Source organism: Oreochromis niloticus, linkage group LG1 (assembly GCF_001858045.2).
Source record: "Oreochromis niloticus isolate F11D_XX linkage group LG1, O_niloticus_UMD_NMBU, whole genome shotgun sequence".
NCBI classification, from domain to species: Eukaryota; Metazoa; Chordata; class Actinopteri; order Cichliformes; family Cichlidae; genus Oreochromis; species Oreochromis niloticus.
In genome coordinates this window covers 18,535,558-18,607,646 of record NC_031965.2, presented here as the reverse complement: position 1 = coordinate 18,607,646, position 72,089 = coordinate 18,535,558, and the positions used below count along the sequence as shown (strand labels likewise).

The 72,089-nt window shown below is 39.5% G+C and overlaps 1 protein-coding gene and 5 long non-coding RNA genes across 10 annotated transcripts; 4 read left to right on the top strand and 2 right to left on the bottom strand.

Moving 5' to 3' along the window:
- Positions 1-20,838: 20,838 nt before the first annotated feature.
- On the top strand, positions 20,839-30,591 carry LOC109194166 (thrombospondin type-1 domain-containing protein 4-like). Its single transcript, XM_013267775.3, is given in 12 exon segments — positions 20,839-21,024; positions 23,546-23,721; positions 23,912-24,008; positions 24,182-24,373; positions 24,776-24,851; positions 24,853-24,897; positions 25,327-25,531; positions 25,752-25,925; positions 26,698-26,871; positions 26,990-27,169; positions 28,198-28,342; positions 28,527-30,591. Coding segments are annotated over 12 exon segments (1,632 nt in total). The 5' UTR covers positions 20,839-20,999; the 3' UTR covers positions 28,670-30,591.
- Positions 30,592-31,136: 545 nt separating this feature from the next.
- Positions 31,137-33,333, top strand: LOC106097490 (uncharacterized). Its single transcript, XR_001223722.3, has 3 exons — positions 31,137-31,290; positions 31,886-32,052; positions 32,403-33,333. It is a non-coding gene; the product is annotated as an uncharacterized LOC106097490 (long non-coding RNA).
- A 2,945-nt stretch (positions 33,334-36,278) lies between these two features.
- On the bottom strand, positions 36,279-41,924 carry LOC102081887 (uncharacterized). 2 transcript variants are annotated; one of them, XR_003219433.1, is made up of 3 exons: positions 40,997-41,909; positions 38,054-38,293; positions 36,279-36,684 (listed from the first exon to the last, which is right to left on the bottom strand). It is a non-coding gene; the product is annotated as an uncharacterized LOC102081887 (long non-coding RNA). The 2 variants fall into 2 exon arrangements; XR_003219432.1 differs by lacking the exon at positions 36,279-36,684 and having other exon boundaries at positions 37,745-38,293; positions 40,997-41,924.
- Positions 41,925-53,926: 12,002 nt separating this feature from the next.
- LOC109202837 (uncharacterized) lies at positions 53,927-56,418 on the top strand. The gene is made up of 3 exons (XR_002062810.2): positions 53,927-53,985; positions 55,847-56,029; positions 56,128-56,418. It is a non-coding gene; the product is annotated as an uncharacterized LOC109202837 (long non-coding RNA).
- A 59-nt stretch (positions 56,419-56,477) lies between these two features.
- Positions 56,478-58,428, top strand: LOC109202829 (uncharacterized). Of its 2 annotated transcripts, none has more exons than XR_002062800.2 (5): positions 56,478-56,595; positions 56,713-56,837; positions 57,310-57,486; positions 57,591-57,691; positions 57,834-58,428. It is a non-coding gene; the product is annotated as an uncharacterized LOC109202829 (long non-coding RNA). The 2 variants fall into 2 exon arrangements; XR_002062797.2 differs by having other exon boundaries at positions 57,297-57,486.
- Positions 58,429-60,232: 1,804 nt separating this feature from the next.
- LOC109201932 (uncharacterized) lies at positions 60,233-64,563 on the bottom strand. 3 transcript variants are annotated; one of them, XR_002061876.2, is made up of 4 exons: positions 64,501-64,563; positions 63,244-63,354; positions 62,017-62,174; positions 60,233-60,974 (listed from the first exon to the last, which is right to left on the bottom strand). It is a non-coding gene; the product is annotated as an uncharacterized LOC109201932 (long non-coding RNA). The 3 variants fall into 3 exon arrangements; XR_003219426.1 differs by having other exon boundaries at positions 60,233-60,971; XR_002061877.2 differs by lacking the exon at positions 60,233-60,974 and having other exon boundaries at positions 61,921-62,174; positions 63,251-63,354.
- Positions 64,564-72,089: the final 7,526 nt, after the last annotated feature.

Genomic DNA, 72,089 nt, shown 5'->3' with positions numbered 1-72,089 from the left:
CCACAAAGACCTGAAAATTTCCATGACTGTTCACCAAAGCCTGCTGTCTCTTACGGTGAAAGAATGATATCGAAACTCCAAATAGATTTAGAGTTAGAAAGCGTTGTTTGAGGGCAGGTCAAGGCAGTTTTTGCTTCGCCTCTACTCAGTTATGGTGCATTACAAGTCAAATATCTTTAATAATTCATATTTTAATGATAAATTGTAAACACTTTAAGATTCCCCCATCTCTTCTGAACAAAACGGTGTAAGAATGACCGTTCTAGCCCCTACGGTTAGGAAATTATGGCCATTTGTTTGAGAGGAATCCTCACTATGAGAAATACACTGCAGAAATCCTGTCTCTCTCTGTGCTGAGTGTGTAAAAACGGCTGCACCTGTTTTGGCGGGAAAAAGTACACAGCCTCTCTGATTGGTGGATTCAAATTTAGCAGCTCCCAGGCTGTTTGATTGACCTAGAAACTTGCTTGTCTCTCCCTATGTGTGTGTGTGAGTGTGTGTGTGTGTGTGTGTGTGTGTGTGTGTGTGTGACAGAGAGAGAGAGAAAGGGAGGGCGAGAGAGAGTTTTTATGGGAGCATCTTATTATATGATTTAAATTCAATATATTTAGACTGGTTGACTGAATTTGATCCTGTGTGTGTCACTCTGTGCATGTGTGTTTCCATATGTGTCCATATTTGTGATTGTGTCACTGTTATACTTTTTTTTGCTGATTTTTTTCATTTAACAATTACATTTGAGGGACCCTTAGCATGTTCAGGATTCTTTCAGCTGTCCACTTTGCTTTTCCAATTTTTCTATTTAAGTTATTACTATTGTGTTGAGTTATAGCATTTCTGCTGCTTTTCAGAATTTGTGCTAAATACAGCATTTCTGCAAAATAATACTCTTTCTGCTATTTCATAAGATTTGTGCTAAATATAGTGTTTCTGCTATTTCTGCCAAATTTAGTATTTTTGATTAATTAGGGTTTTTCTACCAAATCATAGTACAGTTTTACTGCTTTTTATAGGATTTTTCGAGGATATTTATATTGCTTAATATAGTATTTCTGCTTTTTATAGGATTTGTGCTTAATATAGTTTTTCTAAAAAATGTAGTATTTATGCTTAATCATACTATTTGTATATATTTCTGCCAGGTCCCCAGGCAGCTAATCCTCTGTGAGGACTGATACATACAAATACATATCAGGGCCTGCACGGCTTCCCAGCCAGTCAATCATATCTGGGGTCTGCCCTTTCTTTTCTCGTCATATCTTTTTGATAGATTTCCACAAAGACCTGAAAATTTCCATGACTGTTCACCAAAGCCTGCTGTCTCTTACGGTGAAAGAATTATATCGATACTCCAAATAGATTTAGAGTTAGAACGCGTTGTTTGAGGGCAAGTCAAGGCAGTTTTTGCTTCGCCTCTACTCAGTTATGGTACATTACAAGTCAAATATCTTCAATAATTCATATTTTAATGATAAATTGTCAACACTTTAAGATTCCCCCATCTCTTCTGAACAAAACGGTGTAAGAATGACCGTTCTAGCCCCTACGGTTAGGAAATTATAGCCATTTGTTTGAGGGGAATCCTGACTATGAAAAATAGACAGCACAAATCCTTTCTCTGTGCTGCATGTGTGTAAAAACAGGTGCACCTGTTTTGGCGGGAAAAAGTACACAGCCTCTCTGATTGGTGGATTCAAATTTAGCAGCTCCCAGGCTGCTTGACTGACCTAGAAACTTGATTTTCTCTCCGTGTGTGTGTGTGTGTGTGTGTGTGTGTGTGTGTGTGTGTGTGTGTGTGTGTGTGACAGAGAGAGAGAGAAAGGGAGGGCGAGAGAGAGTTTTTATGGGAGCATCTTATTATATGATTTAAATTCAATATATTTAGACTGGTTGACTGAATTTGGTCCTGTGTGTGTCTCTCTGTGCATGTGTGTTTCCATATGTGTCCATATTTGTGATTGTGTCACTGTTATACTCTTTTTTCTGATATTTTTCATTTAACAATTACATTTGAGGGACCCTTAGCATGTTCAGCATTTTTTCAGCTGTCCATTTTGCTTTTCCAATTTTTCTATTTAAGTTATTACTACTGTGTTGAGTCATAGCATGTCCATTTTGCTTTTCAGTATTTGTGCTAAATACAGCATTTCTGCAAAGTCATACTATGTCTGCTATTTTATGAGATTTGTGCTAAATACAGCATTTCTGCTAAATCATACTCTTTCTGCTATTTCATAAGATTTGTGCTAAATATAGTGTTTCTGGTATTTCTGCCAAATTTAGTATTTTTGATTAATTAGGGTTTTTCTACCAAATCATAGTACAGTTTTACTGCTTTTTATAGGATTTTTAGAGGATATTTATATTGCTTAATATAGCATTTCTGCTTTTTATAGGATTTGTGCTTAATATAGTTTTTCTAAAAACTGTAGTATTTATGCTTAATCATACTATTTCTATATATTTCTGCCAGGTCCCCAGGCAGCTAATCCTCTGTGAGGACTGATACACACAAATACATATCAGGGCCTGCACGGCTTCCCAGCCAGTCAATCATATCTGGGGTCTGCCCTTTCTTCTCTCGTCATATCTCAGCGACAGATGTACAAAGAGCAATGCAAATCACAGTCAAAGTACACCAAAGTCCGCTGATTCACCCAGTACAAGAATTATGCTTCTAGTCCACCTAGTTTTTGAGTTACACGACGTTTTGTAACTGCAAAAAACGGCGTTTTTCACCTCTCACCGTGATCTAATTCTGACTGCTCATCACCCTGTTTTCCAGGCCCTCGCTCTCTTTCCCAGTGGCGCAGTTGGTAATGACACAGGTCTGCAACCCAAAGATCGTGGGTTCAATTACACCTTGGGCAACATGTTTTTTTTCCTTACAAATTAATACACTATCACAGACCACTAATTTATATTCATCATTTATTACAATTCTGAAAACTTTTATGATTTTAGCAGCTTTTCTAATATGGACCTCAGATTCTTGTTAACACTCCATGGCACAAATACTCTTCCCTTTAGGCTCTGTGTATGTGTGTGTGTATCAATATTTCTCCCATTTTAAAGTATTACTCCTCCATAATTGTATTTCTGTTAAATCAAAGTACTTTTACTACATCTTAGTACTTCTGCTCAATCATAGTATTTCTGCTAAATCATAGTATTTTGCCAAATTATGGTTTTTGTGCCAAATCATAACATTTGTTTTATGTTACAGTATTACTACTAAGTGGAGGAATTTCTGTCATGTTACAGTATATGTGCTGATTACAGTATTTCTGCTAAATCATAGTATTTCTACTATATTATATTTTTCTTTCTAAATATAGCATTTCTGCTATATAATTGTATTACTGCTATGTTATAATATTTGTGCTAAACCAGAGTATTTCTGCTGAAACATAGTATTTCTGCCGAATGATAGTATTTCTGTCAAATTACAGTATTTGTGCTAAAACATAGTATTTTTAAAAAAAAAAATTCAATATTAATAGTAAATTACAGTGTCTCTGGTAAATCGCAGCATTTCTGCTATGTTGTACTGTTTTTCTAAATCATAGTATTTCTGTAATGTTTAAGAATGTTTGCCTAAATATATTCTTTCTGTTATCTTATACTATTTCTCCTAAATTCTTGTATTTTTGAGAAGTTATCGTGTTTCTGGTAAGTTACAATATTTCTGCTAAGTTCTGCTATGCTATTGTATTTCTGCCAAGTATTATGTTTCCTCTAAGATATTGCAGTTCTGCTAAGTTACTACATTTTAGCAAAGTTCCTTTGCTTCTGCAAAGCTTTTACAAATTCTGCAACTTTTCAGCTTTTTCTGCTAGTTTCGGCAGACAGCTTCAGCATTACAGCATCCACACTGCATTTTCGCAGGAAATGCAAATTTTTCTAGTATTATTCTATGTTCTTGTTTATTCTGTTTTGTCTTTTGTTTAGGTTTGCTGTGTGTTAGTGTTTTTGTTTCATGCCTGCCTGTGTTCCCTCTGTCTGTCCATGGTGTTACTGTGTCTGCTCATGAGTCTGCCTGTCAAGTTCAGTGTCCTGTCTGGTTCTGTGTCTGTTAGTTTCCTGTTTTATTCTGAAAGTTCATGTCTCATGTCAGTGTGTTCAGTTTTACCTCTCCCCTGTCCCGTTAGCCTAATTTCTCCCAGCTGTGTCTCCCTCCTGTTGCCCATTCCCTGATTACTCCCTGTGTATTTAAGCCCTGTGTTTTCCTGTGCTCTCTGTCGCGTCGTTAACGTCTCCTACCCTCTAGTTATCTGTGTGTTCCGTCTGCTAGCCTGCGTAGTTTATTTCTGTATTCTCAGTTTAGTTAAGTTTATGCACCTTTTTCTGCCCAGCAATAAAGCTGTGTGTTTTTGAGTTCACATCTGCCTCCGAGTCCTGCATTTTGGGTCCTTTCCCCGTGCCTGCCTGCACACAGCCATGACAGAACGACGCGACCAGTACACGGACCCAGCGGACTCACGGTGGAAGCGCAGCTCCCATTTTGACGGGACCTGGCTAGCGCTTGGAGGGCCTCCATGCTGCCATTCCTCGCTAGCAGCCTACACTTCGGCCTGCTCATCTGCTTCCTCCCCTCGGACGCCCGGTCTCGCAGAAAACGCTCCATTGTTGTGAAGTTTGTTTACGGAATCCTTCGTTAGAGACTTTGGGCTGTTGCATTTGAATGATGTAAACAGGGAGGGTCTAATTAAGAACTATGAAAATATATCATTGCTACATTACATTCCTCCATCTGCAGCTTCTGTTTTGTCTTCATCTGTCTCAGATAAAGATACTGATATTATCAAAGCAAAAAAGTATTTGTTTGGAATGTGATTGCTCATGCAGAGGCTTCCCATTGCTCTGTAAGAAAATACAGGGAACCCCCCACCCCCACCCCACCCCGCCCCCCCCCTACTGAATTTAAATTGTTAAATTATTCTTCTTTTATGTTCTATGTTCATCTGCAGAAATATTATTTACTACAATTTGATATTGTCATCTATAGGGATGGGTAATCGTTTAGGTTTTATCCGATACCGGTGCCAAACCGGTACTTTTGAAACGGTGCCGGTGCTCAAACCGGTGCTTAAAGAATGGAGAACACAAAATTGGTCCAAAAACCTCTCATGTTCAGCTGTGTTTTGTAAAAAGAAAACAATGTTAGCCTTTTCTGCAGCTATAGGGCATATATGGTATCATATTCGCCTTGGGCATTTTTAATCTGTAGCTCTGCTCTAAAAGAACATACGTACTTGGCCCTGCCTACTATCCTCGGAAACGTAAAATGATTGGCTAGAATTGGCTCAGGAAAAAAAAAAAGCACCGAAATAAAGCACCGAAATGTGCGCTGCTTTTCGGTCTGGTTACTACCGTTTATGTCAGAACCGGACACCGGTACCCATCCCTAGTCATCTAGTTTGGCAACATGTCATTATGTTAGTCCTATAAGAATCAAAGTAAACTTTGACTCTATCACATCAAATCTTATGTCATTACACAAAAGTGGTTGGAATTGAGCAAGTCAAAAGAAGATGAACCTATAACATGAATGCAGGTACTACCTCTGACATTTACGGTAGATGTACAGTACAGCATCAAGCTACAGTGATAGCCACGTAGGAGGACGCGTAGTCCATTATGCCGATTCAAACAGCACAGGCAACGATGAGGGACTAGTGTTTGCTGCTATAGTGTTTAGTGAAGAACAAACCTCCCGTTCATGACTTTTACACTTGGCTTTGCACAGCTCGTGGCAGGAATATAACTTCAGCTGCAGAGTCTGTCCATCACAGGCCAAAGACAAATAGAAGCAGCAGCTTACTTCAGCCACACCTTGCCCCTCCCATCCTAACTCCCTTCTCAACCTGCTTTATTCATTAACTTGCCTTCCTCCACTCCAAACCTGCCTTCTTCAGTCAAACACATTGCTTGAAGGGAACAATCATGGGACCTACATGTCTGGCCTTGCTGACTAATATGTATCCCAGATGCACCAAAATGATGATGTTTTCTCTCCTTCCTACTTTCTGCCTTTTCTTGACTTTTACTGACCAAATTAAAATCAGTGTAAAGTGTTTACAAAAGGTCTATAAAGATCATTGGGGGGGTTAAATTTCTCCAGGTATTCTTCTTTCTACTCTAAAGTAGCACAAGGAAAGAATGATGTAAGGGTAAAAGAGTAGTAACAAAGATATTACAGCTGTCAGGTAGACAGTCCCTGAGGACACACTTGCTAAAAATGTTTGCTGTCAAGTTTTGGCTACTTAACTTTAGATTTAAATACCACCCAAACAGCAAATGGCAAGAAAAGAAAAACATGACAGAGAATACGAACAGAAGCTGAATACAGGGTTATATGAGCATGTGTCTGTTGGACTCTGACAGTATACAGTAATGTTGAGCCCACCTGCAGTAGAGCATGACTCTGGCGTGTGTGGGCTGGAAACTGGAGGAATCAGTTGCCTTAAGCCAAGCTTGCTTCAGAGCGGACCCACTTGTAGAGGGAAGGATCCTGGGATATACCGGAGAATCAGTCTGGCTCTGTCCAACCTCTGGGCTATGTCTCCGTAATGAAAGAGAAACATCAGGGGAGAAGAAGATGATGTCTGTATGTTCATCAAGACAGATGTGCTGCTGAAAGGAGCCATTCCCATCCTATGTGTCTGCAGCTGTGCTTGACTGGAGAGATTATTGTCACTTGGTTGCTTACTGTGCAAGATGTACATGTTGGTTCATGGTATGTACTCTGTGTGTGGCCCAGGTAGTACTCAAGCCATCCTTATGGTGAAAAAAAGCCTGGAAATCGATCAGTTTTAAGGAGAAGATAAGTTTTAACTAAAGGGGAAGGTTAGGGAAGTAGTAGCTGTGTTTACAGTTAGTGGTTCAATAAAATACCAGTTATTCAGTTTATTAAATAAATATTTTCAGTTCTTCTGTGTAAACCTGTATAGTTTTTTGCCTGTTCCTATTTCCTGAGATTGCAGTAGTCTTTTAAAACAAGTTACATATATGTATTTTGTTAAATTTCTTTCCTATCAAGCAATGACAGGCTTTAAAAAGACTCTCACTTCTGAGGAAAGCGTGTCACTAGTCCAAGTGATCAGTGTAGAGAATAACTTAACATATTACAATGCTCTTTCTCATCTTGCCCCTGGTGGAAATTTACAGGAAGCAAAACTGTTGTACAGTGGAGCAGAAACAGAAGGGGCTTTTGGCTACAGCTGCATGTTGGAGTGCTTTGTTCTGAAAACCAAAAGAAAAAGAACACACCGCATAATGTGGACAAGAAACTGGCTGACAGAACGGAAAGCGCACACCTAATGGCTGTTGAAAATGTTCACGTTACTGAGTTTTACTATATATATAGCCCCCCCCCCAAAAAACAAGTTAAAGTAATTCTAATCATTTTCGGAAACAAAAAAAAGAGACAAAAACTGCCCTAAGTCAGCTGTGACTAAATCTGAATATGACCACCTTACACTAAACAGTTGTGAGGCAGAATCACACCTCAGCTTAAGGTGTCATGGTTTTCCCGAAACAGGGAACACTGAAAAAAGGAGTGGCAAAAATTGCAGTTAAACATTGTTGTGCAGTTAAACATTTGATGTGAGTGGACAAAATACAAGTCATGTGGAGCAGTCATAATGTAATTGTGAATGTTGGTATGTGCGTGATTCCTTACTGTGAACTAAATTCAATTTTTTTTCTATTGAGAAAAAAATGCTGTGTTACACAACGATACGATTGTTTGAATAAATGTCTGATTCCGTTTCATGCAAACATATCATGTTTTCAAAGTAGTCACATGGTATTCATCAGAAGGCTCACAAATACACATTACTGTCAACATCTTTGAAAACAAAGAATCAGTGAGTGACACTGGTCGTTTGTAGTAATTACAACCTATTTATACCCTACAGTCCCCACACACTTTCACAATACAACATAAATGACAATGTGTTAGACATTAAAACAGAAAGTCTTGAAATAGCTGAACTTTGGGCACAAGATTTAAGGGCTTTATCAGTTTAGTTTTTCTTTCTGTTATTAAACAGATTGTCTGACCTTTGCTCATCAGAGGTATAACCTTATAGTCAATAAGTCATTTGCAGCAGCATGTTTCCATGGTTTCCATGTGCCTTTTCAAAATAGAAAAGTTTTCAATTATCTTAAGCTTATTTCTGGCCTGTGTTTGCAAGGGTCTCTTTGTGCTCCGATAGGTCCAGCCACAACGGCCCCAATGTGCTTGTGCTGTGTATATTATATTATGTGAAAATCAGCTGTCACATACTATGATGAAGAGTGTCTTCCTTACCTCAAAATGTCCTGGTGAATTAGGATTTAATGTTGTGGAAACAATGGTGGTACAATATAGGAAAACCATATGATGAGTCAGGTCTTCTTGGCTGCAGCAGTTATTCTTCCAGCGCTGCAATGTGGCTCCAATAGGACACAAGAATCGTATTGTTTTTGAGTTGTTGTTTGCGAACAAAATGTGTTTTTCATATGGGGTCTTTTTCACTTGTAGGTGAAGTTTTTTCTGCATTGTGTCATTGTAGTATTAGCAACAAACACATCTACTTAAGTGTGTAATTCTGTAATTGATTTTTTTTTGGCATCTTTTGAAGATTGCATGCCTACCTGTAGTAGCACATAACCCTGGTGGTTATCTTACACTTTCATTTTAGACCCTCAAGAATTTCCTTCCTCTCTTTTTTGCCAAACTGAAAAAAAGTCTTCAAAACTTCCTCTCTCTCCAATTTACTGTAGTTGTAGCTGCCACACTCTTACACTCTGCCTGCTTTTCATCTCTCTTCTTTCTCCCTCCAGTTCATTTTCTACCGCTCACCCTCCCTCCTCTAAAAAAGAAAAAAAAACCCTGGTCCCCCTTACCTCCCCCAGCTGCACCTCCCCCAGCTCAGTTTACAAGGGGAGCTCATAGAGATCAGTTCAATAGTGAGAGGGTTCTTTTGGCATTCTCAGAGCTACAGCGTTATAGAAGAGGCTGACGGGAGCAGCCACTGGACCCGTGTGGACGCCTCAGTGACCGCTTGAACATTTCTGTGCCCACATGAGAGAATGCTGTCAGGACTGGCTCTTCTGCTGCTCGTCTGCCTCCACATGCGTGTGCAGGGGAAGCTGCGGTCACAGGTAGGATCTGCCTCCCCTCTGCTGAGTCCTGGGGGAACCTGGTAGAGAGGCGCGATTTTCATTGATACCAATACTCTGGCCATGACAGAAGACGGATTTCTTCATTTTTTCAGTTTGTTTTGTACTCTTTACAGTTGTTGATATGTTGCTGATATGTGGCTTCATGCCTGTCACCGTGAGAAATGCTATTTACTTTATTGATTAGAGGTCTGAGTAAAACATCCAAATCTATAGAGTTAGTTGCAAGTAAGCCTGGTACTTCTTTCCATCTAGTTTCCTGTGGTTGCAATTAGTACTGGGCAGTGTCACTCCATAACTTGAACTGTCATTATAGCCCCATGATCTTGTGGTCCAACTACTGAGTGGAAGTATTTACAGTATTGCTGTTCTCACCGTGGCTCTGCTTGCTCTCTGGGCTGTTTATTTTTCCACAGCACATTCACTGGCTGCTTGTGGAGTTAGATTTCCCTCCTAGTGGAAGACTCAGTGAGTCAGGCCTGTCTTGGGACTATAAAGATGTACTTAAAACTCTATTAAGGATAGACTGTCATCCTGCATTAGCCTGTCACCACTTGTGCATCAGCTCATCTGGTTTTACATCACCTGTATTTGCCTGGAATTAATGAGGCCAGTGTGAGATGCCTGCGGGTGTTAATGTAAACTCATGATGTGCCAACAGGCTTGATGAGGATGTCTTTCCAAATTTTACATGACTTTAAACTATATGCCTATCAAGCTTAAATAGACATTATAATTAGGGGTGGGTTTTAATAATCGATTCATCGATTAAAATCGATTCTGGCTTGGATAACGTGAAATCGATTCATTAAAATCCTGAATCGATTTTTTTAATATAAATTTATTTTGCCCGAAACGCCAGAATCTCAGGTGAAACCTCACAAAATTTCAACAACCACCAAACAGCTAAGACAGTAAATGAGAGCAGGAACACAGCTTCTGCACAAGGAGGTAAACACACAGCGCGGACCCGCGGATCAGAATCAGTGAGATGTTGCCTTTCTCACCTGACGGGCGCTGCAGCTTTAAGCGGCTGCGCGCGCTCCCGCGGACAGCAATCACTTTCTGCCAGACAATCACTTTTTGGCACAACAACTGCACGGACACGGTCGGGGCTGAAAGCCGACAGCTCGCTGATTCTGATGAGCTGTCGAGTGTGAACACACTCCAATGCGCGGGTCCGCGCTTTGTGTTCACGCCCTTTTTGCGCTGATTCTAAAGCTGTTGGTTTTATCTCTCTCCAAACATATACTGACCGAACCAGCAGCAAAAGAAGATCCAAACTACGCTTCACATAAACATTGTCATGAAATCATTCTGACTTTTACTGTTTTGCTTCCACCACGATAAAAACACACTTCATGCACAGCTCTCTCTCTCTCTCTCTCTCTCTCTCTCTCTCTCTCTCTCTGTACTTCAAGAACAGTTTCCCGTCTATAAATCTGTTTTCTGCATTATTCGCTTGCTTGTTACACACAAGTCTACCGTTGTTTACAGCACTGTCTGCCGCTGTTTTTTTTGTTTTTTTTTAACTTTTACTTACTTCCGAAAAGAAAACCTAATGTCTGCCGTTCAATACTGAACAAATTTAAGTTATGCAAAATGCAAAATGCTTAGCCGTGTCTCTAACAAAACCGCTGTAACGTCAGAGGTAACGTTCTTATGTTGATTAATGGTTTTCTTTCGTTTTTGATGTACTGCAGAATATTTTTATAAAATCCCAGGCCAGGAAAACCACCTTCATGTTTTTCTGTTTTATCTTCAGCTATTTTGACAGGAAGGCATCTGCTGTGACGCTTACACCTTTGATAAAGTCTTGCGTGTGTCAGCTTCCTTTTTATAGGTACAAAAATATGTAAATGTACGGATCTGAATTATAATATTTCTGACTGTCAAAATTTCCCAGATTCAAATCGAATTTAATTGAATCGAATCGAATTGAATCGAATCGTGGATCAAATCGATTCGGGACCTTGTGAATCGGAAACGAATCGATTCTAGAAATCAGTGACGATACCCAGCCCTAATTATAATATATAAGTACATAAACAGCGGGTAAGGCATGTGGCTGAATTGATGAAAACCCCTTTGATGTTCATTTACATCCTCAATAACTACAGGATAAGGACAGCTGACACTGCCTCGTGCAGGAATAACTCTGTTATATCGACTATTTGCCTGTATTTTCTGTGAATATCTGTATGATATTAGGCAGACCCCACTACTCTACTTGCAAACACAACATTTAAAATCCACTCAATTCATATATTTAGTTTTCCTTTAGATAGTTTTATTTGGACCTTTTTGTAAACCAGATATGTTGACAAAACAGTAGAATACAGTGATTTTACTTGCCACAAAGCCATTCACAGATAATTGCGAAACAATTGTCAGTTTCATCCTGATAAAACTGGCTGATAAACATACTGCTGAGGAAACCCCAAAATATACTGGCTACATTAAGCACCCACTGTGAAGCATATATAATGCGTAATGAATGTTTTAAGGCTGATTTTTGTTAAAACTGGGACAGTAATTGACAGATGGAGGCAACAAAGCAATCAGCTCATATTCAGTTTTTGAGTTCTTAAAGGCCACCTGAAGTCTCAGAGGCCCCCAAACAGAATATTATGGTTACAGTATTGTGGTTTATATCACATACATTTTACTGGCACACACTGCAAAATTCTGGCAGTATTTAGTTTGCTCAGCCCCTGTGATTAGTCTCTGTCTTTTTTGTGGATGTTCTCAGCAGGAGCTGTTCAGAGTCTGTGATTCTCTTTCCGAAACAGTTCTTCTAAATCAGGGCTGTGAAGTCAGGAGAAACTCTATACGTTTTAATGGCTGTAGATTGATCACACTTACTTCTATTTCTGAGTGTTTTACAAGCATGGATGCCTTTATTGAAGTTAAGAGTAACTGTGCCCTTTGCTCTATAGTCTGTGAGGGCATTTTGGGGTTTGGATGAGGCTTCTTTTTTACTGTTGGGATCAAACATCTTGCCACTCTCTCTGTACATAAAAGGTTATTCGTGTGCTGTCATGCAGTAGCCTGAAATCAAGTGTGGAACCTTGTAAATTCAAAAATAACATTTTGGTAACTTGCTTATTTGTTTATTTTAGAGGCAGAAACATGGTATTCTTTTTTAAACCACAGATGTTTTGTCCTTACTGCTTATCCAATGTTACAGTAAATACTTTAATTCCAGCTTGTCAGCCCATTTTGGTTTAATTTTTTTGCTACTGATTTCAAAACATGCTGTGTTTTGGAGAGTGGAAGGCTGAGTGATTATCATAAAAAACCCCACTAGAGCTTTGGTTTCTATTTATGGCTACAAACCAGCATATTCGACATAGAAGCAAAATCTGAGAAAAAGTTCTAAACTGATCAAATCTGCAAGTATTGCGATATTGATAAAGTGACATTTTCATGTATACACTCATAAACAGACTCTAGGCTATTTTTGCATCATTCTTTTTCTTATTTGTTTCATTTGTGATGGCAGATTTAAATAATTTAGCCAAAATGTGTTTGGCTAAATATAACTATAATGTGTGTAACTATAATGAAAACACATTGATTGCAGGAGTCCTCAACCCCAACTGGTCATGGCAGATGGCTGCCTCTCCCTGAGCCTGGTTTCTTCCTGTTAAAAAGGAGTTTTTCCTCCCCACTGTCGCCAAGTGCTTGCTCTTAGGGGCTAATTGTTGGAGTTTTCTCTGTAGGGTCTTTACCTCACAATATAAAGCACATTGAGGCAACTGTTGTGTTTTGGTGCTATATAAATGTAATTAAATTGAACAGAACTGAATATCATTGTTATCCTGAAATAATTAGGGTTAGAGTCAGTGGACAAACTCAGTTTGTTTCTTTTCTACCATGTACAATTAATGTTTCATTAAGCTTAAAGACGGGCTGCTCACAGTGTTTTTTGTTTTGTTTTTTAAAGGAGAAACTTCTAAACGAAGTCTTAAATACTGCATAAGCTTGATAGCTGGACACATGATATTGTGTTAAAAGACTCTAGCTTTCCCTTATAAGGTGACTTTTGCAGAAGATGTTTTTGTTTTTGTGCAAAGCTGTGTGATAAAGAGTGTTTGCTGGAAGTCTGTTTACTCAGTCCTTTGTAACTATTTAATTAATATGCTATCATCCAGCACTAGCTGTCACCGCAGGGAGAAATAGTAAACAGTGTATGAGGTATCAGAGTGGGTCTTTTTTTTTTAACTGTAACTTGCTGCTTTATATTTTAATGCAATTAATATTCCTTGTCCTTCTTAACTAAGGCTCTGCTGGTAATAAGCTGAACAATAACAGCTTGCACTTTTGTTTTGGGGTTTTAAAGGACACAAAGAAGACTACCCTTCAGTCTCTTTAAATTCTTGTCTCAAATACTACAACCCCAAGGACACACAGACATGTGGAGAAACTCAAAAATCAAAACAAGGCAAACATTGTTTAGAGGTCTGGCTTAGAGAAAAGTCATCTCTTTTTTTTTATAAACCAAATTTCTAAAACTAAAATAAATCTGCAAGTTTTGGTCACATGGTTGATTTTCTTCCTGAAAAGTCTATGTAGAAATTAGCATAAAGGTTAATGTGATCTGCAAAACAGTGAAGGAGGATTTTCTTTCTCTGTTGTAAAACTAAATTATTTACACAGGAAAGACTGTAAATCATTCAGTCATGTCAGTTTATGTTTAAGATTGTCATGCGAGAGCTCAATAGTAATGTTAACTCCACAGATACAGATGTGTTTGAAGTGCTGACTGAGGTAAAAGCAGTGTCGCAGGGCTTTCCTCATTAAAGCCAATTAAAGTTCCATAGCATCTTAACATGTGGGGGACAGATGCTACTATGCTCTGATGTGCACTTTGTGTATTTTATTTAAATCTAAACCAAACCTCCAACCATATTTGATATCAATCTTTACTGATTTTTTGTTTTTTGGTCCTAGAAATGTTTGTACAATATCCATAATGTCATTTCCAGACACAACATCACGTCTTGACATTACTTCCACTGTAAATTCTTTGTCGTTGGGATGATACTGCCTCTGTATTCTCAACCTGGAAGCCAAGTCGGGGCTGTATTGAATTTCCAAATGAACTTGAGCCAAATCATGATCACTTCATTGGCCATTTTCCAAAGAATTTTACAACCTTTCTATGTGTGAATCTGTAGAAATGCCCAACATGTGCACCAAACAGGCTCCTTTAACCTTATGCTCATAAATATGTTATATAGTACTGGACTAATTCCATCACAGGATGCATTTTTATGTAAGAGTAGTTTTATTGTGAGAAGCATCTTGGTGGAAAGCATGATGTCTAATTCATTGTCAGTTAAAGAGTTAAAACCTTCACTTTTTTGTTAGTTTTGTTTACACAAGTGTTAGTAATATTGCTTTGGTATATTTGGTATAATGAAAATAGAGAAAAGGAGACAGCAGTTAATGTCTCACAGTATTGTTATTTTGCTTTTCTTTTGGGGTCAATAGGAAAGCTGAGGGAAAAACTGCCAAAACACAGGTTAAAAGGTTATGGTGGGGATCCAGTGTGGATTCATGTGGATTAAGACTTGGGGGGGCTTAACCACCGCAGCCTCTCCAGACTGAGAAAACATCCTTTTATTCATAACCGCCTCCATTACATTTTTTTTCTCTGCAGAGTTTGGCACAGCAACATGTGAGTTATTCAGGGTAAGACAGTCAGACCTGAGAGTTGTCATTTTAAACTCAAATTGCCTTAAAAAAGAACAACCCCAGAACAATGTGATACAGCCACTATGTCACCCTCTGGCTGACCCTCGTTTTTTTGATGCTCTGATTTCTTTTTATTTGTTTGATGGTTTTTTTTTCAAGCCTGGAGGAAGCATATTTTTAAGTGGAGTTCTCCGTTATCAGCTAACACTATAGCTTAAAACAATAACACAGTACATATATCGACTGTGGGTGCGTCCTACAGGCGTGTGTATCGTACAAATAAAACAAATAAAACACTAGAATTTTACTCACTAAAACAGAGCACAGGGGTCTTGTACCGCCTGACTACACAGTGTGACAAATAATTTGTCATATCATTATTTTAATGCTAGCTTTTGAAACCAGTCTCAACTGGTATTTTAAGGAACTGCAGTTTTACTCACTTTAAGGTTTTTGCGCTTTCTTTTCATGTAAGTTGCTGCCAACTGCTCAGTCTGTGCTTTCTGCCGACCCTTTTATGTACTGTTGAAGTCAAAATGCTTTACTGCATTCATATCATTAAACAGAAAGAAGAAAGCTAGAGCAATGACATAAATATCATACTTGCATTAGCTGTGTCCGTGCGATCTGTGTAAGACTGTTGGACAGAATTTACTTATATCTGGACATAACAAATAAATAAGTCTTTGAAGCTGAAATATGCAAATTTCTATTGGCAATGCATAACATGTAAATCACTGTGTTATGTTGAGCCTAAAACTGAAAACACATCAATAAACCTCATGTAGTCTCCTAGATCCTAGTTGGTATAGTGCAGCTGCCCACATCTGGATGCTACGTTGCAGTGTAGCTCGGTGGTCTAGCCGCAAGCATGTGCTGCTGTAAGTCAGTCTGTCACCCCAGGACTGGATGTGTCTGTCAGCTGCAGATGATTCTGTCTCAGCACCCTAAACACCATCTGACAATGTGCAGAAACTGGTGCCTTTGTTTTCCCAAGCTTGGAACTTTGTAGTTCGGGTAGTTTGTAAGAAATAAGATATAGACCACTGCCTTCTATGAGCCGGTTAATGTCAAGAATTAATTTCATGTGAGTAAATCATGATGTTGAAAGTAAGCATAATTTCAACCAAGGATTAAATTGCTTTAAATATGTTGTCAGGCTCCAGACATGTGTCACAAAGAGCTGTTATCCCTGTTAATATGTGGCAAACTTTCAAAGTGCAAAAACACAAATAACCCCGCCTGGCAAAACCTCACAAAAGATTTAGTTTCTGCAGCAGTTACAGTGCTTTTCTGCTTTGAGAGGTTCCTCTGCCAAGGAGTGCCTGTTTTCCATGACATTTCTAACTTGATTTACTACAGCTGAGATGAGCTACATCTAGCACTGTTGTTAATTTCAGGATGATATCATTCAGAGCATTAACTTTTTATTCATGATTATATTCATAATGTGTAGCCACAAACCAGGCCTCCAGCATGGATAAAAGCAGTATTATTGCAAGGCAATTGTAAAATTATGCCAGCTGCTGTTAGGAAGAAAATATCATTTCTTTGCATTCTTCGCAAATCTGATATTTTATTCATTCGCTCCCTCTAAACATGTTTTGCCCTTACAGCTGCATGGCCTCTGTAAGAGCAAAGTTGCAACAAACTGATCATGGGCAGTGGGCACTGTGTTAATCATTTACTGTATTGTCCCTTTATATCCTTTTAATATAATGTTAAACTCATTAAGAGACTTATAAGAATTTAGTTGCAATGTTTTGATAAAGGTTTTAGTTACAATAACAATAAAGAGTAGTGTATATGAGCACATGTGACATCAGATTTGCATATTGACTCTTTTAAACACTTTATAACTTCAATAATCATTATTTTACATTAACAGTGCACAATGTGTCTCTGCAGTACAGTGTACAGATTTGCTCACTTTATATTTTGGTTTTCTGTGCCAAAACTGTAGATAATTCAAATCCATTCACTGGTTTTCTTTTCTTTTTATCATCCTAATTTCTAGGAAGTTGTTGTTGACACATAGTGTCTGTGGCCACTGTGAGCGACCATCTTTGAACAGAGGCGGTGGTTTACGACACCAACTGTCTGCCATCTATAATCCAGTTTTGAGTTCCCTCCCCAGACGCCTTAATGCCCACTCACATCCTGGGCCATCTGACCTCAGGAATTCACATGACAAGGTGGGGCCAGGTTTCACAATGAGCTCACCCGAAACCCTGGCTGATTAGGTCCCACACCCACTTTCACACCTTGGCTCATGTGATTAGAGGATCACAAGGGGGTCCTTTGTCCCTCCTTGGGGGGGATACTCCCACTGGGTTTAAATCTGGGACTCTCGGCCATTTGACCTTAGAACTGAAGAAGCTTCTCGGATGAGAGGTGAAACATCTTCAAGCAACTTAAAGAAGTCCAGACGCTTTTCTTTGCAAACTCCTTTGACTACAATGACCTGGATGACTGAGAACCTTCACAGACATGTACAGAGTGTAGAATCTCTTGGCCATTCCTCATATCAGAAGAATGAAAATCCTGGTTGTTTTTACATCCACAGTCACAATATATTACACTAACTATTCAGATTTTAAGTCAATAAATTCTCCACTCCTACATTAACATGTTTTGGTTTAAACATTTTCCCATCCAAAAGGTCCACAGATAACCTCTCACCATGTCAGCATCTGTTTTATGAGAGGAACCTTTTTCCCTTTTTCAGGCAAATGCTGCTTCGCTTCTATAATGGTGTTGTTTTAGTTTGAAGGGGTTTACGGTGGAAATGGAGATGCAGAGGAGATATTCATTCATTGGTAGTCATTTAAACAGACAGCCCTACTTGACTCCATTTTAATTCGTTTTCCATGGTAGATATGCTGTACTGTAGCCAGTTTAAATGTCCTCAGATGTGTTTTACCATATATTATGCATTTCGTTATAGCCAGACTGTAGCTTTTGAATTGCTCTGTATTCGTCGATCTGTAAAGTGAGATCATAAAGTGCAACGGTGCTTCTCTGAATGTTATTCTGTTATGTTTAGTGATTTTCATACAGAGTTTCCAACATAATTCCATGCCGACCACCAAAGCTTTGGGGAGTTTTATTTAAAAAATTTTCAGCACTCTTAGTTTGCTGTTCTTTTCTCCCATCACTTATTTCCTGTGTTGAAGAAGGCATTTCATGTTTGCTTTGGCCCAGCTGATGCTTTGGCCAAGAGCTGACTGGCCTGCTATGGGTGGGAGAGAGCAAGAATTTCATTTTGAGTTCACCCCAACTACCTTAGTCCACCCATGGCCACTATTTCTTCTTCCACCTCTCCGTTCTCTCTTTTCATCACTTTCTTATACCCTTCTCCACCTGTTTCTCCATTTTCCACTGTGTTTCTGTATTTTCACTGTTCTGCACCTGATTTATGGTGATCTAGTTCTGCAAAATCCATGGGGACGATCCTATTTTTTTCTTATATACTTCCTTTATTTTTGTTTAGATCATTTCACTACAGGAACATATGTGAAATGGTGCAGTGAAATCGACCAGTATCGGTCTTCTTTGTTGAGGGTTATATTTAACAGTTTTTTTATGCTGAGGGGAGTATGCTGGGGTTACAGCAAGTGGACTGCATCAGCTGCATCTGTGAATTTACATTAACGCCTGGTGAAAGTTGTAATCTGATTTAGAGTTTTGAAGGTGGCTGTTTTGTGTCACAATTTCTTTCCCTACCGTTATGTTGGTAAATGTGGTTGTACTGGACTTAAGCTTATGCTGTGAGAGCTAAAGCTTAGCATGTCTGACTGTATGGTAGCGCACTGCAACCAGCTTTGACTTCTGGGCCACCTGTTTGCACAGTGGCAGACTTTTACTGCCGGTTTGACTCAATTTATGGATTGCTGATGTTAACTGTTCTATTTTTACTGTGACCAAGTATCCTGTAATTTATTGCCACCAGTGTGATGAAGAAACCTCACACTGTCGAGAGGAAATTCGCCATCAATTCAGAGGCTGTCATTCCAAAACGATGCCTTCTGGAAAGTAATGATGATCATGCTAATTAGCCTTTCTTATGTTATAGTTAAGTAAATGACTTCATTGTGTTTATTTAGCAGATTTTTGATCTATATGATCTGTGTTTATTCTACATAATCTGTTAATCAGAATCAGAATCGTGTTTATTGGCCAAGTATATGTGCAGACAAATACAAGGAATTTGGTTCCGGTAGATGGTGGCTCTCGAGCACAGCAATGTAAATCACACACAGACACACACACACACACGCACCCACACACACACACGTATCTATATATACATTACACATGCATACACATACATACACAAAGCTGTGTAAACCAACTATAACTAATCTAAACATATATACATAAAATACAGAAATGAAATGAGGTGGAATGAATACTACAGAATGTACATAAGGTGCAGTTGCAGTCTGGCAGTGGGAGCAGTGTGACAGGTCAACTGTTTAGAAGGGAGATGGCGAGGGGAAAGAAACTGTTCCTGTGTCGGGTGGTCCTGGTCTGCAGGCTTCTGTACCGTCTGCCAGAGGGCAGCAGGTCAAAAAGTCTGTGTCCAGGGTGTGAGGGGTCTGTGATGATTTTCCCTGCCCGTTTCCTGGTTCTTGAGAGGTACAGATCCTGGATGGAGGGCAGAGGGGCGCCGATGATCCTTTCTGCTGCCCGTACAGTCCGTTGCAGTCTGCACCTGTCCTGTTTAGTGGCTGCACCATACCAGACTGTGATGGAGGAGCACAGGACAGACTCAATGACTGCAGTGTAGAACTGGATCAGCAGCTCCTGTGGAAGACTGTACTTCCCCAGTTGTCTCAGGAAGTACATCCACTGCTGGGTCTTTTTGAGGATGGAGTTGATGTTGGTCTCCCACTTCAGGTCCTGGGAGATGGTGGTACCCAGGAACTTGAAGATCTCCACAGTCGACACAGGGCTGTCTGATATGATGAGGGGGGGCAGAGTTGAGGGATGTCTCCTGAAGTCCACTGTCATCTCTACAGTTTTAAGAGTGTTCAGCTCCAGATTGTGCTGACTGCACCAGAGTACCAGCCGCTCAACTTCCTGCCGGTATGCAGACTCATCACCATCCTGAATGAGGCCAATGACGGTGGTGTCATCTGCAAACTTTAGGAGTTTTACAGCTGAGTTCTTGGAGGTGCAGTCATTAGTGTAGAGGGAGAACAGTAGTGGTGAGAGGACACATCCTTGAGGGGCACCAATACTGAGGGACCGAGTTTCAGAGGTGATCTCCCCCAGCCTCACTTGTTGCTTTCTGTCTGTCAAGAAGCTGGTGATCCACTGACAGGTAGCTGGAGACACGCTGAGCTGGGAGAGTTTGGAAGAGAGAAGTTCAGGCACGATGGTGTTAAAAGCCGAACTAAAGTCCACAAACAGGATCCTGGCATAAGTTCCTATTTTTTTCACTAAAAATGTTTTATATACTAGCATGATTAGCACACTTTACTGCTGTTTCACTAAGTAAAGATTATCACTATATCTCATTACCTCCTTATTACTTTTCTCTCTGTCCCACAGAGTCTAGGATGCGATGAATATCTCGGATCAGGAAGGGTTGTGGACAAGTGTGGCGTGTGTGGAGGTGACAACACAACCTGTAGGCTAAGATCGGCTACCACAAGATAGTGGAGATCCCAGAAGGGGATGATCTGATATCCTCGTGTTGGTGTTGGTCCCAGAGCATCATGAAAATGTTGTTCCAGGATCAACATTGCAAGTGACCAATCAGAATGTTGTGACGTTATTCTTTTGCGCGCCAAGCCATTCTTGCATTTATGAAATTCCAGTGTTGCAAGGACAATATCAATCCTGCTTACCGTTTATTAAAAGGTTAGGGTTAGGGTTAGGATTAGGGTCAGGGTCCGTTGATCGGTGGACAGAGGCGGTTTCTCGCAGCTTAAGTACAGTTTTTTGTTTTACGGCGGTTTTTCCCGAAGTCGCAAAAGTATGACGTCACAACATTCTGATTGGTCACTTGCAATGTTGATCCTGGAACAACATTTTCATGATGATCTGGGACCAACACCAACACGAGGAAATCAGATCGACCCCCAGAAGGAGCCACCAAGATCAATGTTACTGAGATGGTGAAGAGCAGAAACTACCTAGGTGGGTGGTAAATATACTCACAGGGTACTGTGCTGTGGCTGTATGGACGAAGAATAGCCAGTTAGTGCAGTTTAGTCTTCTTGCTCGTGGCTGGTTTCCTTAATTTTATTCTAGCTGCTGTATGGCAGCTGGGTGAATGTATAAGTTAAGTTTAGCATTTTAGCCAACAGAACTGCTTTAGCATTTCACTGTTTTCATTATGAGCACTAACAAGTAATTTAAGGCACCTAAATTAAAATTACACCCTTTTTTCCCCACTTTTTTGTTACTCTTTATTAGTTCATCATTTGTTCAGGCAGTCAAGATCAGTCATAATCTTCAGTGGATCTCAGCCATGCTCTATATCAACTAATACACTCTGTGTTTTAAGCTGCATTAGCCTGACCACAGTTGTGCCTGAAGTCGCGTTGTAACTCCCCTCCACTCCATCTTCCTTTCATGTTCTTTCAGTGCCATACCTGTTGTCACTGAAGCCTGATGTTTTGTACAGTCTTACAGCTGGTATCTCCTCCTCTGGCTTTGTGGAATTGTGGAGATGTGTGCTCTCCTAATAGAGCCAAAGAGAGTTAAATTACTGTAGAAGGAAATAACAATGTTCTTTTGACTACAGTGGCCCTGAATGACCTGTAATCTAAAAGCCCCGCCTCCCTCCATAGTGCTTACTCCTAGTCAGTCTTTACTCTCTGCCATGCTGTGCTGGGCATATTCTTTATTTAAACGCAGATGCCAAATATAAAAACTTTTCCGTTCACATCACATTATATTTCATTGCATATGTGACAGCTAAATGAATTATGTTTGGAAAAAAAATAACAGAGATCGTTTCTTAGCAGCACATCAGTCATACTATAATAATATTTTGACATCTGCTAGTTTGCTTGAGAAAAGAGGTTTTAGGTATTAGTTGCTAAAAGTGTGTGAACAGTATAGAAATGCTTGAATGTTGGCCATATACTTTAAATAAGAGGCTTCTAAGAGTGCTTGTCGTTGGTAACTGCTAATTTAGCTGTCTCGCAGCAAATAGAGCATTTTAGTTTCCATCCTGGTTTACAGTTTCATTAGTCACAGTTTGCTGCAGAGTTCTGCTTTCAGCAGCTCAGAACATACGTCAGAAAACCTCCATCTGCCATGGGTAGTGTTACATGTATGACACCAGTGAAAAGAAAGTCATGAAAAGAAATCATTAAATGATGAATGTGAGAAATGTTTGTTACATTAGCACTAAATAAGCCTGAGCAGGTAGCAGCTGTTTGTTACATTTGTTTTATTAAACAGCATTTTTCTTTTTAGGATTTCTTTGGCCTTATGCCTATATCGCCACCCACTGCTGTCTTACCGTTGTTTAGTGGAACCTTTGAGTGACCCACACTTTATAGATATTTGGACTTTTTACTGAGGTGCAACAGTGGGACAGTAGAGGCTTATTTATTCAGAAATGACTGTTGGAATGTCAGACATTGTTTAATGAGAACCTTGCCCTGACTCAGCATTGGGTTTAGAGGAAGAGGAGAGCAGTCCTAGTCCCCCCCACCACCCCCCATCCACCCACCCGCAACTGCTTTCCCTGAGGAAAGTGCATAAACATGCTTTCATTAGAGGATCTTACCCTTCAGGACTCACAATCTTTTTTAATTAAAGTGCGGAATTTCACCACTCAATAAAAAAAATAAAGAAAACTGGAAACATTAAGACGACAAATTCAGTGGCTGTCTTTCAAACCCCAGCTACTTAGATGCCAAGTATGCTCAGCTTTCTTTCATTTGAACTGACCATTTATATACACAAGTACACAGAGTTATGTACAGACAAAAAATACTAGTCTTTATATGAAAAACTTTGCTGCACCTTATACAGCATTTACAAATCTTCATTCTTCATTCACACATAGCAAGAAAAAAAGTGGATATGTTTTCAGTTTAAAAATCTGTGGCACATTTATAAAGATAAAATAAAGAGGAATGATCTGAAAGTGTTATGCATTGAATTGATAAAAAGATTACACAGTTCCAGAGCAACATATGTTTTAAAATGCAAACAAGACTAGAATCAGGCAGGAGCCATCAACTATATCCTCATCACGTCCCTGATTTTCCCTTCAATAGGCCTTTGTTCTACGCTTTGCATCTCTAATAGTGCTTTTAGTTGTCCAAACACTCTTTTACAAGCCTGTCCAATGTTACACTTCTAATGTCTTTCTAATGGCTCTTTTGTATTTAATCCATGAAATCAGTGGAAAAACCTCTTGGGAGATTTTGTTACAGGATTTGCATGAAAGATTTGCCAGCACAAACAGATTGTCACATTTGAAAAAGACATTGCTCTGAAAGTGCATGTGAGAGCTTTTATTCAGTTAGCTACTGTAATTACCTTTTTTGGGTTTGAGCCACTTTTAAAAAGAATACAGATCCCATTATGCCAAATAGTTTTATATTAAACAATAATTATATAGAAGAGCTTTTTGGTTACATGTTTTTCTCATGTCTTTGTCAGTCTTGATTGTCAGTCTCTCTGTGTCTACCAGCTTTGCGAAGCCGATCAGGGCGATCAATCATTAATGGAAACTGGGCAATTGACTGGCCAGGAAAGTATGAGGGTGCAGGGACCATGTTCACCTACCGCCGACCCAATGAAATCAGTAGCACAGCTGGGGAATCCTTTCGCGCTGAAGGCCCCACAAATGAGATTCTGGACGTTTATGTGAGTAAAAAAAATCAGCATGAACCCCAAGAAAGTTACGGTGGTGGGTCTCCTTGTTTTTTTTAATTTAATTTAATTTTATTTTTTTTGCTGACCTGAGAAACGGCGTAAAATTTTGAAAGTGCAAATGTTGAAAGGCTTACAGTTCTGTTTTGAAATTGTTGTCTAAGTCTCATCTACTTTCACTCAGATGATCTTCCAGCAGCCAAATCCTGGTGTTCACTATGAGTACATTCTCCCATCTGAGAAGCTCGTGAGCCCTCAGCAACCAAGCCACAGGCCAGAAGGTAAAGAAGACCCACTTTTGGCCCCTCCTACTGTGTACAAACGACCAAGCAAACAACCAGTAGAGAAAATAACTTTTAGATAAATTAATAAGTGCGTGTTCGTTGCAGGCCTATATATAGCTAGCTATATCTATCCATAGAGTATATCAAATTGATGACACTTCACATCTTAGGGAATGCTGTGAATGGAGAGGATGGATACGACCAGCAGAATCATCAGGAAAACTTTAATTCAGCTGGCAGTGGAAGGTATTCGCCTCCTCCCACTGAAAACCAGGTACCCTCCGTACAGCCACCCAGACGTGAGAGAGAATACAACTGGAAACTGACTGGTGCTACAGAGTGCAGTGCTTCCTGTGGTAAAGGTCAGTTAAAGAAGTTTATGTTGAGCATTTTTTTTTCTTTTTAGTTACATAGAGAGTAATAAAATAACAAAACAGTGAAAAAAAGTTTGCTTGAGGTTTTACACTTTTTTGATGTGTATATATATCTGTTTGTGATGCAAGTCTGCATTTATATGGCATTAAAATTATGTTACATCCAGTTATCAATTATGTAAAAATTATGTGTCTCCATGTGCATGTTAAACTATACCTAAAGTCAAAACTCAAAAGTTGCATTGCTAAAACATTAATCATTTGGTCTTTATGACATTGAGTAAAATATGACTTTACTGAACTTTTAATTGCACAAAAGATTTTCCCATACGGTAGATACAACAATCAAAATTTGTTTCAGGAGTTAGTGCCTAAATTTCCACTTTTTAGGTTTCAGATATTCCATCTTTCACTGTGTCAACCGGCTGACTCAGGTCCAGGTATCGGACTCTTTGTGTGACAGCAGCCAGTCCACAGGAAGAGGCCTGCAACTTGCAGCCCTGCCCAGCATTGTGAGAAATTTCTCCTCTGTTTCTAGAGTGCAAATTGCAGATGTCTAAATTTAAAAAGTGTTTTTTATTCTACATGCAAGTTGACTTAATAGTATGCATGTACGCAATGAAGCCTTAATAGCTTTATAAGCTGTAAATATCACCCCAAGGTTCAATCCATTAAGCAAATTTTCTATCCAGGCATTTCAGATCACACTGAGAGATGACGAGGAAGAATGTATTTTAAATTTTACCATCTATGTGGAAATATTCATAGAATTTTTTTAAACTGTTGTTTTAAAATATAGAAATTGATGATTTGCAGGTGAACCAAGTTTTTTACGCTCTCTTAATTTTGTACAGTTTCTGTCCCTAACGAAACAAATCACAGAAAATACAACAAATGAATGTCACATTTTGGACACTAATGCTTTTCATTTTATTTAATAGCTGGGATATTGGAGAATGGTCAGAGTGCAGCAAAACCTGCAGTCTGGGCATGCAGCATCGGCAGGTCTTGTGTCGCCAGGTTTACGCCAACCGCACCCTCAATGTCCACACGAGCCGCTGTCGACACCTGGAGCGGCCTGAAACTGCCAGTACCTGCCGGCTAAAGATCTGCAGTGAGTGGCAGATTCGCTCAGAGTGGACTTCTGTGAGTGGCAGCAGTCAGACTTAATTTAACTTACAAGACTTTTCTGAACTGACCCTGAAGTTATGAAAGTTATCTTGAATCTGTACTCCTGTTCTCTACTCTTATATCTTATATCTAAATTGAGCAAATAAGCACACTCATGAAAAGAAAATGGTACAGTCTCCTTAGCTATACATACCTCCATAGTACAACACTATCCATGTAGTATGTATCTTCATAGTGCTCTGTGCCATGTGGGCTGGGTCAGAGGTCACGAGAGGTACACTGTGTCAGCAATGTGGGCGACTTTGTTCCTGATGAGGAGTGCAACATGAATCTGCGGCCCAATGATGTGGAGAACTGTGATATGGGAGCTTGTGCCAAGAGCTGGTTCTACACTGAGTGGGGCAACAGGGTAAGTGTCAGGAGACACAGTAACTTTCATTCATTTCTAATAACAGAGCTAGTCTTTGTATACAGAAGGTCTGTCTTCATCACTCAAGTAGCTATTCTTGATGGCCAGCTGATATAGATACCTTTTGATGATTTTGGCAGGGAAACATACAACTAAGGTCAGATAGAAACTTTCATGCCTATGAGGAAAACTATGAGAAAATAAAATCAATAAAGACAGTGGTTGCCACGCGATCATAGGCTATGCTTTAGGCTGTTCCTGCTTTCAGGTTACATTGCATGACTTTTGTAAGCAGCAGAACAGATTAGCCATGAACAAATATTAAGTTCTTGCAGCGAAAGGAAGACCTCAGTGGATGACATGAGAATCCAACAGAACCGGGCACGTGTTTTTTGTTTTACAGTGATGATACCATTTAACTTTACAGCAATACGATAGGACTAAAAGAGGAAAGTGAATGACTTTAATTTTGCAACATTGCCTAGATTCCTCTAGATTTGAAACATACGAACTACAAAGCCAGCTAAGATATGAAGTTTCAAAGTTTCAAACTACAAAGCCAGCTAAGATATGAAGTTTCAAAGTGGGCACAGCTAGGTTCTCTATTTCCTCCTCACAAACTCATACCACCTTTGCACACATTTGACTTGTGTGCTTTCTCTTTAATGTATTTTTCACCCTATGTTTCTACTTTGTGCAAAAATAAAAACATAGAGACTTTCTTATTGGCTTGATTAATTTGACCTAAACTCTAATACTTTTTGCTCCACAGTGCTCAGCTGAATGTGGCATGGGTGTACGGACACGGGGAGTTCTCTGCCTGACCAACCAAATCAGCAGTCTCCCTCTGGAAGGATGTGGCAGCGAACGGCCCGCAGACTCTCAGGTCTGCAACAACGGTCCCTGTGAGAATCGAATTGAGTGGTTCACAGGACCCTGGAGCCAGGTATGAGCGCAACTGGAGGTTACACTGTACATACGGGGAAGTTGTCAAATATGTAGGACTTTACATTAATATGTCGCATGGGTTTTTCTTTCTTGATTTTGTGTTTAACTGAACATAGTGCTCTGCAGAGTGTGGCACCGGCACCCAGCAGAGGTCAGTGGTGTGCTTGATGAAGTCAAATGAAGGATTCACTGTCATGCCACCGTATGAGTGCTCATCCCTGGACAAACCTCTCAGCCAGCAGAGCTGTAGCCTCAAGGCCTGTGGAGCAAAGTGGTACCACACTGACTGGAGTGCTGTGAGTAAGACATAAAACCCTCTATCACAGTTTAGATGCTTAGAATCCTCACAGTGCTTAAAACGACTGATAATTTGGATAGTTCTTGCTGAAGAAATCACTTTAAATCTATTTTAGATGGTTGCTTGAGTTGTACATAAAAGTGGTGTAGGCACTGTGATGTCACTCATTGGTTTGTGGGCACTTTGTTTTGAAGCCTTAGGTACTTTTTTAACCGCATATCACAACTGGTAGATCTGTCTCTGTGGAGACTTCATAGCCAATAGCAGCGACTTGCCAATCACACATAGCCCTGCTCTAAAGCCAATCCTATTTTTGTCATTTATTTTACTCTAAATAGTAATGAACTTTAAGCCTTATTAAAATTTCTTAAAACTTGCCAGTGAGATTGCAAACAAGGATTTTTTTTGAGTTTATAAATTATTTTCTCTTGGCTTTTATACTGTCTGTCTTTTTAAAGCAGAGGAGTCGCTCCCTGCTGTTCATTAAAAAGATTGCACGTTATAGCCCCTTTCCCATTCCGAGAGCTAACTATCTATGAGAGCTAGCTGATGAGTCTCCTGATTAATAGGTAATAAGTAGGTTATAAGGTTATTTATAAGTATTTATAAGTAGGTTATAAATCTTTATTTGCTATGTACCATTTTTGTTACCATTTAATATGTAACAGTTGTATTTAAACCCTCTAAAATGTGTCCTGGTGTTTTTGACATTAAATAAATGTAAAGTTTAATTAATACTAATACATCAATAGCACAATTTCCCTTGAACCTTTCTTTTCAGGATTTTGACTGGTCAGATTTAACTGACAGTACCCAAGCAGCCCACTAAACTCGGATTGGTGCCTAGCATCACCTTTTTACATCTGACACCTCAAAACCAGATATCCCATTTTCCCTATTAGAAATTTAATTGAAATAATTGATCAAATTTTGATCGTAATGTTTAGAATATTCGCTGTGATATCCTCACTGACTTTAGGGCTAGCATATGAGAATGATTACTGTGACTGATGCTTGCTCTTCAAGTGCTCCAAAACATGTGAAGGAGGTTTCCGTGTGAGAGAGGTGCGCTGTTTGTCTGATGACATGCTGTCCAGTGAGGGCTGTGATGTGCAGTTGAAACCAGAGGAGAAGGAGGGCTGCAACCCAGAGCCCTGCATACCTCAGATAGGTCAGTCAACTTTTTATACCACTGACCTGAATGAATATTTATTGATGATTTTTGGCATCCTTAGAAACACATTGTGAGCATAATAAAGGGAATGTCCTCCCAGTTTCCCTGAAACCCTGTGGCTCCACTGCCATATCTTTATTGAATTATATTATATTGTTGTCAACTCTTATTTTGTATTCAGATGAGAACTGCAGAGACAAATACTTCAACTGCAATGTGGTGGTCCAAGCTCGCCTCTGCGTGTATGATTATTACAAGACAACATGCCGTGCTTCATGTTCCCGGGTGGCCCACAAACAGTCGACCTATTGCCTACAAAGCTAGCGCTCTCTACCAGGGTCACTCCGCTCCATGGTGGTCCAGAGTCATTACCCCCTGGAGGCCCTCTGGTCCTGTGGCAGCTGGGAATAATAGACTGGCTGGACCTTGCCTAAAATAGGCACTTGTTGTTTTTGCCAACTGTGGAAAGTGAAGAAGGGACATTTTTGTTGGTTTATTTGAAGACAGCTGTTATGAGGGAAAAACGGTGTTTGCCAAGAATTCACTCACTGCAGATGTCAGCTGGGGTGAGAGGCATCAGTATCAAAGTGGAGAAAACACTTAAAGGATTTGATCCGTGTCTTATTCAAAGAATCCCTCTTCTTTGCTTCAGTGGGAACAGTTTGCAGGTACTGTTTACCGACAATGGCTCTTGTGGATTACTTATGAAGAGGAGAGCACAAGCTGACTGTGTAACATGGACCATATATGGTTACACAGCAGAACTCAGATTTATGGCAGTTAATGTAATCGCACATGTTATCAGTTATTTCACATCCACTGCTGACCAAAGATATGTAACCTCACCGATTGCATATATCTGTTTTCTGGCAAACCATGTCTTTTTCTCCCTACACAGCTATGAGGTCCAAAAGCAGCCTATGTAATATGTATGTATAAATGTATGTATGACAATGTGAATGATAAAAAATGTTTTTCAGGCTTCTTGGACAGCCCAACACACCTAGTAACTGAAGAGAAAGAAAAATCTCCCTCTTTATTTATTTGTGTGGTTCCCTGTTGTTACATGAACCACCTGTGGCCTCTTTTTAGCTGTGGTGATAAAACTTTTGTTGCCTTTAAACTAGTTACAACTTTGAACTCAGTGTAGGCATTTCACAGGCTGCTGAATGACAGAAGCAGATAATCAGAAACCCTTTTGCATTTTTGGAGAGTTGAAACTAACTGTACATATTTCTTTATTTCTAGTGGGATATGATCATTCCACACTGTAATTCCTATGAAAAAAAATATACTGATTATCTATAATATATTATTTACATTTGACTCTAAAGATAAATCATTTCAGTGTTTTACAGTTCTTGATATGGTGATACATACATCCGGTTTGCATTTATAGTAAATCCTTATTAGTGACCAATCTTTTTCTACCATAAAACAGCCATTTTCAGTTTTGTGCTAAAGTGCACACAGTACCTCTGAAATGCTCAGCTCTTGTTGTAAAAGCTATTATTGTTTCCCTCCAAGAAAGATTAACTTACCTCTGATTCATAAGTACTGTATCCATCTGATATTTTGCAGATATTTTCCTCTATCAGAGAAATAACTATTTTGAAGTGCCAACATGATGGCATGATTTTTAATTTTAATCTTAATTCAATCATGAAACAACTGAATTAAGTATTCAATATATGACCGCAACTAATAAAACATCTGTATTTGCTTTATTTTAGATCCCAGCTGTTCCGATGTTAATTTTCTTGAGGAAATTTTCTCTAATAGGCAGTAGACTTTTCAGCAGCTTTTCCTTGTGAATCAGTTTCACATCACATTGTGCATTCTTTTTTTTGCAGCAGTTAGAGTTTGGCATGTAGAGCCTGAGCTCTTCACTCCCAACAAATATAATCAACACAGAAATTGTGGTAGATCCTGGAGTGATGGAGAAGGAGCAGTGCACGCAGTGATTACTTAGTCTTTCCTATGAAGATATTAACACTTTAAAACATTGAACTTAAGCATAACCATTGAACTTGCAAAAGTGTTTTTGTTTTGTTTCTGGTCGATTGAAAAGATTAACAGGTTTAAACTAATGACATTTCACTTTGCCATCTAATCTGTATTTATTGTATTACTGTAAATAAAACTAGTGAAGCAAATTATTGCTCACAATATGAGAATAGAATAGAATTAGAATAGAATTCAACTTTATTGTCATTGCACATGCACAGGTACAGGGCAACGAAATGCAGTTTGCATCCATCCAGAAGTGCTTTAGCCGCGATATAGATATATTACAATATATATTAGCAATAATATAGATATGTAAGTATATTACAGAAATGGGTCTATTATGGTATGTTATAATGTACACGGTATGAAGTATGTTGTGAATATTCTATAACTATAAGTATGTACAGGCTGTAGTGAGTACAAGCTATGTACAGGATATGAACAGGATATAAATATGAAAAACTATACAGAATATGAAATAAATAACTTTACAGAAATCTGAGATATACAGTTATACAGAAATGGGAACTATGCAAGTTGTAAACAGTTGTAGGATTAAAAATTATTGTATGTACAGAATGATTATTTACACAGAGCTATACAGTAGTGCAGTTAAGATAAGTGAGGGTGTGGATAATTTCTACAGAGGCTATATAAAGTGCTAGTGGTTGTGAGTGGTGGTTCAGTCCATGTTATTATTGTGTGTTTGAGGGTACAGTTGTCCATTGTGGGTGTGTGTATGTTCAGTCCATGTGTTAACGTGGGTCAGATGTCAGGAGGCAGAGTTCAGGAGTCTGACAGCTGTGGGGAGAAGGGTCTGGCTGCAGCCACTGTGGAGCTCCACAGTAACCGGAAACACGTGACCTCCACAGTAGGCAGAAATACGTTCCTGCGTGGATCATCGACTGTGGAAATCTTGCAAGTGGATCGTAAAGGTTGGGACAGAGTCTTTCATGTATAAATTTGCCGTTAATAATCATATAATTTTAGGAATCATCTAGTTTGCTTACACTGATTATGTTGGCACTTAGCGTTACAACAACTGTCATACGCCCGATGTATCTAAACTTAAGTGAGGAATGTGTGTACTTTTGACACCTCTGGTTAGCATTTAGTGGTCAGTTTCAAACGTATTTATTTTTTTGCTTGTTATTGAACTACTTTTCACTATCTGTAACATCAATGCACATTGTTCCATTTACTGCATATTGCACTTTATTCATGTCTTTCATTCCACCTGCAAAAACATTGTAAAGGTCGTCACAAAGACGTTTATATATGTATAAATACTAATATTCTCTATTCCATTCTGTTCTGCTTTTTTATTGCCCACATTTTAGTTAGCCTTTGTTAAATTGTCTGTAATATGTCAATAGATACGTATGCCACAAATAAAAGTGTTTTGTAAATTATGTTTTTTAAAGAATTTTCTCCACAAATCTCTTACATGCTAACTGTAATGTGTTATTTCTGCTAAAACCTGAACTTAAATGTGTATATGGTGTTTATCTGTTTTTCCCTCTGTTTTAGATGCTCATATCAATTTGGAGTTCTGCCTCCAAGCCAGAATTGCAGGAATGCACAACATGTTGCAGAAGACTTTCACTGCCCTCTGTGCCCCACTCTCAGCCCTACTGTCAAGGCAAAGATTGAGGAGCATATAAATGGACACATTAAAAATGCTTTGCCTTTCAAAGGTATGTTGGTATTAAATATACCTCATAGTTAAAGTTATAAATATGCACTTCTTTTCAGCACTTCTGCAGTCTCTTTGTTGACTTAAAAGTTGCTTTTCACATTGTACAGTTCAGTGCATTCATCAGCGAGAGAAAAAAAGCATGTTTTCCTTAAATATTTTTTTTTTTCCTGTTCACCACATTTCCTGACAGCTCTTGTGATCCACACCATTTTGCTTTCATTATTGAGGATGGCTTGGATATTTTTGTTAATATGTACAATCTGATTGTTAGAAAAACTGATTGCATTCTATACAACTACATTTAAATTACATGTTGTTGTTTGTTTTGTTTTTTTCTCTCTCTTACAGACAAAATGATATGCCGGTGCACTTTCACTGCCCTGTCTGTAACATGACAGTCATACAGCGTGGGGATATGGCAAGGCAATTATTGTCATGTCAGCATTCAGGACTGCTCCCCGCTGAACTCTCCGTGGAGCCACATCTCCCTCTCAATGTCTTGTCTTCAGCATCTAAACCATTTTCTGAATCTTCAGTAGAACATTCATGTGCTCTACCCTCTGTGCTAAATGAAACTGTGGCTTGTGGAAAGTCCTTGTCTTAGTCTTCTTAAAAAAAACTTCAAGGCTCACACGATGAGGAGGCATTCAAACAGGTCAATAGATGTTTGCCTGGCCTGTCATCTGCAGTGTTTTTGTGTGGAGGGACTTCTTCCTCTTTGTTTTTCAGTTTGCAGAGGACATGGAGCTCTTTTTAAAAGCTTGTGCTGAGGAGCAGGGACTACGGGTCAATGCGATATTTGACATTTAATGGACAGATGAAGTCACTGGCTGTTTGTTTGTTTTTTATGTGTTGTTTGTTTTTCAGTGTACAGAATTCCAGTTAAACTTATTATTAAATATTCACTTGTTTCCATGTCCATACCTATAGTAAAAAAAATTAAGTGTAAATGCAACAGCATTGTTTACACTTGTAACTTCAGAGTAAAAAGCTTATTGTTGATATTAACATTAATGTATTATCCTGTAATCAATAATATTTTTATACATTTTATGCATTAACCCTCTGGGCTCTATCCTGGCCATTTGTGGCCACTTGACTTCTCTTTTTTTTTTTTCTTCTTCTTCTTTTTTTTTGACGACTACACTGCAGTGGACCAAAAGAATGACACAGGTTTGATCTTAAGGATCTAATACTTGTGTGTGTTTGTGCATGACATTGCAACGCAAATATGTATTTGCAAGATAGACTGAAATAAATAATGACGCATCAAATATTACACAGGCTGCAGTGAATTTCTGTTGATACAGACTATTGAGCTTTGAGTTTCCCAGTCAAACTTAGCTTTGAAGCACATGCTAAAAACACTTTTACTCTTGTACATTTCATAACAAGACACCATAGCCAAAATATTAACAAAATATATATTAATAAAAAATTCAAAGCTGCAGCACATACAGCAACAAACACTGTTAGTAAACGTGTCCTGGAGTTTATGCAGGTGCAGAAAGTGCTGTTGCTGTAAGTAAGCCTAACAGCTTCCAGATCACTTATTTTTCTGGAAAGATGGTAAGAAGGGCATCACTGCTCATTTCTACAGTCTTCCTGGACCCCCCACCTGTTTCCCATGGATCCTGTTTGGATGAGCATGAGTATCACTTCTACCTCTTCTTAAAGGCAATAAAGAGTTCTTTTACTGATGGCATGAAGTTGGCTTTAATGTTAGTTGTAAGGTCTTGGGGTTGTTACAGCTTCACCTTGATCACAAACTACGCCACCGTCGAACTAAAACATAACATAAAATGCAATGGAATTGTAAGATGAGTGAAATAAAGACATAAAATGATCTATATAACATACAAACATACCTCGCTGGCTGACCCATGCTTTGAGGCAGAAATGAGCACTTTACAGATACTCTTAAGAAACCACTTTCTCTGAATTAAATTCTCTTTCTTCAACTTGCCATGCTCACACATCAACATGGGCGTGCATCTCCCTCAGGTGCACCAGTGGAACCAACATACAGTACAATAGTTCTTACTTGAGAATTTTCACAATAAATGACTTGATGGCATATAAAATATGCATAGTGCAAAACAAAATACATTAACTGAAAGTAAGGCAGTAAAAATGAGTGAGAGTGAGTTTCAGTGTGGGACTGGAGTTAGTGTGTGTGAGTCAGTGTGAAGAGGAGTGTGAACTAGTTATCCCTGCCCTGGCCCTTTCCTTTGAATTTCTAGAGCCCCCGTCCCTTCATCACTGTACATATGTATACATTTCACCTGGTGTTGTAAATAAACCTCCCTTTAGTTGCACAGTTCTGAATCCTGCATTTGAATCATGCCTGATCTGATGTGACAGAGATGGAGATGTGCCAGGAGGGAGCGCCATACTAGAAAGAGATAGTACAAACTAGTTCTTTCCTCTACTTCAATTAGAAGAGATCATCAGGAGGAACATTATTTATTGATATGCAGAATTCATAGTTATGAGGAGACTGAAGAGGCTCTGAAGGACCGTTTTTACACAACAATGTGAGAAGTGCTTTGTGATAAAGTGGGGAGGACATTTATGGTGTGATGGATTGCAAAACAGGCTGCATTAATGTATGTTCACATAATGCTGTACCCACCAGGACTGTACTGTGTTTCACAAATACTAAACCGTGGCTCAGTCCTGACATCAAGGCTGCACTTACAGTGGCTTGCAAAAGTATTCAGCCCCCTTGAACTTTTCCACATTTTGTCACATTACAGCCACTGTAAGCAACAAGCCACTGTACAGCAAGCCACTGTAATTCACATCAGCAATAATGACACCCGGTTACGTCAATCAGAGGTCACTAAAATCAATATTGAATCAGTGTGTAACTTTGCCAACGCAATGCCAGACTGTAGTCCCCTCCCCAATCGGACCAGGAGTGTCATGTTTAGCCGCATGTTTTCCATAAATTGTTGGCTGTCTGACTGGTGTCCAAAAAACAATGTGGGCTTTATAGATAATTGGGAAACTTTCTGGAGGAACCCTGGTCTGGTTAGGAGAGATGGCATCCATCCCACTTTGGATGAAGCAGCTCTTATTTCTAGAAATCTGGCAAATTTATGAAATCCCCTGAAACATGACTATCCAGTGTTGGGACCAGGAAGCAGAGTTGCAGTCTCACACACCTCTGCAGCTTCTCTCCTCCTGTTATCCCCCTAAAACCGAATCCCCATAGAGACTGTGTCAGCTCCCAAACGGACAAAAAACAAAGTAAAAACCAGAAAAAAATGACTTAAATGTAAAAAAATAAAAGAAAGAAAGAACAATACAGTATCCTCAAGAGCACCAAAGAGTTATTACATGACTTAGTAATTGATCAACAAATCGATTTACTTTGCCTTACATAATCATCCTGTTGTAACCAGGTTTCAGTAAGTTTAAATGAATTAACACCCCTGAGTCATAATAACTATCAGAGCCTTTGAAGCACAGGCCGAGGAGGCGGTGTGGCAGCAATCTTCCACACCAGCTTATTAATTAAACAAAGATCAATACAGAGTTTAATTTATTTGAAAGCCTGATGTTTAGCCTTGTCCATCCCAGCTGGAAACTTAGATAAACATTTAAAAAGAGCCCCGTAAAGCTAGAACATCTTACTATTCATCACTGATTGAAGAAATAAGATCAACCCTAAGCTTCTCTTCAGCGCTGTAGCCAGACTGACTTCTTCACAAATAAAATTTTAACCATTAGAGAAAAAATTACTCATAATCATCTCACAGATGTAACATTATCTGCAGCTACTTTCAGTACCATTGATATCGAGACTTTTTCTCCAACTGATCTTTCTGAGTTATGGCTTATTGGCTTATTTGAAGAGTTTCAGTCAGGTTGTCCTAAAAACACCTTGAAAAGACTTCAGTTAATCCAAAATGTTGCAGCAAGAGTACTGACAGGGACTAGAAAGAGAGAGGTGATGGCGACTGCGTTCATTTCACTCTCCTTGAAGCTCGGTGCGAAATTCTGGCAGTAGACTGGAGCGAGGCAAAGAGTATGTAAAGGGACAATAAGAGGAAATGATGGGAGAGAAAAAACATTGCAGAGAAACACAAAGGAAGAAGAAGAAAAATAAAAAATGGTGGAAAAAAGGATCAGAGCCTAAATTCTAAAGCTGCAGCTTTGCAGCTCCAAGATCTCACTGACATGTAATCATAGACTGTATATAAACATAGGCCAGTGTGATGTCATTGATTTGTAGACTTTAATTTTGAACAAAGGGCAACCTCTGGGTACACTTCATTATACTATTTATTCATCTCTGGCTCTCACAGCAGGTCTTTTGTTCTGTATACCTTCTCTCAACTGGTCCCAGCAGATGGCCGCCCCTCCCTGAGCCTGGTTCTGCTGGAGGTTTCTTTCTGTTAAAAGGGAGTTTTTCCTTCCCACTGTCGCCAAAGTGCCTGCTCATAAGGGGTCGTATGACTGTTGGGTTTTTCTCTGTACGTATTTGTAGAATGCACTCCACACACACACGGCTCGATACAGCAAGATGTCACGTTTATTTCTGCCTTTTTTTGTGACAGTTCACAGTCTGGTCAGCGCCCGTCTCAGCTTTTTCCAGCCCCCCCTCTCCTCTCCCGTCTCACTAAAACAGGGGAAAAAAGATTGTCATCAGACCAAACGCCACCAGCTGCTCTCACCTGCCTCCCCAGCATCGCCCTGTTGAGCTCACTGCACCACTCCTCCCTTGCAGCCGAGCCAGGGACCACACCTCCGCCACAGTATTGTTGTAGGGTCTACTTTACAATATAAAGCACCTTGAGGCGATTGTTGTTGTGATTTGACGCTGTATAAATAAAACTGAATTGAATTGTGTCAAGTCCATGTTTCTGTTCCCGCGTTCAGTTCTTTCCTGTTTTATTCTGGTAGCCTGTGTCTCCTGTGTCTAGTGTTAATTACACCTCAGCATTTTTTGTTCTCAGATTTAGTTCAGCTGTGTGTTTTTCCTCAGCTGTCTTCACTCTGCCTACATGTATTTAACCCCTCATTGCTGTTTTGTCCCTGTTCTCCTGGAGTCCTGCTTCAGTCTGTTTTGTTCCTGTGCTGCTCTGATGTTGTTTTTTTTACTGATGGTCAAATAAAGCTTTCTGAAGCTTGTACTGAAAAAGGTTTCATTACTTGAAACTTTTCACCACAGTTGTCTTTGGTGACATCTGGTGGCCTGAAATATGAAGAGCAGGTTGAATCCCAACTTTAAATAAACGGCTTCATTATGATCGCTCACTCTACAGAGCCCTGTTGCCAGTTTCTGTTTAATATCCTGTGACGGTGCTGTGTGATATCATTCTACCACTGTGGTGCTTTGAACATGTCTATTTGATTAATAAGTAGTTTTGATGAATAAACATTCCTTGTTTAAACATGTGTCATGGTGTGGTCTCTCTTTGCTTGTGACTTCTTGATGTTTGTAAACATTTGGTGAACTTTATGAGTTTATTTCTGCCTTCTGTGTCCTGCATCTGGGTCCACACTCTACCTGCCACACAGCAGACCACGACGGCTGTAACTAGAGAACGGTCGAGGAATCTGGCTGTTTATTTGAAGCAGCTACTGCAGTTCATGGAAACTGGTAAAGTTAGCAAAGCGTGATCCATGGTCTGATTTAGATGAGTGAAATCATTGAACAAAGTGAGGAAGCTGATCCATTTTGACATGTCTGCTGTGAAAAGACTTTATTGGATTCCTACATCCAGGTAGGTCTGGATAGCTGCTTGTCCCTTAAAAAAGTATTCTTCTGCGTTTTGTATACACTCAGATCTTGGTCTATTATTAAAAGTGTTACATTTAACAACAACAAATATACAAAAAAGAGGAAAATACTTTACACAAGAGTGTATCAGTGATAAAATCTATCTATGTTAAAGAATAACAGCAAAGAAGGATTTGTGAGTCCAACAGGAAGTGTAAAACCACAATGTTGGTTATTTGTACAACACTGATGTGACTGTTTTCACCTGTTCTATGTTGTTTGCTCTGTCTTCAGATTTAACAGGTTCCTTGGACATCCTCTTTTTTCTGGTTGGGACAATTAATGTTGAACAAAATAATGACATTCATAAACTGTTAAAATCAAAGTTTATCTTGTAAACAATAATGTAACAGATCTGCTCACTGAATCCACAGGAAGACAGAGAAGAATATGACAGGCAGGAGAACAGCAGCAGTTACTCCAGCAGCTTCTAATGTTCCTGCTACTGTGGAAACAAAGATCAAAATAAAACACTGACAGTTAAGTTATCCTGCTGCAACTGAGCACAGAGTTGATTCAGGCACGAGATCAAGTCAAGTTAAGCCACAACATTGTAGAATAAATGTTACTGTGCCTGAATTTAGATAATTGTACTCTTGTAAAACTGCACAGGAGCTTGTTCATGCATGAATAGTCAGTAAAATAAGCTACTGTAAGACTTGAGTTCACTGAAACTCATGTAATGCTTTCCTCATTTTATGACCTCAGTTATCTGATTGTAACATAAAGTAGAGTTACTGCAGGTTAGAACAGTTAAAGCGGTTCTCTGATCACTGATGTACTGGCATATAGTCAGAGTTAGACAACTTAGATTAGTTCTTCAGCACAATGGGTTAACTGGTGCCATCCCAGCATTGAAAATTTGAGCACTTAATGAACAAAGTTTTAGGAAGACATATCCTCCTCCAGACTACACCACTGCTGATGTCAGAAGTTCATGTGAGAAAAACAGAAACTTTATAATTAAATGTGAAGTTAAACCAGCATCACTTCCTGAGTAATGTGTAAGTAATGTGAGTGACGTTGCCCCCCCCACATTCTTCAAATCAAACAAAAGTTATATCAAACGTTTGTGCTGCAAAATATTTTGTTTGTGCTGCTATCATTTTAAAAAATATTAATAAAATAAGGTCTTGATGCGTGCTTAATCATCCAGGTAAATAAATCCCAAAAGGTTGATTCTGTTCATCTGGACGTAGCGTTTTCAGTGGGAGAAACGTTTCGTCACACATCCAAGTGACTTCTTCACTCTCAGCTGACTGCAGGTTTCCCCAACCTTATAAACAGTACATGTACAGTGAAGAGAGATGTTACAACTCTATGTCCCAGATGTGCTCAATTGGATTCAGGTCTGGGGAACAGGCGGGCCAGTCCATAGCATCAATGCCTTTGTCATGGAGGAACTGCTGACATACTCCAGCCACATGAGGTCCAGTGTCGTCTCGCATTAGGTGGACCCCAGGGCCAAACGCACCAGCATGTGGTCTCACAAAGGGTCCGAGGATCTCATCTTGTTACCTAATGACAGTCAGGCTCTCTGGCAGGCACAGAAATGCCACCCCACACCATTACTGACCCACTGCCAATATGATCATGCTGGAGGATGTTGCGGGCAGCAGAACGTTCCCCACGGCATCTCCAGACTGTCACATGTGCTCAGTTTGAACCTCCTTTCAGCTGTGAGGAGCATAGGGTGCCAGTGCCGAAGTTGCCAAACTTTGTGTTTTCTGGCAAATGCCAAACGTCCTGCATGGTGTTGGGCTGCAAGCTCAATCCCCACCTGTGGACGCTGGACCCTCAAGCCACCCTCATGAAGTCAGTTTCTGACCATTTGAGCACACAGATGCACATTTGTGGCCTGTTTGAGGTCATTTTGCAGGGCTCCTCTTGTTCCTCCTTGCACAAAGGTGGAGGTAGCGGTCCTGCTGCTGGGTTGTTGCCCTCCTATGGCCTACTCCACATCCAGGTAGCACCTCCATGCTCTGGACACTACACTAACAGGCACAGCAAACCTTCTTGCCACAGCTCACATTGATGTGCTACGCTAGATGAGCTGCACTACCTGAGCCACTTGTGTGGGTTGTAGACTCTGTCTCTGTTAAGAGATGTATTCTAAAACACTTCTTCAGTTGAGAATCAGAGAGGAGAAACACACACTGCAGTTAGTTACTTGCAAGCAAGGGCAGCCACAGAACTCGCACAGGAGTGCGGGCTCTGAAACTCGCGTCATGTCACCGCCCTGGTCTTTATTTATACATCAGTGGGTGTTTGTTCTTTACATTGGAATGTGGATGTTTAGGTGTGTGTATGTGAACCCATAAAATGACTTCCTAAACCTGCTGGCCTGGAAGTCCAGCAGTTCATCTAAACAAAATGCACTTAGAGTAAAACAGATATAGCTACGTTAATCCTACCATAAAACAATAAGACAAGGTATGTCCTTTCCCATGCTCCCAGGATGTGGGTGTGGATATCAGAACACTCTGGAATGCACACAACGTTGTTACAGACTTCCTAGGATGGGACATTCTTTCAATATGCCAACAACTATATACTTCTAAACACAAATGATTACATGCAGCATTCTACCATATGCAAACTTATATTATTAAAAGGTTATACTGACATTATATTTGACATTCTATTAACAGTCTCATGCTACCTCTAAAATGAAATCACCGCCAGCATTCAAAAGTGACCATAACATCAGCCAGAAAGCATAGGTGCTGAGAAGTGGTCTGTGGTCACCACCTGCAGAACCAGTCCTTTATTATGGTGAATTTACTATAATTTCCACTTGTTGTCTACTCTATTTGCAAAACAGCATGTGAAACTGGTTGTCAGTGTTACTTCCTAAGTGAACAGTTTGATTTCACAGAAGTGTGACTGACTTGGAGTTACATCGCATTGTTTAAGTGTTCCCTTTATTATTTTGAGCAGTTTATGTTATGGAATGGGAATTGAGGACAATCCCAAATATACCATTTTTACAAGGTCCTGCACCAAAAAGGTAATACTACATTTCTTTAATTAGACGTGACCACCCACTGATTAAAAAGGGAGCAGTGTTCATTTCAGCTAGTCTTAACTTGTTGAACTCCTTTAATGCTTTTTACTATATACTGTACCTATTCACTAAATGTCTCACCTTTGCACTTATAGCCAAGCCACTTGAGGGAGGAAACCGGTCCCACACACTGAATGCACTTGTCCAAAGATGATATTGTTGTTCACACTAGACGATGATTGTGACACTGTCAGTCAAATATTGCAATATTTATTTGTTTTGGACAGTTGGAAAGGTGAGGTGTTTTCAATTCAGTTGCAGATATCAACTAATACACTTCATCCCAGTATAAAATTTGAACGCAATCGACCTCTTCACTTTTTTCAACTGGAACCATTTTACTGGGATTAGGGGAACTGATTCTTTCACTTTGTTGTTATCTAGAATAGCAAATTGAGTTAAAACACTGCAGCTTCTTAAAAACGGCACATGCATTCCTTCCTTATTTGCTTATCCTTGCGGCTGGAACCTATTCCAAATATGATGGGTGTACAATGCCTCTCACCCGACTTGTATCTGGCAACTACAGCTTCCGCCCAAAGACATGCAGTTAGTGGGGTTTGCTGGACTGGTCATTCTAAATTGCCCATAGGTGTGAGTGTGGTAGAGTCTGTCAATGTGATACCCTGCGACAGCCTCTCACTCCAATTAACAACTGATTCCGTTGCAATCATCCATCCTCTTCCACTTATCCTTATCAGGATTGTGGGGTAGCAGGTTTGGGGCCTATACCAGCTACCATAGGGCAGTACAACCTGGACAGATCACCAGTCTAACATGGAACGACAAGCATTTGCATTCACACCAAAGGGCAGTTTTGAATCACCAGTTAACCTAACCCCATAAGCTACATCTTTGGACTGTGGGAAGAAGCCAGGGTACACAGCCAGAGAGAACCCATGCACTACAGCAGTAAAAAGTGCCTAAAACAAGTTAAGAAGTTGTGTGAAGTTGTATATTCTATAAGGATGTTATGTGTTTGTATACTTTCTGCCCAGTTTGACCCATTTAGCAGAAGTTTATCAAGACATCTTATAAACTTTGATCAGTGGGTTTTGGTCAGTGGTGTTGATCAATGGTCATGAGAATTTGCATAATTAAGATTAAGGAACTGACCTCACAGCCCATTGTTCCTTCAGTGGGCTGGTTTCAGTCATTATGCAAATAATGACTGATTATGCAAATTATGCAAATGTACTGGAATGCCACAGGAATAGAGCAGTGCACAGATGCTGTGGCTGCTGAAAGTCTGCAGCCTCCCAGCACGCCAGCAGAAATAGCTGCAGCTGATATTGTAAACACAGTAATTGATAATCTGCAGTCTTCTGATGGTGAAGATGTCACATCTAGTAACAAATGTGGCTCATGCAAACCTTTTAATGTGCAGCTAATTATCCAAAAGGTGAAAAACTTTTTTGCCTCATGCATCCCACCCCTAAAAACCAATGAACAAAAGCTGCACAAAGACCACTTCTGCAGCTTTGCCAAAAAGCAGTTTTATAAAGTGATAAGAGAGATAAAACACCTGGTGAAGAAAAACAAAAGGTTCTTCATCTGTCTCCAAGATCCGGTCAAGTCACCTGATAATCAGAGAGCAGATTCTATGGACAGCTACAGTTCTTTCTGTAGGTATGTAAACACACCAACTATGCATACCAGGTTTAAAAGTTCTTCCTCAGTTGATTTTACCACTTTCAACCCTTATCTTGATCAACTGTTTAATAAATTAAAACAGACAAAACACGTTAACCTTATCCAGAAACCCATGGAAAACGTAAATGCATTTGTTGAAGTTGAGACGTTTTGCAGGGAGTTGACAGATAAAATTTATGACCATCTCCAGTCAACTCAAAGATATTCACTCCCTGTGATGCTACTGGGAAGAAGTCTTTCAGACTCTGTGATTTCTAGGTCTCCAGAGCCAACAGGTGAGTTACCTTTTTCGCCCGAAGTCCTCTATGTAACTGTAGAAGACTCAGTGCAAAAGTTTTTGCAAAACATTCTTCTGTGGTTAGAGAATGATGCTTTGGATGAAACTGTCCAAAGTGACAAAGTTTCTGGTGCCGTGGAAGACATCCAGGATGTGATTTTACGAGCACTAACCCCAACAGAGCAAAGAGAACGCGACAGACTGTCTGAACCAGAGTCAAGTCCAGTTTCTCCTCACAAAAATCAACCCATCTCCTGTGTGAGTGTACTAGAGCAGGACCTACCTCCAGAAAAAAGCCCTGAGCCTGAGCCAGTCGCTGACACTGGGCCTACAGAAGGTCAAAGTCAACCATCAATCTCTAAAAACTTACAGGAGGAACCTTCAGAATTTTTTATTTCACCTTTTGCTGCTGAGAAAATTGCCAAAGACTTCAGCGCCGTTCTGTTACCGAGTCTCCTCGAGAAATGCATATATATATATATATATATATATATATAGTCATTTGGTAGTAGTGAGTTGAGTGCTCTGACTGCTTGTGGGAGGAAGCTCTTACAGTGTCTGGCCGTTACGGTTTTGATGCTGCAAAACCATCTGCCAGATGAACAGTGCATGTGAGGGGTGGAAAGTGTCCTTCACACGTCGGATGATGTGTTTGTCGTAGAGTTGGGAGATGGGCGGGAGAGGGCCTCCAATGATCCTCTCTGCTGTCCTCACTATCCGCTGGTGACCTCTGAAGAAAATGAAGACAATCAAAATTCAAAAGCCTCAACAGTAGAGAACACTTTGGCCTTTTCACATTTACAGTCTCTGATGCCCCGTAACATTAATAAAAATAAATAAAGTTCTTTAGTTAAAAAGAACTTTTTAACTAAAGGTTATTAGCTTGTGGAATTTACAGATGACAACATGAATATATTTAATGTAGAGGGTCAATATGCATAAATAATTAAATATTTAAATAATGAATGAAAGGTCTCATTAACTAATGTATTCTTTATAGTTAGTTTCATCATTTACAGTTAATAGTAGAATATTATTTAGTCAATTTAAAAAAAACAAAAACAAAAAAACCATACCTATTCAATTGTTTCACTATTTCAGTAGTTATTTCATGGTGCCTGTGCCATAGCACCTCACCCATCAAACACAGCCTACTTAGCAGGTACACAAAGTTCACAGTGAGACAGCAGCTTGGCTGTTTACTGCCTTTTCACCCTAATGTTAACAAAGAAAATAGTATATAACAGAGACAGAATGGGTGTTTTCTTATTTTTATTTAGCAGACTGATTAAAATAGAGAGAAAAGAGTTGGATAAATATTTTTAAAAACTGATAATATGATCATTTCTGATGCAGTTTGATATCTCGATATAGGATATCCACAAACTGCACCAACATGCTGCTCCAGATGACAATGCTATCACTTTCCTCATTGTAATAAAATAGTGTTTTAATAGTTAGTTTAAACTGAACGTGCACTAGTAAACAAGATTCAGAAATTATTCCATTCAAAAGACTTTAATAGTAAATATCATTTCAGTGAGAAATCTCATAGACACTGAAATTACAATGTGAATAACATCAGTAAGAAACTGTTCAAACAACAAATGTCCTGCAAAAGCTAAACTGTTCCTGAAAGTTAACTATTATTATCTTTCAGAAACAAGCTACAGTTTGTAAGCTTTGTTTCCCTATCCTTTAAAACATACATACCTATTACTGCCAGCCAAACTATCAATATTGTGAGAGGAGGAAAATAATACAGGGCTCACAAACCAGAAGGAATAACATAAAACTACATGTATTTCAGGCATTGGGTCTAAAATACAAAATCCTCGATTTTAGAAGCTAAGCAAAATAAATATCCATGATGAAAGGTAACTAAATATCTTGAAAGGCAGGGAGAACACAAGAAGAGGGCAGGACCACAGACTATTAATACAAACTGACACACTTGGACTAAGCAGGAAATGGGAAACAGGTTTTGAACAAGGAACCCCTGAAGACGATTAAGAAAGCAAAACAAAGGAACCTTGAAAAGCATATAGAACATTTTTCAATATTTGCATTTGCAAATATGTTTGTAAATATCCTCTTTGTGCCAAATTTGATGAATAAATATTAAGCACCTGTTCACCTGACATATTCGGCAACTATTTAAGTTTAGCCGTTTAAAGAGAACATGTGCAGTATAGGTTGGGTTTAAACTTTTAATTTGGGCAATTTAAATTGTATCATTATTATTATTAGTAGTAGTAGTAGTAGTAGTAGTAACATTATAATTATACTAATAATAATAATAATTATTATTATCATTATTATTATTATTATATTTACTGATAACTGTACACACTATACCAAAAGGACAGCATACTGTTTTGTCCTACGTGGTGCATTGTTCATTAGTCTACACACTAAATGGCAACTCCTTGGCAAATAAATAAATAAAATAAAAATGATGAAATAAAATGATGCGACCAAGACAAAACCTGTGGTATTTTGTAAATATGACAAACGCGAATTCACTGTGTATAACTTTATTAGCAGTGTCCTCCAACAACATTGAGAGTAACGTCCTCCTCTCTGCCCCTTTATGCTCTCTGGTCACTATGGTAACGCGTAAATATTTCTTTAAAAATAAGACACACAACTACTACACGGAAAAAGACCCAGGGAAACAGAGTTAACGACAAAAGTAAAAAAAAAAACCCTGAAAACCATAAATTTTACGCTGAGCCTCAACTCTCGTGGTGCGGTTACCAAACGACGCACGGGCCGGACCGGTTGGGGACCGCTGATTTACACAGTATATTCAAGGTTACGTTACGTCAGTCCCACCAATCACGAGTTGCAAAGCGAGAAATACATTTGACACTCTGACTTGTGTTTGGTGGTTGTAGAAATCTTTTTATGAGCTTTTAGCTGAGATTGAGAAGTCTGAGTGCATCACACATGCCTGTCTATATTTACACAGCAGACCTGGCATTACAGCCGGTAAAACCGTGCGCAGTTGCCCCCGCCCGGTATCACGGGCCTTGCCCTAGGCCCTAGGGTTAGCTACCTGACGCCATCTTGATAGCCGCGCTATCAAATGCTAAGACTAGCTAAAAGTCCATGGTGCATAATATACACATATGCTACATTTCATACCCCAAAAAACGCTTACCTGTGTGTCCCTAATCCTTTAGCGCATCCATTAGGCTGCTCCGAACACGAGGACATTTAATGTTCAAACATGTCTTGCTTTGCATACTAATAATCAAGGAACTGACCTCACTGTTCATTCACTGGGCTGGTTTCAGTTATTGTGCAAGTGTACTGTTTCTAAGGTTGGGGGAAACCTGCAGTCAGCTGAGACTGAAGTCCCTTGGATGAGTGACGAAACGTTTCTATCACTGAAAACAGAATCAACCTTTTGGAAAGGTTTAAACCAATGACTGTTGGTTTAAACACCTACAGCGGACGGCCTTTAGGCACCGCCCAGCCAAAATGTCATGTGACCTTTTCTTTATCTGACATCATCACTCCTTGGTTTAGAGTGATGATGTCATAAAGTCAAATTTAGAATCTTAAATCCTTTGAAGTTTTTCCTTAAATAGGACCGAGAAGCAGCATTTTTTAGTCAGTGTTTTCACAGCATTCAAACGTTCACCAGAGAAACATTTGAAAACCTTTTCAAAGTCACTGTAGTGTATACAGCCATGAATCCACAAAAACACCAAAAACGACAAAACGCATCCCTGTCCTCTCTTCGCTCTGTCGATCAAATAATAAAAGTTGTAATACGCCCAAAAAGAATACAGAATAAAAGAGAAAGAATCTTAAACATCCGAAGGGCATTAGAGAAAAGGAGGAAGGAAAAATACGATCTACAAAACAAAATTAAACGAGCTGAAGAAGAGATACTTCGACTACAGGAGAAGTGCATAGAAATGGAAGCACAAATTAAACGCCAGCCTGACATAGATATCATTAATGAAGGCTGGGGAATCAGGTTTGGTGAAGTCCGAGATGAGATTTATTCCCTGAGAAAAAACGACAAGGAAAATATCATTCTTTTACAACAACTGTCCTACCTGTCTGATGCAGATAGTGCTACTATAGACAAGTTACAAGAAGAGCTCGAACACAAACACAAAATTAATGAGGAGCTCCAAGAAAACCTCTACAAAGCGCTGGAAAAAAATAGAGAAATCCTTCAACAGAGGGAAGAACAAGACATAAAGCAAAGAGACATGCAGTGCAAAGACATTGAGGAAAAATACAGAGAGTCCACAATGGCTGAATTTCAGACTGTAGTCTCTGTCCTCATTACTCCAGAGAATATCTTACCTGCTGTCAGCGAGTGTTTCAATCGGTTCTCCCGAGTACAATGGGGGACGATTGAACATGGAGTCTGGGACTCTGATCTCCAAGCAGCACTGGCTGACATGATAACTGAAATAATTCAGACAGTTTCTACTGGCATCCTGAACTTGGCACTTCCCGTATTTCAGAAGTTTATGACACAGGGGTCCCAAACAGATATTAGCATACCTGTGGTAAAAATAGCTCCGTTGCTGGGAGACTCTCTCTCAATGAGCATTGCCATCTCTCTTAACATCCCCCATGACAAGTATGAGTCCATTAAGACGCTGACAAAACTGATTGAAATGGAGATTTCAGAAAAGGTCAACTCGGCTGTGACTCTACTTTTAAACAACCCGGATTTACGGTCAGATCCCGCTGTTTATGTCAGCGGAAAAATTGCATGCATAAAAAACCTTCGACGCATGGTCTCTCATGCAGCCTCGTATCTGAAGAGATGTGCAGGTAAGCTAAGCTGCCTGTGCATGCGAAAGGGGGCCAGTTCGAGTTCCCCTAGTCCCTCTGATTCAAGTGCAGAGCGTACTAAATCAAAGATCCGTGAGAGGGTGACACTTGATGAGGTCAGCATTGCTCTCACCACATGGAGCACAGATGCAGCAATCACTGAGGACAAAATGGAAAGTCTAACCAAAGTGATCGCAGCCGATGCTGTCAATAAAATACTTGACAATCTGAATTATTTAGCTGAAGATGCCACAGGAATAGAGCAGTGCACAGATGCTGTGGCTGCTGAAAGTCTGCAGCCTCCCAGCACGCCAGCAGAAATAGCTGCAGCTGATATTGTAAACACAGTAATTGATAATCTGCAGTCTTCTGATGGTGAAGATGTCACATCTAGTAACAAATGTGGCTCATGCAAACCTTTTAATGTGCAGCTAATTATCCAAAAGGTGAAAAACTTTTTTGCCTCATGCATCCCACCCCTAAAAACCAATGAACAAAAGCTGCACAAAGACCACTTCTGCAGCTTTGCCAAAAAGCAGTTTTATAAAGTGATAAGAGAGATAAAACACCTGGTGAAGAAAAACAAAAGGTTCTTCATCTGTCTCCAAGATCCGGTCAAGTCACCTGATAATCAGAGAGCAGATTCTATGGACAGCTACAGTTCTTTCTGTAGGTATGTAAACACACCAACTATGCATACCAGGTTTAAAAGTTCTTCCTCAGTTGATTTTACCACTTTCAACCCTTATCTTGATCAACTGTTTAATAAATTAAAACAGACAAAACACGTTAACCTTATCCAGAAACCCATGGAAAACGTAAATGCATTTGTTGAAGTTGAGACGTTTTGCAGGGAGTTGACAGATAAAATTTATGACCATCTCCAGTCAACTCAAAGATATTCACTCCCTGTGATGCTACTGGGAAGAAGTCTTTCAGACTCTGTGATTTCTAGGTCTCCAGAGCCAACAGGTGAGTTACCTTTTTCGCCCGAAGTCCTCTATGTAACTGTAGAAGACTCAGTGCAAAAGTTTTTGCAAAACATTCTTCTGTGGTTAGAGAATGATGCTTTGGATGAAACTGTCCAAAGTGACAAAGTTTCTGGTGCCGTGGAAGACATCCAGGATGTGATTTTACGAGCACTAACCCCAACAGAGCAAAGAGAACGCGACAGACTGTCTGAACCAGAGTCAAGTCCAGTTTCTCCTCACAAAAATCAACCCATCTCCTGTGTGAGTGTACTAGAGCAGGACCTACCTCCAGAAAAAAGCCCTGAGCCTGAGCCAGTCGCTGACACTGGGCCTACAGAAGGTCAAAGTCAGCCATCAATCTCTAAAAACTTACAGGAGGAACCTTCAGAATTTTTTATTTCACCTTTTGCTGCTGAGAAAATTGCCAAAGACTTCAGCGCCGTTCTGTTACCGAGTCTCCTTGAGAAATGCAGTTTTGACACAAGAAAGACAGCGAATACAGAAAAAAAGGCCATCACCAGGCGTCTTACACATCTGGTTTTAGATAACGTCAGAAGCTCAGAATATCTGAGTGCTCTTGAAAATAACAAACTTCAGATTGTAAAGAAAATGACTAAAGCCCTTAGAAAGGAGCTTGGCTCTTTAGATCAGTTCGTACATTCTGCTCTTACACCAGATGATTCAACATTTGCTCAACTTTTTCTGGCTCATCTGGAAATCATTGTTGAGGTTGTACTCAATCCCCCAATGAAGTCTAAAATTGCTAGGTTCTTTCGAGCAGTTGGAAAAGCTTTAATGAAGCCGTTCAGCTGCTGCTTTAAGGGCAGCAGTGATGACTAAATGACCATCTTGACTTTTTTCCCCACTAGCATGCTTCTTTAAAGATCTTGAAGCATTTGGCCATCAGAAGTATACTTCATCTTGTCTCCCTATATTTTCTTTTCACACCCCCAACCGGCCGCAGCAGATGGCCGCCCCTTCTTGAGCTGGGTTCTGCTGGAGGTTTCTTCCTATTAAAGGGAGTTTTTCCTCCCCACTGTCGCCAAATGCTTGCTCAAAGGGGATCTTTTGATTGTTGGGTTTTTTCTTGGTAGGACAGGGGTGGCCAACTCCAGGCCTCAAGAGCCCATGTCCTGCAGGTTTTAGATGTGTCCTTGATCCATCACAGCTGATGTAAATGGCTACATTACCTCCTCAACATTTCTTGAAGTTCTTCAGAGGCCTGGTAATGAAGTGATCATTTGATTCAGGTGTGTTGACCGAGGGTGTTATCTAAAACCTGCAGGACATCAGCTCTCGAGGCCTGGAGTTGGCCACCCCGCTGTAGGGTGAAGCACCATGAGGAGACTGTTGTTTTGCCGTGATGCTATATAATCTTGAATTTAACTGAATTTTAAAAACATCTATTATAGCATCAAAGTCAAACTAAACGACTAAAGTATACTTCATTCAAATGAATCAAAACCTGACATGAAGAAAATATTATTCAGCATCAAATAAAAATCCAAATCACAAATACATTCTGATTTTCTTGTGTTTTATTGTGTTGTCAAGTATGAAAAAAAGTGTTGCATTTGTGCGCTCTGATCATCAGTACTGGCAGTGGCGGCTATGGTTAGCTAACCCTAACAGCTGGCTGAAAACTTCATTCAAGTAATTGTTTTTTCCTTTAATGTAATTCTATGATGAAAATTCTGAAACTGTTACAAAATTTATTCTGTTCATTGCTCATTTGGTGTAAAGATATAATGTTGGGTCTAAACTCAGACCCTGCTGTATCTAGGACTTATTCCCATGAAAGAAAAACAAGGCAACAGCGTTCGATCGATTACTTGCGCAAGGGAGGCCTCATCTGTGTCCAGCACGAAAGTGACCCCAAATCCGGCCTCCTCTCGCTGCCTTTTATTGAGAGACAGTTCACACAAAAAGTAATGCCCACATAGTTTCTAAGACAAGGCATTGTGTGTGAACTTCTATATCCCTTTGACTGCCTGCTCAACCATTTGGTTGAGCATATACATTTGTTTGTTTGATTGTGATCATTATTGACCTAAAGGAATAGAAAATATGGACAAATAATTCTTTCATTGTATTTTTCTTGGTGAGGCAGTCAAAGGGATATGTATGTAAGAGTGTGTGTGTGTGTGTGTGTGTGTGTGTTTTTAATTACAATCAATAATTTGACTGTTTTTAAGTTATACATTAAGATTTTAAACACCGTTATATTTCAAGAGACAGACTTGCTAACTAGAAAAAAACACGTAGCACATTACCAGCCTTTTTCTTCAGGCCCGTCCTTGGTAGTGCAGGGGTCCTGCAGAGCAGCTCGACCTCATTCACAGGACAGCAGAGAAGTGAAACCGTGTCACCGAACACGCGGCAAACATGAACTAGAAAAATTTGCATTTCCTGCGAAAATGCAGTGTGGATGCTTTAAAGCTGAAGCTGTCTGCTGAAACTAGCTGAAAAAGCTGAAAAGTTGCAGAAATTGTAAAAACTTTGCAGAAGCAAAGGAACGTTGCTAAAATGTAGTAACTTAGCAGAACTGCAATATCTTAGAGGAAACATAATACTTGGCAGAAATACAATAGCATAGCAGAACTTTGCAGAAATATTGTAATTTACCAGAAACATGATATCTTCTCAAAAATACAAGAATTTAGGAGAAATAGTATAAGATAACAGAAAGAATATATTTAGCCAAAAATGCTTAAACATTACAGAAACACTATGATTTACAAAAATAGTACAACATAGCAGAAATACTGTGATTTACCAGAGACACTGTGATGAACTATGAATATTGTAATTTTAAATGAATATTATGTTTTAGCACAAATACTATAATTTGACAGAAATACTATCATTTGGCAGAAATGCTATGTTTCAGCAGAAATACTCTGGTTTAGCACAAATATTAAAACATAGCAGAAAGACCTCCAAAACTTGAATCTGTTCATCTGGACGTAGCGTTTTGTGGGAGAAACGTTTCGTCACTCATCCAAGTGACTTCTTCAGTCTCAGCTGACTGCAGGTTTCCCCAAACCTTATAAACAGGACATTTGCATAATGACTGAAACCAGCCCACTGAAGGAACAATGGGCTGTGAGGTCAGTTCCTTAATCATAATTATCCAAATTCCCATGACCATTGATCAACAATCACTGACCAAAACCCACTGATCAATGGCCATGAGTCCCATTCACAGAGAGTTGGGGAATGGCTGCAATCACAGCATTGTAAGATGGCGAAAGATGTACCCTTAGGCCCCCTCCTCGATTCAGAGATGGTCTTTCCCTTTTCACGTAAATGGCCTCCTTGACTCCACGCTCAAACCAGCGTTCTTCCCTGTCCAGGATGTGTACATCCTCATCGTTGAAAGAGTGTCCACTGGCCTGTAGGTGTAAATAAACTGCAGAGTCCTGGCCTGATGAGGTAGCTCTTCTGTGTTGTGCCATCCGCTTCGCCAGAGGTTGTTTGGTTTCCCCAATGTATAAATCCTGGCAATCCTCCTGGCACTTAACAGCGTAGACTATGTTACTCTGTTTGTGTCGGGGGACCCGATCCTTGGGGTGGACCAGTTTTTGGCACAGCGTGTTTTGGGGTTTAAAAGCCACAGAGACCCGGTGTTTCGAAAAAATGCGTCTCAACTGCTCCGATAGTCCTGACACATATGGGATCACTACAGGTTTTCGCCTGGGCAGCGGTTGTCCTTCTCTCCTGGATCGGCTGGAGCTTTCTTTGGGTGTCTTTCCAGCTTTGACAAAAGTCCAGCTGGGATAGCCACATTTACTCAGGGCCTTCTTGATGTGCTGTTCTTCTGCCTCCCTGGCCGCTGTGTCTGTGGGGATGGTGTTCGCTCTGTGTTGTAGCGTCCTGATGACACCCAGTTTGTGCTCCAGTGGATGATGAGAGTCAAACCTTAGATACTGATCCGTATGTGTAGGTAGCAGAAATACAATTATATAGCAGAAATGCTATATTTAGAAAGAAAAATATAATATAGTAGAAATACTATGATTTAGCAGAAATACTGTAATCAGCACATATACTGTGACATGACAGAAATTCCTCCACTTAGTAGTAATACTATAACATAACACAAATGTTGATTTGGCACAAAAACCATAATTTGGCTAAATACTATGATTTAGCAGAAATACTATGATTGAGCAGAAGTACTAAGATGTAGTAAAAGTACTTTGATTTAAGAGAAATCCAATTATGGAGGAGTAATACTTTAAAATGGGAGAAATATTGATACACACACACATACACAGAGCCTAAAGGGAACAGTATTTGTGCCATGGAGTGTTAACAAGAATCTGAGGTCCATATTAGAAAAGCTGCTAAAATCATAAAAGTTTGCAGAATGGTAATAAATGATGAATATGAATTAGTGGTCTGTGATAGTGTATTAAAACATGTTGCCCAAGGTGAAATTGAACCCATGACCTTTGGGTTGCAGACCTGTGTCATTACCAACTGCGCCACTGGGAAAGAGAGCGAGTACCTGGAAAAGAGGGTGATGAGCAGTCAGAATTAGATTGCGGTGAGAGGCGAAAAACGCCGTTTTTTGGAGTTACAAAACGTTGTGTAACTCAAACACTAGGTGGACTAGAAGCATAATTCTTGTACTGGGTGAATCAGCGGACTTTGGTGTACTTTGACTGTGATTTGCATTGCTCTTTGTACATCTGTCGCTGAGATATGATGAGAGAAGAAAGGGCAGACCTCAGATATGATTGGTTGGCTGGGAAGCCGTGCAGGCCCTGATATGTCAACACGTTCTCACTCCCAACTCGTCAAATGTGTGACGCATGGTCAGGCTCCCTCTGCTTCACTTATCGACGCGCAGGGTACCCCCCTCGCGTCGAGAATTGACGTGCAGGGTCCTCCTATTGAATACTATGCTGCTCCCTAAACGTTGTTTATTGACGACAAGAGATTTCCGCGCAAGAGCCTGTTGTTCGTATATTTATATATTTCCAAAATCACATTGTAGTGACGTATACTGAACACAATATATTATATAATGTAAACAACTACCTGAGAAACAGCAGATACAGCAGATAAATTAATTATAGGCTATTACTTTTGCATTTATGGAGGGAGAGGTGTATGCTGGGTAATGGCACAGCTAGCGACTGGGTGACTTTATTCACCCGCTTCGGCTGTTATCAGTCCATACAATGGGCGTTATTAGCACAAATCAGTCCCATAGATGTGGGCCATCCACCTGCTAGATTGTTCAGAAGCTTGTTCTCATCCATCCAGATGGAGGATCACTAACAGGAGCGTGGGAAGACTCCAGAATCCACTCTGGCTGGAATCCGGTGGATACAGCAGTGTTACAGGTAAGGTCATTTAAACGGACGGCATTTATAAAATGACTATTAAAAGTCAGCGAGTGTCAATAATGTTAATGTGGTTATGTTAGTAATACACCGAGTGCTAATATAACAGCTTTAAGATGCATTTGTAGATATTATTACGTGTTTTACCGTCTTTATGGTGCTAGCTTAAAGTTACGGTGTAAACGTTAGCTTATATTGTAGTAAAGCTGTTACTGTTGAAACGATGTTAGCACAGAAATATTAGCTTCTGTCATGACTGATGAAGTTACTAGTTAATAAAGTTTCCAGTAAAGTGATTAATCGCAGCCACAGATTGACAGTAAATATTCCGATTAGCTTCAATGCATCTGTAATAAATATGTGCAAATTTCAGTGCTTCGTTTAAACTGTATGATACTTATACTGCCCCAGGGTCAGTGTAAAATACAATCCTAGCTGTGTGAACAAAGCCTGGCTCCTTTAATCCTGCATGACAAACCTCAGGGTGCAGGTTGTTATTACTCTTTCCTGCTGGCACACCTGTCACACCTGAGAGTCAGCTAGAAACTTACAGTGACGTGGACATCATGCAAAGACTGCCAGACTCTGTAATACTGTAAATGATTAGTGACTCAGGTTAACACTAAACTTTAAACAGTACCTCTGTGTCTCTGTGTGTGCTGAACATCTGGAATCAGATTGAGTCAGGCTACATCAGCTGAATCTGTTATTTGTAAATATCAATATTTTTTATTCAGGTGTGGGGATAATATGTAAGACTGCAGTGAAGAGATGTACCAGATTAATCCCTGGCCAAAGGTATCGTACTTAAATCAGACTACTGATCCAGCCACATCAGCCTTTTGTGAGGTCTGTTTAAAGTAGACTTAAAATGAATTCCAGGTTCCTGAGAGGTGGACAGAGAGCACAGAAACACATGTTCATACATACAGCTGTAGCAAGCTTACATTAATTTTAAATAGATTTGTTACTCTGATGTCTGTCTCTCTGTTAGTCCTCTGACAGACTGGTACCTGTCCAGGTGTGCTCTACCTATGACTACTGGGACAGGCTCTAGCTCCTGTAATAGAAATTTTCTATTATTCTAATTTAAAGTATTTAAGTGCTTATGCATATGCTTAGTTGTGACACTGTTATAGACTGTTCAGTGAAAGTTTCTAAAACTAGATGAACTTACTTCAGCATCAGCAGTTTGAGAAAACAACTCCCTTTACAGGTGCTGATAAGGCCAAGGGCACAAAACAGCGTAACCATTGATCTGTTAGGTTTCATAGCGAGGCGTGTGAAGTGTGGTATGATCAGTTTGTAACTTCCTCCCTCTTTCTTGGAATGCAAAGGGGAGTGTGAGCACCACTTCTGTGGCAGAGCTGACATGACTGTGAACTTAGATGTTTGATGTGTGTTGGCTCTGCTGCACGCAGTAATAAATAGCTTGATCACAGCAGATTTTATTTACAAAATTCCACAACGCCCCCCCACCCTCCCACTGTGAACCTGAATTGAATATTCAGAAGAAAATGAATGGATAGACTGACATTTGTTTAAATACTTCTAGAAATCTGAGCTGTTGGTGTGTCCTTGGATTGTGTGGTAATAATATTAGAGCTGGCAATCTTTCTTACTGAATCTCTACTATGAGTCATGTTACCTGAGATTAATTCTATGTTTACCTGACAGCCTGGACAAATGTGCTGTGTGAAGAATGTAAATCAAATCAGATCTTAACTGCTTACATTTAAGGAGCCTGGTCATATTTAATTGTAATATGAACCAATGATTTTCTGATTGCTGATTCTAAGAGAGTCTTTGTGGAAATCCTGTTTGGCTTTTTGTCATTTTACTTCTCTTTTCCGTTTTCCAGAACAGTTCGCCACAGTCGCTGTCCACATGGGTCAGTGGGACCAAGCAGCACTCTGCTAATGTGTGGACTCTGACCAGCAACATCCAGCAAGACCCAGGCAGCGTTTTCTATCTCCCAGCTGGAGTTTTTTGTTTGTCTGTGACTGGAGAGTCAGATTTTTGTTGAAGCTGGAGGAACAGAGAGGTAAGTCAGTTTGTAGAGATCCCTCCCACCCTGGCTTTTATGTGCTAGATTTCATATCTGAAACAGTAATATTTCAGTGACTGCTGCTTATACCACAGGTTAATACATGCTACTGATCCCTGATGGGAGAATCATCACCTCTGCCAACAAAGAAGCCTGGTGGATGTTTGTTTACAGTCTGATGATGGGACATCATGCTCTGCATCTTCAAAGTTTGTCTCTTGATTATTATTCATACACAGTAATGTGAATTATGCTTATATCTAGTATAACTGGACCAACCTGGTGCTCTTCATTTATGGAGGCTGTTGAGTCTGAATGTTGGATGTTGTGTATCTCGTGTTCTCTGGGCTTTGTTGTCCTCAGTCTTTTTGCAGGATCAGAAAACAAAAACAAAACTGATGTTTCTTCTCCAATTGGATGATGATAAGACTGTGACACGGGATGCCACCTTTAGTCTTGTGATGAAGCAAAGCTCAGGAAGAAGTGTAATTAAATGGTACCCACATGTGTGCTGCTGAGAAGGATGTACAGGGGCACCTGCAGCCAAATCCAAGCCTCCTCAGGTTAGTTGTAGTTGCAGAATGCTTTAGGACTGAGACAGCCGAGGCATCAAATGTTTGATTAAAGCGATGAAAAAGAGAAGTTTCTTCCCTGTAATTATCACTTTTTAAAATCTGTAGCAACTTCAGGTCTGTCAGCGTGCTGAGGTCACAGAAACAAGAAAAGCAGCTTCAGACTTTAGAGTGTTGTTTACAGTTTTCTGACATCATGATCTCCCCTGAAGTTTATCACTATTAGGCAAGCAGTAAGTCCACAATACTGTAATGATGATTCTGACTTTGGTCACGGTTGCATAATATTTTAATAATATACAATTATTTTTTGTAATTCATATTTTTTCTGTTAATCAAAAATTTACTTTGTGAAATTTGTATTTGAGAATGCAGAATGTGACAATATATTTTTGTTCAGTATTTAATTTCTTTCAGTTGCAATTGTTAAATCAAAAATAAATAAAAATATATTCTAATTTAGCAAACTAATTTATCAAAAATATATATACATATATCTGTATTAGTTTTTATACATTAATTTGACACCTGTATTGAAAATACCATATTGTATTCATACAGAATCAGTTTGGTATCATTGTTTGTCTGATTGCTGAAACTAAGAGCTAGTTTTGATCTAAAGTATCCAAAGTTGAGCTCTAATGTTTCTTCACCCTTGTGTGTGTGATATGTGATTTCCTACATGCTGACAGAGCAGAGCAGCAGTTTGTGCTCACAGATGGTGACGGTGTGGAGAGACGGTGGTGTTTCCTCAGAAGAACTAGCAGAGTCACAAAGGACACGAGTCCTTCTCACCACCTTGACTTGTTGATCAGTGGATACACTTGTCTCCCCTTTAAAGGAGACACTCTTAGAGAGAGACGATCTGAGTCATCCTTAAATGTTAGTGCTTTCAAATACACAAACATTTTTAAAGGACAAAAACGAACATCCAACTTTGACTGTAATACAATTAAATCTTTGCATGTATGTTTTCAAACTCTCAGATGGACAGGATATCACTATTGGACTGTCTAACCTGCCGGAGCAGCACTGAATGACCACCACACATGATCAGTTCCTGCAACATTCAGCAGCTCTGCTTTTGGTAAGTAGAGTTACCTAACTACAGTAACTTTAAAAACATGATATCCATTTCTAACGGCCTGGTTACTTCCTGTCAGTTATTTTAGAAACCATGTGGTCACCTGACCTAACGCTGTTTCTTCTTCTTCCCCTTAATGTTGAAGTGTCAAATGTCAACCAGCTGGAGAGGAAACTACACCAGTGTACTGGGATGTTTCACCAACACGTGCCAGACGCTGTTCCTTCATGGTGACATCACCAGAGACGGCCCCGCCCACCTCAGGACCTCGCCATTGATCATGATGATTATAATGATGACAGCGAGCGGAACTAAGACTGTAAAAATCAGAATGTTTAGATGCTTTCTAATTATTAATGAATACTGAGAGCCTCTTTCTGTGTTTTGTCTGTTTTGGGGTTTTTTTTACCTCATTTGTTACTAACAAAGTTCACCAAACTCACACAGTTTACATTCTGTATGTTTCCATCTTTACCAGCCACACTCTACCCGCAATTAAGAAAATAATCCTTAGAAATTGTCGTTTTTCTCTTTTGTAATTTTGTAATTCAGTGAATATACGGCGCTGCTTCCTTTAATTGCGTCTCACATTGCTTTAAGTTTTTCCAGTGTCCAGTTATTTTTTACTGTTGTTTGAATTCTCTGTATGTTTGACCCTGTAGACTGTTTGATGGACTGCTTGTCTTCCTGTTTGTAACCGCCGCCTGTTTTTGACTAAAGATTTGGATTTCTGACTTTAACACAGCCTCTGCGTGTCCTCCCTTTGTGTCCTCTTCCTCTGTGAATGTGTTGCATGTGTCACACATTCATTTTATTAACAGCTTTCCCACAGTCAGTTGCATCAGCATTCATTCACAGCACATTGCAGAAGGATTCAGATTAATACAGTGATCTTATAGTCAGAATTATCCTGACAGACTGCCACTGTAAATTATCTTTCATCAGGTCAATTTTAAAGTTCAGTATTTCAAAGCAGGCGTTATGAAGAATCATACTGGCATTAGGACTGTAACAATATGTACTTACAAAGTCAAAGTTTTTTAATTATGCTAGAATATTGGAAGACAATCAGCTTTTAGTGTTTTCTGCATATTAATTATACTGAAATAGAGATGGTGACCCTAACTGTACAGAAGCACTAAACAACTGACAATCTAACAAACATTATTGGCCTGAGCCGTCATGCACTGTGAGTCTGATCCTGTGCTGTGAGAGTCTGATAAGCATGTTTCTGGTCAATTTGGAAGAAATAATATCACAATGTTGATCTTTTTTTCAATATTCCTTCTCTTTTACAACATAAACTGTGATCAAAGCTACTTGTAATACACAGCATGTAATAATAGTGACAGTCCAGTGCATTGTGGTCTGTTGAGCTAGGGTTAGGGTTAGCAATTCAGACATATGTAATCAATCTCTTGCTGGATATAACAAACACCTAGGAATTCATATTATAATTTGATTTTCATGAAATATTCATATTCAGTATCAGTCATTTTATATTATAACCATGTATCCACCCAGGCTCATGGTGGGGCAGGGCTCTGTCCTGGGATGCTTGAGTGAAAGGTAATGTACACCCTGACCAGGTATCCAGTCTGTCAGAATTGTTTTCAATATTTGGTTCAAAAATATGAGTGAAAACAAAAATCCAACTAGGATTCTTGCATATGATGAATGAAGTCTGTCTTTGACCGTATTGTCCAGCTGATCCATCAAACCCCCAGCAGGTAAACCTTATTCATGACATAACACAGTAACAATGTAAAAAATTAAACAGCAAGTCTAAATGTAAAGAGCATTCTAAACTCCTCTTCAATAAACTATATGGATGTGCAGAGAGTCATTCAGGACTGTAAAACGTGAACTACAGAACCCAGAGTCTTCATCATTAAATCTCTGGTTGCTTCATTTTTCTATCCTATCTCAGATACTTTAAAGGTTTTAGTAAAGTTGCATTCTCATGGTGAGGCAAAGTGTTTTATGTGTGTGTGCGTGTGTGTCATGAACGGCTATAAAAGCCCTTTAATTACAGAACAAAGCGGGGTTTGAGTTCGAGTTACGGCAGACTGTCGCTACTTCTAAATGGAACGCAGCCTTCCTACGGCGGACAGCTAATAACAGGAATCGGACGCGCGGTCCACCCTAGTCCACAGCAACCACCATAGCAACAGCCTAGCATGACTTTAAAAACATATTCTGTCTTCATAACTATCAAAAACGTGAAATGATTTGTAAAGCATGAAATGGCGGTATCTTTGGAAGCTGTTTACATAGCTAATAATATACGATGTAACCATGGAGACAGTCAGTCACGTGAGCTAGCGGTGCATGTTTACTACAGTGATTAAGGTGATTGTGTGCACAGCGTCCACACGCTGCAGAGGGTAAAGACATTACTTCAGTATTGTTTTCTATTTATATATGTTTGCCTTCTGTTGACCATCACCTCAGGTTCACCATTACAGTTTCAGCATACAGATGCACACTGTCTAAATGTGAACACATTCAAAAAAAATCATGTCTCAGAAATAACCACAGCTGTTCATGTTTGTCATTAAAGTTTTATTTGTAAGAAAATTGTGAACTTCAAATTGTGTATCAAATCAAAGAACATTTGACAAGTCTGAGTCATTCCTTTGTCCTGTGAGAGCTGGAATAAATATATATCCTGACAGTTACAGTTGAAACAGTAGAGACAGGTAGAAATGGGATCAGATTAATCTTTGCTTAGTCAGACACGTCCTGTGTTGGCCTTAACCCAAATTTCCCTCGGGGTCAACCTTCAGGATCAATAAAGTTTTATTGAATTGAATTGAATCATATTAAAAAACAAACAATAGAACGATTTTGCATCCATTTCCAAATTGTAGTAAAGCAGCCCAGTCTCATAAATAGGTAACAGAAATGTCTCTAATGTAGACGTGTACAGTCTAGTGTAAGCATTAAAAGACCATAAAGGAAACACTAACATTTATGTGAAACTAATTGTAATAAAAAATGAACAGGTGATTTACAGATTTATAAGAAAGAATCTGAAAACAACACTTTTTTGGTCTAAGTGGTCAAAGTAGAAAACAGAACTGATGTTCAAGAACAAACCGTAGCTGCACTGATATTACACATCTCCATTGTTGTGGTGAACAATGTTGCTTTTAAAACCACATGCAGTGTGTGACCATGACTGTCCACTGAGACCATGAACGCCACTTCGCTGAAGTCTTCTTCTTCTTCTTCTTCTTGCCATCAGAATGGAAGCAGACAGAGCACGAGCTGCTTTGATCTACTGAAAGGAAAAAGCAGAACATATGAGCTGAAACCATTAAGATAGAAACAATCGTTCAATGCAGTGTCTCACATAGCTTAGCCTGTTACAACTGTTGATACAAGCTCAGTACAGTTAACACAGGGAACTCCAGTGTGGGAACTAGTGGCTTTAGGTTGATAGTCATTTAACTTTCATGCATTCATTCATTTAATTCAGGAGGAAGAAATGTCAGGTTGGTGCAGGCTGGTTACATGCATTTGGTCCCATGCTGTCTTTAACTAAATGACTTGGTTCACTTTATGTCTGGGCTGTATGTGGGGTTATATCTTGTTAATTGGGCAGGAGTACCTGTTCCCTGTTAGGCTTAGAAAGTTTCTCCATAAACAGAGCTTCTAACTCTTATAGCTTTTAGCACATCTGTAGCTGTGCAGGCTGACAGGTTTTTAGTGGCTCTTTTTACCCCACACTGGTTGTGAGTGTGTAAATACCCCCACTAGTTCTTTTGGGTTGCAGTTAACTTGGGAGGAAGGGGTGGGTCTGCCAGGACTAGATGACTAAAAATGATCTGTGATACATAAATTTCATAATGCATGCAGATATCTCTATCAATTAAACCAGGTCTGAGTGCTGCCATTTTTTACATTCAGTTATTTCTCTTAGAAATGTTGGATCTAAATAATGAATGTGTTACAGTTAAAGTGACACTGGTCAGTGCAAATGGCTCATTGGGACACAGAAACCTTTATATTAGATACCATCACCTGATATCGAGTGTCAAACAATATCAAAGCTGTAAAAGCTGTTTACAGTCAGAATTTATAAAAACTATGATTGTAAATAAATTCAAACAAGTGAGCTTTTCTCTTCGTGCTGAATATCAACACTGTGATTTCTCAGACTGTAAGATAGAATTTACTAAATGGTTGATATACATGAAAAATATGTCCATATTCACAAATGACCATAAGAGCCAGTAGAATTAATTCAACTGGACACTCAAAAGACGTCCTTAAATGCTCTTTAAGTGGCAGAACAAATGAACAAACAGTTAATCGCTTACTTGAGATGAAATCTGCTCAGCTACTTTGAAAACAGCTTCTAACTGGTTCCTCCTTTAACAGGATGACTTCTCAGGGGTAAGGCCATCATGCAGTCCAGCAACCTTTATGGTTCTGCTTTGATTCACCAGGAACTATTAGGGAAACCTTTCAGCGCCTCCTGTGAAAGACAGGGATAAACACAAACATTTATTAACATGTTCCACAGTCTTCCAGTTTGATTTTCTCATCCTGTGGACAACAACGTACAGAGATGCAGGTTTATGTTAACTTTTGTAAGGTTTCTTTACTGAACACATCCAGCTGCAGCTCCACTGTGATCCTGAACTGGATAAGCGCTTAAGAAAATATGTCAATAAATGGACAAACATCAACTTACTATATTTATCCAAACAGACTGGACCAATAATGCTTCACTGAGTTAGAGACTTTAACAGACTCTTCTATGTAAGAATGTCTCGTGCTGATGGACCTGCAAACTTGACAACAAAGGTTTTTCAGACTACATGTAACTGTCCTCTATGTCAGCTAACACATTTACATTCATGTCACACTTATTTCTGCTTTCTCATTTTTATCATTATTACTTACATTTTGATTGGATACCTTGAGTTTGTAAAAGATCAGATTACATAATTGGGATACAATTCAATAAAATTCATGTATCCAATTCAGGGTTGCGGGAGGATGAAGCCTATCCCAGCTGATACAGGACAAAGACAGGCTGCCAGTTATCGCAGGGCTAAGACAATACGTGTAACAGAAAATCCACTTAAATGTTTGATATTTCTAATCGATCGTGGCTCAAGAGTTGGGAGTTCGCCTTGCAATCGGAAGGTTGCCGGTTCGATCCCCGGCTCGGACGGTCTCGGTTGTTGTGTCCTTGGGCAAGACACTTCACCCGCTGCCTACTGGTGGTGGTCAGAGGGCCCGGTGGCGCCAGTGTCCGGCAGCCTCGCCTCTGTCAGTGCGCCCCAGGGTGGCTGTGGCTACAACGTAGCTTGCCATCACCAGTGTGTGAATGTGTGTGTGAATGGGTGGATGACTGGATATGTAAAGCGCTTTGGGGTCCTTAGGGACTAGTAAGGCGCTATATAAAATACAGGCCATTTAATAATAATCATAATTATGACTATTAATTAAAATATTATTTAAAAGTTTCTTTATAAATACATTTGAATTTTTTTATAACCCCTAGAATATAAACCTGAGCTGTTTCAGATTCTGACCTCTGACCTCAGTGACAGGCTGTGTCCTCACTGCAGCTCCCTCTTGGAAGTACGTCTGCTTCTTGTCTTCCCCCAGTGATGACCGCCTGCCCTTAATATCACGTACTGTACCTGAGGAACAAAACAGGACAAACACTTGCCTTCATTTAAGAAGTACATTCATACAGAGATAATCTATGGAAACACACTAGTTTACCCTTTGGGAGGAATCAGTTCCTGTGAAACATTTCTGTAAATCAACATCGTGGAGAATGAAATGAGTTCTTCAGGTGACTCAGCAGATCCACACTGACAAATGAAACTTCTGTGGAAGAAGAATCAGGATTTTTTTGATTTCCAATCCAGTTAAACTATTAAGGATGAAGTAGGAGTCCTCATCTTTGCTCTTCTGAAATCTTTGTTAAACAACAACAAACATAAATTAGTAACAAAAATACAGCTGAGTAGAGGCTCTACAAATCACCAGCAGCCATAAATTAATTAATTAATAAATAAATGTAAATTTTAATCGTCAAATGTTTCTGAGCCGTCTTCAACCTGCTTTTAACACATTAAAGTCCCACAGTCAATGCAGCCTGACTCAATCCTAAATGTTCAGCACACACAGAGACACAGAGGTACCGTTTAAAGTTTAGTGTTAACCTGAGTCACTGATCATTTACAGTATTACAGAGTCTGGCAGTCTTTGCATGATGTCCACGTCACTGTAAGTTTCTAGCTGACTCTCAGGTGTGACAGGTGTGCCAGCAGGAAAGAGTCATAATAACCTGCATCCTGAGGTTTGTCATGCAGGATTAAAGGAGCCAGGCTTTGTTCACACAGCTAGGATTGTATTTTACACTGATCCTGGGTCAGTATAAGTATCATACAGTTTAAACGAAGCACTGAAACTTGCACATATTTATTACAGATGCATTGAAGCTAATCGGAATATTTACTGTTAATCTGTGGCTGCGATTAATCACTTTACTGGAAACTTTATTAACTAGTAACTTCATCAGTCATGACAGAAGCTAATATTTCTGTGCTAACATCGTTTCAACAGTAACAGCTTTACTACAATATAAGATAACGTTTACACCGTAACTTTAAGCTAGCACCATAAAGACGGTAAAACACGTAATAATATCTACAAATGCATCTTAAAGCTGTTATATTAGCACTCGGTGTATTACTAACATAACCACATTAACATTATTGACACTCGCTGACTTTTAATAGTCATTTTATAAATGCTGTCCGTTTAAATGGTCTTACCTGTAACACTGCTGTATCCACCGGATTCCAGCCAGAGTGGATTCTGGAGTCTTCCCACGCTCCTGTTAGTGATCCTCCATCTGGATGGATGAGAACAAGCTTCTGAACAATCTAGCAGGTGGATGGCCCACATCTATGGGACTGATTTGTGCTAATAACGCCCATTGTATGGACTGATAACAGCCGAAGCGGGTGAATAAAGTCACCCAGTCGCTAGCTGTGCCATTACCCAGCATACACCTCTCCCTCCATAAATGCAAAAGTAATAGCCTATAATTAATTTATCTGCTGTATCTGCTGTTTCTCAGGTAGTTGTTTACATTATATAATATATTGTGTTCAGTATACGTCACTACAATGTGATTTCGGAAATATATAAATATACGAACAACAGGCTCTTGCGCGGAAATCTCTTGTCGTCAATAAACAACGTTTAGGGAGCAGCATAGTATTCAATAGGAGGACCCTGCACGTCAATTCTCGACGCGAGGGGGGTACCCTGCGCGTCGATAAGTGAAGCAGAGGGAGCCTGACCATGCGTCACACATTTGACGAGTTGGGAGTGAGAACGTGTTGGACGGAGATGTCCACACACTTTACTGAAGTAAAAGCACTAATGGTTAAAAAAAAAGACTCAGTCGTGACTAAATGTTTTGTTGTGTAAGAGTAGCAAGTATGATTTTGCAATTAATATGTTTGTCAATTGACTAATTCTGTTAGAGCTGTGAGAAAATCTAGTATGAGTGCACAGGGTTCAGATATCAGAGTTCAGAAAGTTGTAAAGCTTCATCCATGTGCTCAAAACATGTTTTATCTAAAGTACATGAGCATTTGTTTCTGCGTCGCTTCAACCTGAATGTGTTCTCATTGTCGGTCAACGTGAACAGTTAACATCATTTTCAGCATCACTGTCAACTGCAGCTATCAAATATAACATGAGGCATAATGTGATGTTGTTAAAACTGAGGGTCCGTGCAGTGGATTCACTCAGAAACCGAGTGATTGTAAACACAGCTGTTAAAGACCTCAGAGTGAGAGTGGGTAAACGTACCTGTAGAGCTGCCGTGGATGCAAAGGTCATGCTTTGGTTATTTATCTTCATAAGGCATTTGAAACGTATGAATGTCGAGACAATCACTAGAAATGATTTGAGGTGATTTGAAAGTGAAAAAAAAACTAAATATGTAACACTCAAGATAAGCTGTCATATAGAGTGGACGTAGGTGGACTTGGTGTAGCAGAAAATGTTGCTTTCTTGTGTGGTTTACCAGAAACAGATAAGAAGAAATGTGTATCATATGTCTGAGTATTTAATCCTGTTGACATATTTTGCCCACTGTATTTGTATTTAAAAACATGCACAGGTTATATTTTCATTCACTTTAATGCATTGCTGTGAATAAATTATTTGAATAAAATCTGATTCGAAGAGTTGATTTGTGTGCCTTCGTGGTTTGTTAACCAAGTCTTGTAATTTCACCTGCATTTGTCCAGGTTGCACGGCTGAAAACAGTCCTGATCTCATTTTCTTGATTTGTGACTCTTGAACTCTATGATGTGTGGCATTTGTTTTGTCTTGTCCAGAGAGTGATGGAACTAGAAGCAGATGCAATGGGACATGAGCTACTTTTTGTGGATGAGGCCGGTTTTAACCTCAGTAAAACCAGGAGACGTGGCAGGAACATTATTGGACACCGTGCCATCATCAATGTCCCAGGACAACGTGGTGGTAACATAACCATGTGTGCAGCTATAAGCCAAAATGGTGTTGTTCACCATCATGCAACCATAGGCCCATACAACACTGCACACATTATTGCATTCCTGGACACCTTGCATGACATGCTCACTGTTCAGAGACCAGAGCAGACCCGATATGTCATCATATGGGACAATGTTAGTTTCCATAGGGCTGCTTTGGTCCGCAACTGGTTTACAGACCACCCATCCTTCATGGCACTCAACCTCCCTCCATACTCTCTGTAAAAAGATTTTTATTAAATGCATTGCTGTTTGTGATTCATATTGCTTGCCAGAAGCTCGTCCTTGGACGGGCAGCTGGGCAGGAGAGCACGCCCGTGTCTGTGTAACATGTTCTGATAAAAAGAGGAACGGCATGTTCCGGTAAGATAACCATTCTTTTCTGTGTGTAATCATCTTTCTTTTTTACGCGGAAGCGCACCGCCCTGTTGTGTGGGCACCAGTGACTATAAATGCACGAATAAAGAAGTACACTGTGTGACTCTCACTTGAGACGTTCACCCATGTACATGTGATTAAGTATTTTGTCTCACTGTGTTTCTGTTTACCTTGGCAGACTTCTGTTCGGGATTTTCCCTTAACACTCTCCATTCTTAAATCCCATCGAGGAGTTCTTCTCTGCCTGGCGCTGGAAAGTGTACGACCGTCATCCTCATCAACAGGTAGCCCTTTTACAGGCAATGGAGGAGGCATGTGGAGATATTGATCACGCATCATGTCAGGCCTGGATACGTCATTCAAGGAGATATTTTCCCCGGTGCCTTGGACTGGAGGATATCGCATGCAATGTGGACGAAATTTTGTGGCCGGACTCAGAAAGACGACATGATGTAGGCCGATTGTCTTTTTTTTCCCTTTTTTGGGGGAAATTCCTATTTTGTGTTCTGACTTTGTCTTGGTTTTGATGAGTGTGAATAAACACCAATACTTGAAGTTTGGATCCTTGTATGTTTACATGATACTATGACAAAAGTGTGACCTCAAATTGACATCTGTACACAGAGAAAGCAAAAGCCAGATGTGTTTTGTATTCATACAATCAGTGTGCAGTTGGCGCATTGTGTGCTTAGTAGATGATGGCTTGTGTGTACTGTTTGATACGAAAACACCATTTTTACGAAGGTGTGAAGAGTTAATCTAGCTGTGTTCGCTTTTGCAAGGGAACTACAATGTTTTGATAATTGGGTGACAGGTTTTCTTATTTGTGTGTAGAGTTTTGCAAAAATAGCCAATAGTTACAGAAAAATGTGCTTAAGCAATCAGAAAAAACTGTAACTGTTTCGTCCTGACCCCAAAACTGTTCGAAAACCTGAAACTTCTGGATTTCTAACTGTTAAACTGGGGTTAAACTGACCTCCCAGCCCATTGTTCATTCAGTGGTCCTAGTTTCAGTCATTGTGCAAATGTACTGTTTATAAGGTTGGGGAAACCTGCAGTCAGCTGAGACTGAAGAAGCCACTTGGATGAGTAATGAAACATTTCTCCCACTGAAAATGCTACGTCCAGATGAACAGAATCAACTTTAATAAAGACAGTAAATAAAGACCAGCATGCAATTCATATCATTTGTTCCTTTTAACCAGGACAGCCAGCAGGAGGACGGAGACAATTGGAAGGATAATGTAAACCACCAGCTCCAAACTTTCTGGAAATCCTAATTCCAGTCCATAAACACTGTTGTCCTAGAGATCAGCAAAGAAGAATTCATGATATATTTGTCAGCACTTTCAGAACTTCCATATTCATCTATAAGCCCTAACATTCATGTAAGAGATGTGCAAATTAATGCAGACTGCTAATGATGTACAGTTAAGAAATGTACCTTAGACCCCCCCCCCCAAAAAAAACCCAACAAGATTTTATTCACAATAAAACATTAAAAACAAATCAAATATTTAAACTGAAAAAATGTACCATTTAAACAAAAAACGGCCCTCATTCACTAACAGCGCATAAATTATGTGTCAGAATCAGTGTTGGGTAAGTTACTTTAAATTAGTAACTTAGTTACATTACTAGTTACTTCTATAAAAAGTAACTCATTACTTTCAGAGTAACTAGTTACTAGGGAAAGTAACTTTGGATTTACTCAGAATTCTCTGGTTAATGTGTTGCTTCCGTAACTGGATACCCAGCAAGATTGCCAGTCTTCTAGCTTGCTTACTTGCCACAAGTGCACTGTGCCACCTACCAATAGAAAGGAAAAAATAATGTGCACATTTCCACGAGAGAAATCCCACGCATGGACCGTCGTTGACCGCTGCATGATTCTAGCCTGTTTTTTACATCCAACTCAAAAACTGCAGTCGTGGTGCTTTCGATTGTACTCAGAACTCGGAAATTCTGCCTTCTGAATAGGAAGATGTAGGTAACACCAGACTGCAGATGAGCTGCATACAGAGCTGGACTGGGACAAAAAATCAGCCCGGGCATTTTGACTAGAGACCGGCCCGCCATTATGGGAAAAATCATAAAGCCTTCGAATGAAAACAAACACTGTTGTGACAGTGATGTACACTGTTCTGATGGTATATATGTATCAATCTATCAATTGTTTGTTGTAAGACTCAGATAATTATTTTTTTTAAAGCGAGACATTTTAAATGAGAATAAGAAAGAAAAGTATTTCCTTGTGCCCACCTCTCCCTGTTAATGCCCTACATGGACCCCTGGCAAAACTTTGCTAGACCCGCCCCTGCACAGTTACCAGCTGTCAGCTGCTTAGAAAAGGATCCTGGTCTTATTTGTCTCTCAGAAACAGTTCATAACTTCCCTTCAACTCATTCATGTCACCTAAAAGGTAAACCTGTTTCTCCATCACCTGTTCAGCTCTGATGATTCAGTAAGGACATCTCCTGGTTTCATCTTCTTGTTTCCCTCTCACCACATATCCAAACCGACATCCTGACCAGCAGCTTTACAGCTGTGGCTCCAGCAAACATCAGCTGATACTAGAAATTAATATTAAATAAATTCTAACAACAGCTGATCAAGCTTAAACTGCTGCTGTTGTTTAGCGCGCTGGTTTCTTCTTTCTGGCGCAAAGTGGCCGATAAACAACCAAGAGAGAAAAGCCGACCAGCTGATCATTGATCAGTTTCATGATTGAAGTAGCAACAGGAGAGGGAGGGGAGAGAATGAGAGAAGAAGAGGCAGCTGTGCAGCTTCAGCTTTGTGTCTTTTTCATTGTAGCTGAAGTCCGGGACAAACTGTGTTCCTTTTCACCTCAATACGAAACGCGTAATATTTTCTCTGAATACCAGAGGATTCTGTTTTTTACGGGAGGGTTGGAAACTCTATTTTGTTCATACGGTTAATTATTAAAGTTCAACATCAGTAACACAGCACCCACCTAGGGTTGCCAACTTCCTGAAAAATAAATAAGGGACACCTCGTGGCCAGGGCCGGGCGACCCAATTGTCTTCACCCTTCCCTGTGTGGTGAATTTTTTTTAGCTCTTTTTTTGTGTGTGAAATTGTTTTTTTAACCATTTGACTTGAAGTTGATTTAAGTAGATGCATATTCTTTGTGATATGAACACATGGGAAACAAATGATCATTTAGCCATTTATTTTTAACGCAAAATGACAACATTAACACAATAAAATAGGTCTCTTTCCTAAACGAAAGACTGGTACGCTTCACTTTTTGTGCAAAATGACAAAATTAATACAAAGAACTCTGTCCTGCTTAACCTAAAATTATATAAATTAATAGAAAACAATAGAAAGAAAAACATTCTTGTAACAGCGCACATTTAGTGCAATTAGAAAAGTGCAAACAAAGTCTGTGGAACACCTGTAAACACAATATTTGTGCCTCAAAGGCCTTGACTGTAGCTGAAAGTTGAAGTAAAAAAACCCCCCCAACAAACTCATGAACTCAAAAGCTCAATGCTACATTATGTGGAAAGAGACTACTTTTTCCATTTGTATTTTTTTGAGCTCTTGCTGCAGTTAGGAGTTGTTTGTCTTTCAGTACTGCAGAGTAAAACTCTGAGCAAGACATATCATAATTTAGACTGACAATGAGCTCACTTCTAATTAACTCAGTAGAACATTTGTTCCGCACATCAGTCCACTTATTCTTCTCCTCAAACCCAGTGGAAGATGGGATGCTGAGTACAAAGGATACAACAGCCTGCATATTGGGGAGGTCAGCTGCCTGAAGAATTTCCATCCACTTCTCTGCTGTTCCCTCGGACTGCCATTTTTCCTTCTCCTGATGTTCTTTGGTGAGGTGCTCCAGAAGGCTGGTTGCAGTGACACACTCTTCATAAAGCTCATCCATAGAGATGTTTAACCTGCCAATAGAGATGAGAAGTTGACCTAAATCCTAAGTGGTACATAGAACATTTACAGTGGTAAATAAATGGAAAAAAATGTATTGTATATGGTTATAACGTTGTATAGCATTTAAACAATACAATGAGTATAGTTTATTTATTATGTATTTATCCATCCTTATATTAAGTATATGAACTCTTTGAATTTGTAAACTAGTGTATAAAAGATTACATGTGTGTGGATATACACTCCAAACAAAGTTAATGATTATGGTTTTATTTATATATGTTATCTATCAATTGTATTTATTTATTTTTAACCATCAATACTATTAAAACATGGTTTATCATTTCACTGGCAAATGTTTTCTTCTTACCTGCCAGCCAGGTGAATCCGTTCAATGATCTTCTCCATGTCATCAAAGGAAATCTTCCCAGATGCTAGAGAGAGGGGCTGCAGGTGGAAAAGCCAGTTTTCTTCTGAAAAGTCAAACCACTGCCGGACATAACTGATGGCAGTGTCTAGGCACCATCAGCATCAGATGGCGAGAGACGCTGGAGCTTTTGTCTTGTTAGGTACCCGTAGAACCCATCATCTCTTCTCTGAATAAGTCTTTTCAGGAAGCACTCCATGATGGAATAAAGGTCAACAGACGTGGTTACATTCTTCTCTTTTTTCACAGTGTTATGAACAATATGTGCATGGCAGTTGCCACGACGGATCTCACTGTTGGTCTCTTTCAATTTTGTGAAGACTGAGTTGTGAATGCCATAATTTACATTTGCATTGTCAGCACTGAATGCAGAAACCTGATCTAAGGATAGCCCCCTTTTTCAAGAGAGCTTTGTATTATTTTTACTATTCCCTCTGCAGACTCATCTGGATTTTCAACAAAATCCAATATCTTGTTGACAACTCCAGCCTCTGGTGTAAAAAACTGCAAGGCCAAGGGAAACATCTTCCGATTTCCCTTATTTGAAGCATCAGTGTGAAGAGAGAATGGGAGTGGAGTTGCACCACTTTTCAATTTTTTGATCACCTCTTCTATTGCTTTTGGAGACAGGACATCTGTGACAACTGCTTCAGCTTTCGTCCTCCCACAGGACATCTTCTTGGCAATACTGGAGTCATTCAGCGTTCGTACAGTCAGTTTGAGTGCACAGTCAGCCGAGTTATAACTTAAACCGTGCTTTACAGTGTGGTAGATATGGGTCACCTCTGCAGCAGTCACCTATAAAATAGAAATATATATATATTACAGTATATCTGTATAGTTTGTGTAGTTTATCAACTGACTTTAAAGTATAAATTACGCATGCAACTTGTAAGAAATGGGTATGGTCATATATATGTATGTTTTCAATATAATGTGTATTCTTTATATATATTCAATTCAATAATACTTTATTAATCCCAGAGGGAAATTAGGTGTTATTGCAGCTCAGACTAATCAAGTCTTCAAAGAGTTGTTAAAGACCGCAATCACTGTGGGAAGGAAGGATCTCTGCCTTGCCTTGAAACTGAAGTCTCTTCTGTGTCAAC